The following is a 72,089-nucleotide window of genomic DNA, read 5'->3' on the forward strand; positions in this document are numbered from 1 at the left end:
TGAATGCCTGGCATTGTCCTCAGGGTGCCATTACACCCCTCACCTTCAGGTGGAGTCCGTGGGGATGAGGCTTAGGAGTTGGGGTGATGTGTCAGACAGAAAGTCATCCTTAAACTTTCTGGGGAGCAGCTCCCTGTTGACCATGCTGGAAACTTTTTTTTTTGTTGTCCTTATTCTCTTCTAAAAAAATGCAGATTTGTTTTGTCCATGTGTAAACAGACCGTGCTGGAATTCCAAGCATGTCATTGCTCTCGAAGTGCAGAGCAGTGCAGGATTGTTCCTCCATCTGTTTGGTAAAGGATTTTTCCCTCCTGGTTTGATCAAAAGCAAAGCAGCAGCACAGAGTTACCAGGCTGGGGTTTTACCCAGGGGAAAATTTCTTTGCACTTCTTCCCTGCACATTTCTCATGAGGCAGAGCATGTTCTGAGGCTGGGGCTGTTGTCTGTAGACTCAAAACATACTTGTGAGTGACTAAGAGTGCAGCTCTTAAAATACTGACACAGAAGCAGGTTTTATTTTTATCATTTTATTAGATTAGGTCTTTTGTCAAAGTTGTAAAATCTTTTGTAAAATAGGTGTTGAAATTCCCACTGAATTGATTTTAATCAGTGCTGTTCTATTCCAGGTAAATCAGCTTTGTTATCTACAAAAATGAAAGCAAAGCAAACTCTTTACTTTTGATTTTTAGGCAGCTTCTAGAATAGGCTGTTGTGACTGGTACAGCTTGTGTTTCATAAGCACTTTGGGGGTTGTTTCAGAACCAGTGAGCAAGAGAAGGATGTAACAACACCCAGGATTTGCTTGTGGGGCTGCCCCTGGAATAAAGAATCACTCACTGAAGCACAGTCCTCACTGAGGTTCAAGGGGAGATAAGAGACAAAGCTAACAAAGGACAGGGAGGCTGCCAGACTTCCTGAACCTTACATTACTCACACTGAATAAAGATTCAGAATTTTCTTGGCATTGTTCAAATGGATTTAATTTCCATAGGTGAACCTCCAAGCATGGGGATCCCAGAACCAAGTGGGTTTGTGGTGGGTAGGAATGAAGGACATGCACTCTGCCCCTCCAGAACATTCCTGGGTTTTTCATTAAGGCCTCATGCACACTCCACCCCCCCTGCTGCTGCTGCAGGGACAGCTGTGCAGATGGAACTGATGTGTTCTCTCCCTTCCTACACAATAATATCTACACTTCAGTTCTGGCATTGCTTCCTGCATTTGAAAAATAGAACAAACTAGAACCAAGTGCTAAAAGAACTTCCTAACTTCATTTATTAGGCCACAGTGCTTCTCTTCAGATGCGTTAAGCATATTTTTTTAGATTTTAAAAACCTTATTTTCCCCAGATACTGCTGCTCCTTAGCACATCATTATTCATTATTATTACAGATATTTTGTAAATAAGTAAACCTGCACTAAATCAGTTTGCTTTTTGTAACAACTCCACCTATGACCCCCCTCCTGCTGCACATTATTCCCTCTTTAAGGATGTGACCAGCTGCTGCCATGTACACACCTAGGTGCCAGACAGGCTAAGGAATTCTTTCTCATGCTCAAATCTATCAGGAAATGAGATTCAAGATTCTTTGCTGATAAAAAGCAGCAAATGCCCCTAAAGTGCAATTCCAGGTTCATAACTGCAGCAGCATCTTCCTTTTGATGGCACCAACACCCCCATTCAAAGCCATTTAGCTCATAGTTGTACCTGATACCTAAATGTAGCTGAAAGAGATCAAGGACTGTGGAACCGGAGAGAGAAGTGCCCCAGCCTGGCTGCCTAGAGTTTGGAGTTGAGGTGCTCCAGGCTGGCCTTGACCGCGAAGCCGCCGTCGAAGGCGGCGTTGAGCACCTGGTCCAGGCACGAGGCCAGCACGAAGCTCAGCTCCTGCCGCACGGGCGCCGCGATCTCCTCCAGGTCCTTCTCATTCCTCTGCGGGAGGATGATTCTCTTCAGGCCAGCTCGGTGTGCTGCCAGCACTTTGTCTTTAATGCCCCCAACCTAAGGAGGAGATGAGACAGATGGATAAAAACTGAACTAATCGAATAAAAGAATTATTGTAACATCACATCAGGAGTTAAATTTTGAGGAAAGGTTCTGCCTCCCTCAGTCATTTAGGAAAGCAATTAAAAATGCAGTCAGAGTTGTAGCTCATCATGTGCTTAATGAGGGAAGTATGTTAATATGCTACAGTATTCTTTCTGTAACAGCTAATAACCAGAGAAAAATACATTTAGGAGTGAGGTATGAGAGAATCAATATTGCTTTTCAGGAATTTCTATAACAAAAATGGCCTTCACTCTGTTTTTATTTAATATCGCGTGCTGAAATCCAGCACCTTCACTAGAACAGAAGGTTTTTCAGCTGAAGGCAGTGTTAGATGTAGGGGGAAAGGAGTCCTAAGGCAGCAATGTCCCATGAAAAATAACTTGAGCTGTACAACAAAATATGCACAGCAAAGCAAACCTGTGTTCAGGAGTGGAGAGGCTCCACTGAGCCTCCTGGTTGAGTTGCTAATGAGATGCAAACAGGGGTTAAGTTACATTTTTCTTACAGCTGCAGCTTCTTCCCCCAAACTCCTTCCTATTCCTAAAGACCATCTTAGAGCAGAAACATGTAATTTTACAAGGCTTTAGAGAGAGGAAGGGCCCGTATTGCAGTACAAAGGGCAAAGCCTGGCTGCTGTGACAGGGGCAGAGGTGACCCGTGATCCTCACGTGACCCCAGAGCTCCGGGCCGTGCTGCACACCCAGCAGCAAGGGCAGCCCCTGGCACAGCCCTGGCACCTCAGTCACTGGGAACAGCAAGATTCCAGACTGCCTTGGGGAAGGAGGAGAATGTGGGTTAATATTTACAGGTCCCTTATCTCTGCACACAGCTTTAGCAGCAGGCACAGTCGGGACAGGGTGGCTGCAGGGCTAAGCTGGCTCCCACCTGTCACTGCAGGGTGCTCCAGACCCCCGGACAATGGCCTGTCCTGTCACTCTCTGACCCCACAGCCTCCCAGGCCACTGCTTGCCATGGCCCCTCTGCTTCTGTCTCCTCTGCAGGAAACAAAATCCTGCCCCTGATTTCCAGCTTCATCCTCCTCCTGTCCATCATCTGGCATGAGATAACTTTGGCTTCAGCCCCCGTGCCAGGCCCCACTGACACTTTGAACTAAACTCTGTTTGTCTGAATGCCTTCTCTGCCTTCATGCTTTGACAAAGCTTTATGGAAACCCCATCTGGCTCAGCTACAGCCAAGGATCAACATTCAAGAGAAACCTAAAAGCAGCTCCATGGATTCAGGAGTAACCTGTATGCAGTCACTGTGAGAGCTCTAAGTCACAACTTTTCAAAGACATCAGAACCAACAGTCTGAGGAAGCACATTTAGAAACTGCACTGCAGGCTCAGAGCCACCTTGCATTTTAAGACTTTGAGGTTTCCTTTCTAAGTAGACATTTAATGTATTTTCCCAAAAAGCCACACCAAGGCTGGCTTTAGCTTGAAAGGCAAAGCAGAGGAGTGGGGCAATCCTGCAGCAGCCTGGCCTCCTCCAAGTGCACCAGCAGAGACCACATTGCTGCAAAGGAATGATCCAGCAAGGCTCTGGATCCACGCTTTTCTGAGTGGCTATAAACAGATTTTATACCCAAAATAGGGAGCATGAATAGAACTTAGCTCTTTTCTCCAGTGATGCTTACTGGAAGAACAAGGCCTCTCAGTGTAATTTCTCCTGTCATGGCTACATCTGAGCACACCAGCCGCCCACTGAAGAGTGAAGCAAGGCAGGTTACTATGGTAACACCAGCAGATGGTCCATCTTTTGTGACAGCTCCAGCTGGGAAGTGCAGATGGATGTCAGTGTTGTCAAGGAGATCAAAACTTCCAGAAGCTTAAGGAAAAAAAGAATGGTTTGAATGTTAAAAATCTAAACCCATTTTGTTCCTGGTCTTTATTCTAAAAGCCCACCAAGAACTAAAAGCTTTGGCACTATTTACTAACAGTAGGCTGAAAAAAAACAACGCAATATTGCAGGAAAAAACAACAAAGAAATCCCAATCAGCTTTCCTACATCCAGATTCCTAGAAAAAACTGTAACAAGATAACCAATAAGCTTGGCATTTGCATGCACTGGGAAATGGAGAGTAGGGATTAATGGGGAAACCAAGGAATTTCCACACAGGTTTTTTATGTCCCAAACCATCAACATCAATGTTCAGAGAACACTTCACAGAAACTCACATTTATAATCAAGTAGAACTCTTATTTATGTTCTTTCACCTGTGATGGAGTATATGGAGTGCAAACCATAGAGGTAAACATGCACACAGGTAGTCCCTGCAGCATTTCATACATTAATTACATTTTGGTTTTTAACCTATCTAAACTTACACAAATAGTGCAAGATACTGGTCAATTATTTGCCTGATCAGCAGATGATCAATCTAGCAAGCACTTTTCTACAAGTCCTGGGAGGTTCAGACAAAAAATTGTTTAAATGTTCTTGTCCTAGTGCACTGCAGTTCCACAGCTGCCATACAAACCCAACACTCTAAAAATACTAAAACTTAGACTAAAAAACCTTTTAACAGAACCTGCCAAAGCTACAGACTTCCATATCTGTCTCCATCATGACAATCCTGCTGGAAAGCCTGAGTGTAAAAATGAGTCAGAGGCAGTGTCTGCCACAAGCAAGGAGAAGCACCTTGGCACTGAGGCTGCCCACAGCATTCCAGGCTGGGGCAGGGAGACACAGCTCATGCTCTGCCAGGCCACAGCCACCCTGGCTTGGCAGCAGCCGGGAAAGAACAGCACAAAGGCTCTGTGGGGCTGATGTCACCTCCAGGGCAGCACTGGTGGCTGGAACCCTTTCTCTGTCCCTGTGGCACAGCAGGTCCCTGTCCCTCACCGTTGGTGAGCCGGTATCTCCGGGCGTTGCTGCGCAGCCAGCTGATGGCCAGGTGAGCCGACTCCTTCATGACGTCCCCCAGCTGCCCGGTCAGTGTCAGCTGCCCCTCCCCTTCCATCCTGCTGGCCTCCACAAACATGATCTCCCCTCCCAGGGGCGTCCAGGCCAGCCCTATGGCCACCCCGGGCTGGTTCAGGCGCTCAGACACCTGAAGGGAAACACAGGAAGCAGTTTAGGAAACGGCCATAAAAAAATTGCAAAAACAATTCAATAGTTGGCTTTGAAACAACTGTGCCCATCAAAACACTGAAGTTCAGCCAAGTGTCTGATCTGTTATATTTTAATTTATTATTTAATGCAGCAGTAGTTCTGGATATGTGTAAACAGTAATTACACAAGAGGAGCTGTATGTGGCAGCTTAGCTTAAGGCCATGGCAAACATCTAGGTGTGTCATTCTTGAAACTTTCCCTGCCCCCAAAAACACCCTAAGAATCTTTTCCTCAAAGGACTTCAAGTATTCAGTCAATCCTGACAATGTTTATGTGACTTAACCCATCTGCTGGAGTGTGTTTGCCCTGTTACTCCTGAGACAAAGCCACTTTTGCTCCCCAGTGTTCCCCACAAGCCCTTTTGAAGGTGGTGGCACTGCCTGAGCTGTGCCAGTCAAGCCCCTGATGTTGTTCCCTGCAGACTTTTACAAACACTTTGGAACAGCAGAACCGTGACTGTGCTCCCAGGCCAGGTGAGGGACACCTGACAGAGCCCCTTTAGGGGTTACAGCAGCCAAGCAATCAATCAGCAGCTCCAATGGCAGCCACAGGCAAGGAACCCACACAGCCCCTCCTCCTCCTCCCCTGGGCTCTCCCCTAGCTGAGCACTGGCAGCAGCACCCTGCCCTTTGCTTCCATCAGCAGCATTTGGCTAAGAAGGCTCTTCCTTTTCCTAGCATTAGAGCTGTGTGTTTCACTTCTGTGGTATCAAAACACCTCACCAAGCATTTCCATCCCTGCTAACATCAGTTCCTATATCCATTCCCTGTGTGTTAGTTATTAGTTACAGTGATTTACTCTGATTATTTTAGTCACTGCTTAGCAGCTCAGGTTAACAAAGTCAGCTCATCCTGGTCACACTGCAGTCCAACAAGGCTGGAACATTCCCCTTTGCACTGCACACTGCTATTCTGGCAAACCATTCAAGGTGAGATGAACACAATCAACTGTCCACACCCTCTCCCAGCCCAAAGCAGCCAGCAACAAGGTTTATTGATCTGGGGGGTTTGTTTCAGTTCTTTTAGACTGTGCTCTGCATCAACTGGCAACAGTTTAGAGACTGCTTGAGAGCTCAGGGACAGAACACAGCAAATGGAAGAACAAATGAAACCCAAACAGTTCTAACAGACTCAGCACGGGCTCCCTCCTCTATCCTCACAGGCAGATCCCTCCTCCTTTCACAGGTCAGTTGAGATCTGATAAGAGAAACTGCCTGTGCAGTCGGTGTTGATCACCTTTGGACCATTGTTCCTTGCATTACCTGGTGCCTCCAAAGCCAAGCAACCCCTCCTGCTGTCCTGGAGAGAGACTGGAGCACCCCTGCTGCAAGCTGAGCCTTTCTGAGCCTGCTGACAGGCACACGTGGCAAATGCCCTGGCAGCTGGGAGATGTGGCTGCAGAAAAGCCCCCTGGAAACCCCCACACAGCCAGAGCCACTGAACCCCAACACTCAGGGGAAAGCACCCTGGACCACATCAGAGACCCACAAGACTGAATCACTCCTGGCACCTCTGAATAATTTCTTCTCACCCTAAGTCAGATGAATTTAAATTAGAATAAATCCTTTCTTACACTTTCTAATCAGCCTAAATTAAAAATGACCATTTGAATCAGCTGATGGCTGCTGATGTCTGTCAGGTGATGAAGATGCCACTGAGCAATGGAGTCTTGAGGTCTGAAAATGTTTGTAGATGAGACCAACCCAGCTGTACCCTGAGTACATGAACATACTGTCAGATGCATTTTAGCTGCCTGGATACTGCAAAATTTAAGTCTTAACATTCAGCACAGTGATTTATTTTGCAGTATTTCAGGCTATCAGCTGCAGTTTTGGATCTACACCAAGTCAGTGCAATGGACAGAAGCTGGGAAGTCCCTGATTCCCAATGGGAGATGGGAACCAGTTCAGTCACTTGCTGGCTTTGAGCACATTTGTTTTCCTTCCACAGGTTCTCCCAGCCCGACTGTACCAACTTTTTTTCTTCTCCTCTGATTCATTCCCTGGCAAATCACTGCTGGCAAAGCACATTAACAGTGGCTTCCCTCTGAGGGAGGAGGATTTCCCAGAAATATCACCACAAGACTGACAGTTCTTAGACAAATATGCCAATCTAAACCTGTACTTTGGACAGGTTTTGCTTCTGAAAGACACCCTGATGTTTTTCCCTGATTAAATTGTGCATGGCCCTTGAAACAGAGCCATTCTTTTATGGCATCTGCACTTGCATTTCCTAGAACAGGCCACCTCCCTGACCTGCAGCTTCTGTCCCTTCAACTTCACTCAAGTTATGAGGACACAAACCAATCCTGATGGGCCTTCCTGTGTGCCAACAACCTTTGTTACTCAAGCAGAATTAAGGCTTGAAAGAAAAAAAAGCGCTAAAAAATTCCCTATTACATCAACTAAAATCCAAGCCAAAAATACAAATAGATTGTTATAAACCCACTGGATATTTCAGAAACCCTTTCCCCCAAAAGTGTGCTGTGCTGAAACATTTCATTAAATCTTCTGCACTTTAAACTGATGAGATTATTCTTTCAAAGCCTCACTATGTGATTAATTCCAACATTTGTTCTGCAGGGAGACACATAAGATTATTTATTTGTGATAACTGAATTAATCCAGCAAGTAGAAGCTGAATATTCTGTCCCATCTTCCTGCTGGAGAGCTGTGCAGACAAGAGCCAAGCAATGCCCTGGAAAGGTGAAAGATGAATCCCTGGCTCAGGAATTCCCTGGAGGACAACAGATCAATGAAGTCATGTCATGTTTTCAGTTCCATTTGCTCAGCCTCATGCAGGTACTGACACAGTGGCTGCCTCATTGTGTCTTTGTTTCAGCTGCTGAGAAATGGCAAAATGCAGGCCCAGGGTGAAGCTCTCAGGCCAGACCCAGAGAGGAGACCCAGCCTGTGCCTACAGAGCAGCCAAGCTCAGAGCAGAAACTCTGCTCCTCCAAAGAACCTTGGGGGGACTTGAGACAAGTCTAAGGAATAACACATTAGCTGGGAAAATTCCTTAAAATAGGAGTTATGTTGTTATCTGAGCAATTTACATGGAAAAAACCAAAGTGTGTACTGAAAAATATTCACTCAGTCAACACAGCAAATAGTACATGAAAAGAAATCCTGGGCTTGGGGAACTGATCTGTGTGGATTCATCTCTACTTCTATCTATGCACTAAATTTGCCTTCTAAATGTGGAAATGTTAAAAAAACCTTTTGAAACAGAAGTCAGCAGCTTCAATCACTCTTATTTCAGTTTAGAGGCCAGCAGATCCATGAAATGCTTATCTGCAAATTTATGGCATCTATTGTGGACCCCACAACAAATAAACAAAAACTCACAAATGTTAACCCCCAGCTAGCACTCCTGTGTTTGTACACTTGAAATTAAGAACCACACTTTAATTACTTAATCCTACAGAAAAGACAAAATAGCAGAAATTCTTTTCCAACACAGCCACACTACCAAATTTAAATGAATAATGAACTCCAGAAACAAAAGTGACACCAGGTGGGACACCTAAGTCCCATATTAGCACTGAATTCTTACATTTGTGACATCTCCCTGCTGGGTACAGAGGCTTCTGAGAGTTGGAAAGAACAAATGGAAGCTGCTGACAATTCAGTCATTTGCCTAAAGAGTAAATTCTTCTAATTTCTGAAAGTAAAAAACCAGATCACCAAAGAACCCCTGGGAATGCCCTCAGCCCAGAGCCACCAGGCCCCTTGGTCATTTATCCTGCCTGCCACTGTCCCCTGCTGCCACCACACCTGGCACACCAATAGCACTGCCTGCTGCCACTCTGTCTCCTCATTTCTGCCTCTTCCTTAACAATCTCTGCCATGATAAAATCTCCATATCCAAAAGGCTCAGTTCAGGTCTAAAAGCTGATCCATTCCTTAACAATCATTCATTTTCTCCTGCTATCCCAATCACCTTGCCCCTTTTTCAAGTCCCACTGGAAGTCTGGTCCTCTGATTTAGGAGAAAATAATTGTAAGAGGAAAGTTCTCAGGAACAGAGAACAACTGTCAGTGTCACTGTCACTGAAATGAGAATCCCAAACTGACAAACTGCTTTAACTGATGGCATTTCCAGAGAAAGGAGCAAAATACAGATGGGGGAAAGCAAAAAATGTGAAATATGCCTATTGAGGAGCAGAGCTGGGTGCCTGACTGATCATAAAACATTTTAATAGCCAAGAATCACATTAACCTAAAGAATGTGTGAGAACTTCTGGTGCAAACTGAAGTGGTTTTAATACCCAGAAATGCTGCCTGGCTTTAAGGAGGTACGAGGAACAGTCCTTAGCACAGCTGCTGCAGAGACAGGATTCCTGGGCTCTACTTTTGGCTTCTTTCCCAAGACCACCAAACATCCCCCAAACAAAAGCAAAATTGTTTCAAACTGAAAAAACAGCACCACATTCTTCAGCACTGCTGCAGGAACCTTTGCTAACAGAAAAGTCAGGGCATTATGTCATTTATGTACCCTGAATTAAAAGAAAAGAAAAGCTTTAGGTGAAAACACACTTTGTGCAACATAAGAAGCAGAATGCTGTTAATGACATATTTTGAAGTTATTAACATTGTATAGACTCAGTCAACAGCAACAATCCTATCAGCCACAAACAGCATCAAACAGCAACAAACGAGGATGTTACCTCCATGTCATACATGGGGGGCCCCAGGATATCCTTCAGAGCATGGAAATCAATTAAAATTGGCATTTCAGGTGGCAGAGCCAGGTCAGCTGTGTCACTGATGGATTCCGGTTTGGCATCTTCTGTGACATGTTCTTTGCAATCTAAGGGAAGAAAATCTAATTTAGCATTTGTAATGGTCCTTCCTAGACAGAGGAATTTTTTAAAAATTATGACAGAGAAAAATAAAACATGCAATGAAATGCTCAGTAAGTTCAGGAAAATGTGCTCAAACCATCTCTCACAAAACCTTGTCAAATTAAAGATAATATAGCATGAAATGTAATTATTAAGCTTAAATATGTTCTAAGTGTTCATCAAAGATAAAATCAAATCTAGAGCACTGACAGAGATGCAACTCATCAGCTTAAGTGCATTTTAAACTAATTCAAATAGCAAAACACATTAGGCTCATTTAAGACTTTACATTTTTCAGCAGATTTGTGCAGAAAACCAGTATTTCACAGAGTCACAACAGTTTGGGCTGTAAAGGACCTTGAAGCTGATCTTGCTTTAGGGTCTTACAGGGCACCTTCCACCATGCCAGGTTGCTCAGAGCCCTGTCCAAGCTGGCCTTGGACACTTCCAAGGGATGGGGCAGCCTCAGCCTCTCAGGGAGCCTGTGCAGGGCCTGCCCACCCTCACAGGGAAGGGTTAATGCCTGCAGGAGGGATCAGGTGCAGCTGAACAGTTCTGGGGGCAGCTCTGACAGGGCAGGAACTCCTGCTCTTTCCTGAGTGTTTCCAGCTGTGCCCCAGCACAGAGCCCCTCCAGGGCAGCCCCTGCAGCACAGGCTCTGATGTGACATTTCCCACTTTGATTTTTGTCTCCTAGGACTTTTAGGGCTTTGCTCAGTCATAGAAGGGCTTGGGTTGGAAGGGACCCCTAAAGATCATCAGCCCAAGTCCCCACACACACAGGGACACCTTCCACCTACTCAGGCTGCTTAACTCACAAAACTGACATCTCCTGTGTGTTCAACACCAGCTCAGAACACAACACCTACAGGCCTTGTGCAGTGAAAAATCTCAATTTTGGTGTAACAGCCTGTGGCTTTTGTCTTGAAATACTGCACACACAGAGGGCTCTGTTCTTTCCTTTGTTGAAGGAGATATTGCTAAGGTGCCATGCTCAACAACCAGCAGCAGCAAAAAATTCCTCCAAGGTCCAATTACCAGACATTCTCAGCAACACCTCCAGGCATGATACACTCTTGAGGAAGGGCTATAACCCCCAGCAGCCTGACACTTCTGAATGCAATATACTCAAGTGTCACCCAGGAGGGACCAACAATTACAGCAACAGTTATGGGTTCAGCAAGGGGCTCTTCCCTTCCTTCACTCACAGCAGGAGTGGATCTCTTACCTGTACAGGGGCTCCCTTAGCAGAACTGCCTTCAAATCTCTGTCTTCTCTTTTTATACAGAAGTGAACTATAATGTTCACAGGGAATGCCCCAAGGAAGGGAGGAATGATGAGGAGAACTCCATTGGTATCAGAAGGCGAATTAATTACTTTATTATACTATATTATTATATTACATTGCATCTAAACTGAATCTGCCAAGCACTCAACTCTGCACACACTGCACAGAATCTTGTGACTGTCAGTGACAGTCCTGACACACACACACACCTGGCCCTGACAGGCCAAGGAAACAAAACACCATCACTGTGGGTAAACAATCTCCATATTACATTCTACTTTGGCTCAACACAGGCACAGCAAATGAGATAAGAATTGTGTTTTCTTTCTCAGGTTCAGAGAATGTGAAATCCAGAAATATTCTTGGGAAGAACTGTGCCTTGCTTTTCTCTGTGAAGAGAAACGTGGTGCCAGTGAACTGCAATGGGAACCATGTGAATGCCAAAGCCTCACCCAGCCTGCAGAGGAGCTGTTTGCAAGGCTGAGCTCCAGAACTGGCAGCCCCTGGCAGGGCCTGGCACTGCACAGGCCCCAGGGACTGGGAGCAGAGGCACAATGCAAGCAGGGAATCATTTCCCCCCAGATCTGATGCAGGTGCAGGAGGCTTATCAGCATTTCTCAAGAGCCCTGAGCAGTGTTTTAGTGAAACATCTCAGAGAAATGAAGAATGCTTGGACAATGCAGCAGTTGCTGAGGCTCTGAGGCTCTCTCAGGGCAGTGCTCCCTGCCTGGGGCTGTCCTGCACACACAGAGTGAGGACTTTTGTTCCCAGCCCCAAGCTCAGCCCAACACACAGCTGAAGTCTGCATTACACAGCAGTGTACACTGAGCTTCAGGACTCCTGCACCAGATTCTGGATCCAAATATGGGTTGTTTACTTTCTTTGGTTTCTTTCTAATTTTAGTTTGAAAAGGAGCTTTCTGGTTCTTCCTCTGCACATCAATGCATGCACAGTAACTGAAGATCCAAGAGTTCAAACAAGTACAGAAAACCACAAATCACTGATCTGATCTATTTACCAGAACATGAAGAGGTGGTCAGTGGTGCAGCAGCAATTCTCAGAACAGATGAATGAGGATGTCTCCTTTCACAAGATCCAAACTTTCCTGTTATTAATCCTGTACATAAAGACCTTTTTACAGATAATTTTGTGACTGTGCAATTCTCACTAATGCCTTAACAGAGCATCAAGGGAAACACTGCACATCACCATTAACAGGACAGCAGCACCTCAGCTTTCATTCAGGACTCCCATCTAACAGTTCTCACCCAACAGCCACTGATCTTCATTGTCCAACTCACTGCTCCATGGCTGAATCCCATTCCTCTGCTGCAAACACTGCCCCAGTCACATGCCTCCTGTTGTTCCAGCACATCTCTCTGCTTTTGTTAAACTGCTATTTTTGTACATAATAAATTCAAAGACATAAATACTGGCATGTCTAGGAAGCTTGACCCTGCATGCTATTCTTGCAATTCAGACTGCAATTTCAACTCTATTTGATAATCCGATACACAATCCATATTTCAAAACAAAACTGAGTTTAAAACCAGCTGCTTTTTTTCTATACCAAGATTTTACTGCCTAACAAACACAAATGTATTTATTTCACCTAGCTCTGTATACAGCAGAAGAGACAAACTCCTCATAAACAAATCAGGGAAGTTGAGGCCACCTGATTAAAGGAATCAAACTCTTTTCTTTATCTGATCTAATGAGTAGATCCCATTTTATGATCTGTAACAGTAACAAACTCCAGACTTTTTAGAAAAATGTAAACTAAATTCTGTCACTATCTAATTTTCTGTAAAAGCAGTGGCATCTAAAATGTAATTACAAACTCTAACTTTTTCTTTGAAGGAAAAAGCCATCTCCCTTTATCATCTTTACACAGGTGCTGACTATGAGGAATCTACGCAGACACAAGTAATTAAGATTTCCACTAACAATGACAAATTGTGTTCCTTACCTTCCCCAGACACACAGCCATAAACCACAGTACAAGCTAAATGGCATATTTATCTAAAACAAGACACTTAAATTCAGGTTTCCAGAAACAGAACTTCTCATTAGGACAGCAGCCTCATCATCTTACAGTTTGAGACAAGTTGGCAAAATAAACTAAAGGTCAAAAAGTGCCCTCAGCAGAGCTCCAAAGTGCACTGGAGGAACCACCTGCTGCTCTGCTGTTACATGTCTGCTTACACAAAAGCAGCATGGTATTGAGTTGTTTTACCATTTAAAAATTGTAATACTAAAAATAAACAACACATGACCCTCCCCAAGTAACCAAAAATAAGTTCAAAAAACAACCAACCAAAAAAAGATTGTTTGTAAAATTTTCCAAGCAGAATCTGCAGCCACTCAAAGATCACAATGTTCTTCAGGAATCTGTCTCTGCAAGTTCCCAAAATAAAACAAAGTCTCACATGTAAATAATGGATTTATAAGAAAATGGACTCCTAAGAAAACATACTGACAATGAACTATTAAATGTAATTAAAGATTTAATGTTAATAGACATTTCACGGCACAAAGATTTAAAAAAATAAGACTGCTACCTTCTACAGATGTAATGAAAATAAGAGAATACACAAGTCTAAAACCTCCTCAACATGTAGGAATTTCTCATCTCCTCACAGAACAGATTTAAATTAAGCACTGGCAACACAAGTCTTAAACCCAAAGATTTCTAGCCACACTTACTGGCCAAGATAGAAAAATAGAAGCCTAACATTTTACAGTAGTTTTTAACACAACACTGATTTGCTGAATTGCTACAGAGATATAAAAAAGAGCATCAGCATGATGGACAAGGTTTCAAGTCTGTGGGCAATTAAAGGTATAATAACATTCTTTCTTTCTCATCAGACTTAGCAGCAGATGCTTCAGCACACAACAGACAGACTCAGAATTCTTTTAGTCCCTCCAAAGTAAAACCCCCCCAAAACTGCATTGAGGTAGAGAAGGATGGGACAACAGTTCACAATCAAAGCCAGCCATAACATGAAACTGCTCCCTAAAAGCAACATTCCACTGTCAAACTTAAATCTTATGCACCAAACTTTTAGGAAGTGTTTCTTTAGGAAGGGAACAATATCCTGGGACCCTAATCCTGTTTGCAGTTACTTACATGCTTAAATTTAATGCTATGTGCATTTCTCCGCACAGCACCAGAAAAGTTCTCTTTCCACAAAATAATTGCATTCCATCATTTGTGACCTCCAATAACAATGTCTACTTGAAACACTTGAAGGTGAGGTGCTCATGCAGGAATATTTAGATAAATTAACATGGAAAAAAATAACACTTTAAAAACTAATTTGTACTGAAGCCAAACTTCTCAGAACATTTTTTGTCTTTTTGACTTCCTACAGAGAAGTCATTCCAAGCCATTTTCAGAAATTTCAGAAAAAGGCCCTCACTGCAGAGCTGGAAGCTCTGTAAGGTCAGCAGAGCTCAGACCTGAGTACCTGCAGTCACTCCACCCTGGACTGGTGCTCAGCAGATTTCATGTGGCAGTTCACATTGACCACTATGGTCAAACTTGCATTTAAATTAAAACCAAGTGTTTCATCCACAAGGAGTGTAACAAACTGCTCTGTATTGCTGGATTATGGAAATATTTGAGTATGTTTAAAGCCTTGGTTTCAACATAAATACAATCTTCATTTCATCTCTTTTAGTTATGAAATATTACCTGTCCTAAATCTCCCTCTGGGTCTGAATTAGACAAATTGTTTTTTACTCTGGGTTTCAAATGCTGTATCATGATCTGATGCCTTAGTGCACAGTTGCTGCATTGTATTCTCAAGGCAGTTGCACTAAAATAGGAAGGAGTTTCACATATTTTTGTGACTTCTAGAATTTCTAGTAGTGTCAAAAGACTCGAGGAGTGTCCCATAAATCTGAGCTGGTGTTTCAGTGAAATTTCAGCCAGCACTGCTGTGCACGGGGACAACTCCCCAGAGAGCTCTGAAAAACGCTGCAGTTCCCTGTGCACACTCAACAACTGACACAAACCAACACCCCTGCACTCACCAACCTCTCCAGAAGCTCAGGAGTCACAGGAGCAAGGGAGGCACTCCAAGCTGCCCCTGCATTTCAGGGGTGCATTTCTGGAAGTGCTGAACCCAGGCTGAGAGAGCCCCCAGCTGTGCAGGGCAGTGCCCTCCCTTCCCAGAGCCCACACAGGGGCAAAACCCTCACCTTTACACAGCCTGACAACAGCTGCTCTCCCTGCAGGTAACACCCTGACTGAATCGATGCAATGGTGCAAAGCCTGTGATTCTACCACCTAGTGTCCTGAACTCTTACTACAACCCCAGGCAGAGGCACTCAGCTGAACAAACACAGCACCATGGGAGGATTTGGCCATGCTCTGGCTCAGGAATAAATTCTGTTTCAGCAGGCAAAGCAAGCCTGCATCTGCCCTCTCCTAGTCACAGCTCAAGGCACACCAATGCACTGACTGCACAGTGCCAGTCTCACATCAGCAACACACAAATGCAGGAAGCAAAAATGACTTCTAGGAATTTTTAGAGATATAAAGAAAAAAAATTCCAGAAATTATTCTAAATGAAACTATTAAGGGATGAGAACTTGATTAACTAATCTTCCAGAGTCATTCATTATATGAAATAAAAAATCATCATCATGATGCAGAACTACACAAATGTCCACTAATCAACAGGAGGAAAAAAGGCCAAAGAAATCAATTTAGACTACAAGTCCCATTATTTGCATCAACTTGCAAGTATCTGGAGATATTTACAAACTTTGTTTTGAACACTTAGTTGTTTCCAACCTACGGAATGAAAATAAAAATATTTTTTAAAAGGCTCCTACTCTCATACACTCCCAGCAAATGACACACTGTAAAAACACACCAGGGTGTAAGCACAGTGTGAGTACAAAATAAAACCCACTCTGCAGATTGCACCATTCTGTACAAAGTTTCACTGCAGAGACACCTGTCCCTCAGACTGCCTTTTATTAATACAGCTTTTTCTTATGGACAGTTTTCACTTCAGAAGTACAAAGGCAACTCTTCACAGCCTATTTCTTTCTTAACTCCAAACTGGGTCAACCAAAAATGCCAGCATTTTCCTCCCTTCTAAAGCACTTGGGCTGCTATTTTCACTTAGCTTTGGTAAGCTGCAAGTCCAGAACTAATTTTAACAGTGTATAATTTTAACAGTGTAAATACCTCAGTTGCAAGCACAGTGCTAATTTTAACATGGTAAATAACTCTCTCACTGGATTGAGATGCCTAATACAGTTCCTTTTTGTTACTTGCCTTAATAATAAAGTGTTTCTTCTTACAGTACCATGAGTTGTGCTCTGAACTTACCTCTTGACTATTTTACCAGAATCCCAGAAGAGCAGAACATCTCTTTTTATTCAGCAGCTGCATTAGACTCTGAAGCACATTTCAGACACAACTACCTACTCTGAAAATATGACTTGTCAAAGTTACCACCCAGAAGGTGCAGCAGCCAGGACACCTGGCACTGCCTGGTGCTGCTGAGCTGGGCCAGCACAGCCCAAGGCTCAGCACTCACAATCACAGAAGCATCAACAAATCAGTGTTTGACTTCAAAGTCCATCAGAGCACAGAAGGTACAGAACACACACACAATATAAAAAGGAAAGCATTGGTAAATGTCCTAAAAGCTCTGCCTTTTAATGTAGATGGGATGATTTAAACTGCAGGATGGCTCATGGATTCAGTACTGCTGCTGTGAGAGCTCACTGCCTTCAAGCCAAACGTTCAGAGAAAACCAAGCTGAACCTGCTTCAGCAAACACTGCCAAATTCAATGTTCTTATATTACAGTTTTCACAGACATTACAGTGATCCTAGAACATTCAACTCACTTTATCCTTCCCTCTCCTATTTCCAGACTAGAAAGAGACCTGCCTTTAGTGGTGAAGCAGTTACCTGGGTATTTTTGCTGTTTGAGAGTTTTGTGTTTAGTTTTCTTTCAGTCTGTTTGATGACTGGAAATGATAAAACACTGTCTGTACACATGGGAAATAAGAGCAGACTAACTGTGGCTGAGAAGTTACCAAAGCTTTGAGAGACTTTGAACAAGCATGGTCTTAATTGGCACATAAAACAATTCTAATTTCAGAGCCCTTCATGTAGACAATTTTTTTAGTGTACAACAAAATAACCAGATTGAGTTCTGAGCTAGTAGGAACTACAGCCATGCTTAGAGAAGAAGTGAAAGATTTGCATTAAAAAACCTAGGAAGACATACACAAATCATAACTGCATCCCTAAGACATAAAACAGATGCACTGAACTTGTCAATTACCAACTCAGCAGGCTGAGACTACTCAAATTATGTCCTAAGTCATAATTCAGCACTAAAACTGTACATAATAATATTGTCACGCTATCTGCCAGGCTTTTGAAAACAAGAGTCCTTAAAGAAGAATAAAACAGGAGAAAAAGCTGCTACATTAGTTTCCGAGTGACTACATTAGAAGTTTCCTTTTTAACAAAACATTCCAAAGATACACACCTTCTCCTTCCCCCAGCTCAGCACGATCTGGCTTTGCCTCTTTGTGCTGCCCTTCTGCCACCTTCACAGCCACTGCCCTGCAGATGGCTCCCAGCTTCCGATCCAGGGCCCGCACTCCGGCCTCGCGCGTGTACCTGGGGGAGAGAACAGCTGGGCTGGGCTCTGCAGGACACAGCTCTGCAATGGAACACACTCCTCACCAAACACACAGCCACACTAATGGATGGCACGTGGACCAAAACCTTGGGCTACTCCAGTACATGGAAAAAAAAGAATTTGTTTTTATCAAAATAATTGTGGTTGCTGATAGAGTTGTAGATAAATTACTGAGTGGGAAGACATGACTAACAGCTGGTGCCAAACCTTCATGAAATGCTAACCAATGCCCAATAGCACTGAGCTCTTCCTGATGCACAAAAATTAAAAGGAAGAATTATTTTAAAACTTAAAATATATAGCGCACTGGAAGTTGAGGAGCTGGCCATGAAAAAATATTTTGTTTTAGTCTATGAACTAAAAGGAAGCACCAGGCAGTACCACTACACAAAACAGCCAAAATACTGCTTATAAAATACTTCAATTCATTGAATCAGTACACTTTTTCCATTGGAAATGAGCTGGTTTCAAGTTCCAAAGATGTTTTGATCAATACATTTGCTGTCATGTCTAACAAAAACCCCAGTTCTAATGAATAGAAGCTATTTCAAAACCCTGTATTTTAATTTTTTAAACCTAATTCAAAAATCTAAACAAATGTTCCCATCAAGTCACAAGGGGAAAAAGGAAGCCTAATTTCCATTTTTGTATGAAAATGATAGAAATATAACATGGTTCTTTAAACTACATGTTATCTGCTGCCAGGGCCATGGCTTCACACAGTGCAGCCAAACCGGCCTCAGGTGTCTCTGTTTATTCAGGGCCTTGGCAATTGTGTCAGCACAACTGACTGTGAGCCACACCTGGAGAGCAGGAGCAAGGAATTCTCTACAGAAAGGATGTTCTCTAGAGAAGGCAAGAGCTGGGGAAAGAGCAATCCCATAAGCTACCAACTGTTGAACTGCTGAAGCTATTAAGGACAATACATATTAAGATATATTTGTATTACCACTTTATAAACTGATTTACAAAAGAAGGTATTTACACTGAAAGCAATGAACAGATTTACCTGGTAATTATGCCCAAAGTGGTTACTTGGGGAATCTGTATTTGCTGTGGAGTCAGACCATGTAGTTCAAGCTGTTTAGGAATTAAGTGTCTATGTGCAATTTCAATTTTTTCTTCTTGTGTGTATCCTTAAAAAAAAAAAAAGGCATTTATTTATTAATGATCTTTTTGCTTACATACTACAATATAATCAAATCTCTTATCTTTTACAAATCTTTTACAATGATTGAATTTAAGAAAAAACCTCCCCCAGCTATAATTTACAAGGCTGTTGGTATAATCCTTTGTGGCTATTCGTAACTTCATGCAAACAAGAAGAGAATTTTAGTTTTTCAAAGACATTTTTCTCCATTGGCATCTTAAAAAGATGCATCAGCCAAGTGACCATTAGAATACAAACTAATCAATGAAGGAAAATACCATTACAGAATGTATGCATGTATCACCACAGACCTGGAACTGAATTTTCCTGAGTGCTAAATGCTTTAAAATAATTTTCTTGAGTGCTAATGCAATGGTAAATACTATTCTTGTGACAGAGGCATCCTGCCTTGTCCCTTTTAATGACCCCAGCCATGCACTCCAGATTCCTGGCAGGCTTTCCTTCAGGAGCTGCCTTTCATTTCATCAAGAACACCCCAAACTTGTTTAAGGACCTGCAGCAGCCATGCAGTGAAGGCACTGCAGGGTTACCTGGCACCTGGATAACCTCCATTCTGTCCAGCAGGGCAGGTGGGATTGTGGCTGTGGTGTTGGCTGTGGCTATGAAAAGCACTTGGGACAGGTCAAAGGCTACATTTAGGTAGTGATCAGTGAAGCTGTGATTTTGTTCTGGATCCAAGACCTTAACAAGAGTGAACACAAAAAGTCACACAATTGTTTATTCAGAAGTAAATAAAATATGCACATTTTTATTATATTCCATTTGGATCTGTCCCATCTGACTTTACAGTAATGAAATACATTATGGATGTCCATAAATCCTGGCCTTGCCTGGATTACTCTGTGACTACATGTCACATCACAGGTACAGCTCAAAAAGCCACTTCCCTGAGTTGTGGCTGCCCTTTTCTAGAGGTGCTGCAGCGTTTCCCCAGCCATCAAGCACCTCCCCTAAGCTGCATCTCCATGACCCTTCACACGTGGTAGAATGGCCCTTCAAGGACTCACAGCAACCTGGGAAAAGCAGCTCATGTGGTCCCACAGAACAAGGAGAATTCTCCCAAGTAATCCCTGACTCCAGCCCTCACCTGCTGCTGGCAGCTCTTGTTACTCTAAGGTTACTTCTTACTCTCACACCAGCCCATGAGATCGCCCTTATGAGACCAAGGGGGAGAACACAATCCCAGCCTTAGCTGCTGTCACAAAATCACCTGCCCCACTCTTTCTGCTTTGTCCAGGTTTATTACTAAAGGAGCAGTACAAGTTCTTACTGCCCACAACATGCCAGGCAAGCTCTGGCCCTTGGTGAGCCCTGGCCTTCACAACACAATTGTTTTTCTTTTTGTTCCAAAACAACTGAGACAAAACTGAACAAGCACTGCAGACCAAAAACAGTCTGACCAAGCTCAAAAATCTACTGATTACAAGTAGAGCTTCAATAACTGTGTTGTCTTCCTATTGGTTTTAGTAGAACTTATGTGTGCTAATGCAACACTTGCCTAAATTTAAGATTAGGTGATAAATACTCAATCCATATGTGGAACACAAGGGTATTAAGATGCTGTCTTGTAGATTTTTTAACAGTGCCACAAATAGAAAGTTCATTGTACACAGCAATGTACTCCTGGCTCCTGTATCACCTGAGAACCACCTTTGCCTCACACCCCCTTGAAGTGCAGCCACACTCTTCCTTCCCACATGATGAATGATCAATGCTACACCCACACAAATAATTCTCATGTCACAAATAATGGGACCCATGCATCTCCTGAGAAACAGCACTCCACTGTCAAAATAACTTATCTGCCTACACCCAAATGAATGCACACAACCTGAATTATAGCCAAGAACAGTGGTGATAATTAAAAAACAACAACTGAATTTGGAGACTTCTTTGATAGTTATAAAATAAACAATTCTGAATTTTCATTACTCTTCAATTCTCCTCAAGCTTTGAAAAGTGAAAAATCTTTTCAAAAAATTAATCATCAGAACAAACTTAAAAAATTCTTCTATTACAAAATGCCAGATTCACAGCTGACTTTCCTAAAAAAGAGAATAAATTTGGATTCTATTTTGAAGTGCTGCACAGATTTAAGAGCAGTTACACATTCCCCTTAATAGTGAAATCTTAAAACATACTGAAGCATATGCTCCAATTCTGAACCTAGGGCTGAACTCAGTGAATGCCATTGTGCACTGGCTCTAAGCTATTCAAAAGCTTTTCTTATCCTCTTCAGCAAGAAGCTGCTGTCATTTACTCCCTTCTTTACAAACAAAGGCAAAGGCCTTGAAGAATCCTGACAAGCCAAGTCCACTGATACATAATTCAGAGCTGTGCCTTACCTCAGCCAGCCCTGAGCCCAGCCCTGAACCACAGGGAGACACAACAACAGGCAGGGAATGCAAGCACAGCAGCTACAAACTGGCTTCAAAACAAGCAGGTCTATACCAAATATTAGCTTCCCACACAAAGTCTACTCTTGCAAATTTTTCTAAACTGTTTTAAATAGCTAATCCTAATTCAACTTACTTCTTTTTTTAAATACCAATATCTCCACAGAATTCTAGCCTATCTGTTGAAGTGTTTGCAATTCCAAAGCTGCTGAAAAACAATGTATTCTAACAGACTAAACTGGCATTTTGACACATTTATTTACATGCACGTTTCTCTCTCCTTCTAGTCTGCAACTAGAAATCCTTATGAACCTGCTAAGTGCCAAGCTGGTGATGAGAATGTTATTTATGAAGATATATAAAATATTGATGCAAAACATACCATCCAATAAAGATAATGGAAACGGTAATCCAAACCAACTCGGATTATATCTAAAAATGTGAATTATCTGAGAGTTTTTTACAAGGGCTGGAGATCCTTTGGACTCATAATTCCTTGTCATGGTAACTGTTTTTTAGAATAAGATACAAAGCAATGTCCTGCCTCTGTATTTCAAACAGACTTTCCAAAGCAAATAGAACTGTTCTTCAGTTAGGTATCTGTGCTGAAGTTCAAGCTCAAAAGTTTTCCAAGATACTCAACTAATACAGAAATATGAAGTACAAAAAGAACATTCAGTGCACAAAATATCTTGGCTAATTTATGACAGATAGCTCACATGCATACAAAGGCTTCTCTGTAACAGCCTTTTATTACCACAAAATCCAGAATAAATTCCATGAACATTTAATTGCCTGGCTATGCTCCTGGTCTAATTTCCCTGCATACAAATAGTCAGTATCAGGCACTTGGATCCATTTCTGTTTTCTCCTGGTTTTAACAGAGGTCATCTAAATTTAGATTAAAATATTCCTTTGTTAATGAACAGTAACTGGAAATAGGAAGACATTCTGTCTTGCTGAAGCAACAGCTCTGCAGAAGCATTAGAACTAAGCACATATGCAGCAATTAGAAAGCACCAAGCTTTGCTCCCAAGCTCACAGGGATGGCAATTTTCTTCCTGAATATGCCCTGTTGTGGACAGCAAGAATTTAACACACCTACACATTAAGGAATAAAGGATGTGCCTTTCACACTTAATGGTGGCACTTAGCAGCCAAGCAGCAGTGTGAGCAGCAGATGCAGCAGTTAGGTGACCACTGACTACTGTTTGCTCTCCAGCACAACCCCACCTCTGCTCCCTCCAGATGGACCTTCCAACCACACAAACCACGAGAAGCAGAAGAAAATGAAGCTGTTAAGTCCAGCCATGAGACATCTGTCCATTAGAAGAGGTAAAGCACCTGCTTCGGGATGTTTAGCCAGCAGTATGGAGATACAAAGATCTCACAGGGGAGCAGCCCAGCCATGGTTAATAGAGCAATTACTTCTCCAGATGCAACTAATGGGCAATTAGCAGGGCTTACATAAACCCTGCAGCCCAGGCTGGCTGTGGGAAGTGAACCTTATGAGGTTTAGCTGGAAAAATCCATGACAGGAGCAGAGCTGAATATCCCTGAGAATGTGGTTTTAAAAGATGGAAAACAGAAACATCTCAAAGCAGCAACGAAGTACCAGAATTCCAACACGACCAATTAAACAGGTATTAATTAAATTTGTTTGCCTTCAAAAATGACACAATAGAAAACCACAATTGTTCTCTACTGAAGGGCAGGGAATGAAAAAAAAACCAACACCCAGCAAAGGTTGAATAAAATTACCAATATTAATATACAGATCTAGATTCATGATTGGAACACTCTTTCCAAGAAATCCCAAATCATTGTGTCTGTATAGCAAACAACAGCCAGCTAAATAGAAAAAATCGATTTTCAGGTATTTTTATCCATTCTTTGACTAGAATTAGGACAGCTTAATTCAAGTATCTAAAAGACAAATGACAGGAGCGGTATCAGCAAACTCAGAAACAGAAAGCATTACACTTTCAGCAAAGTGTAAATAAAATCCCTCAGAGGAATAGCACAAGGAATAATGTATTTATTACACTTCTCTGCTTGTTTTCTTTGCACTTTGAGGCCCTTCATGCACCCTAAAAAAGTGTACTACACTCTTGGTAAATGCACAGGTAAAGGACCATAACTGCCATTTTTAAAAGCTAAACAAGTGAAGCCACACTATTTGCTAGCACATTTAAATTACTACTAGTTCATGTTAACATGCAAAGATCAAAACAGAGCTCTCAAACCACAGCCTGTTCATACACTGATTTTCAAAGAACTCCTTGGCCTTGTCAAAACAGTAATTTTCCACTATCTATCAGGAAGAAAATAATGATGTTTGTAGGAAGTCAATTGACACTTCATTTGCAGAATGTCATACAGCATCCAGATGAGCTCATGACACCTTAATTTAAGAAGCATTTTTCATATTTAAATCACTGCATTAAGCACTGTCAGTCAAGAGAGTCATTAGAATGACTCTGTAGGCAAATACTATCAGAACCACTTTCACCCCCACCTACTAAAGCTACCACACCTCAGGTCTGACAAGTGAGATGCTGCTGGGATTATGCCCTCAGTCACTTCTGTGCCAGCAAGCCAGGCTAGCTCAAATAACGTGGGTATTCTTTACTAATGCCTCTCCTTTAGACTGAAACAGGTACAGAGCCATGCCAGAAGCAGTGCAGCTGCAACAGAGGGAACATGGCAGCCCCTGGGGCACAGAGAACACAAAAGAGAAGGCAGGGTGTAAAACTACAGCACTACAAGGAATCTCTAAGCATGCACAATACTAAAACCATCACTGTGCATCAGTGCACTGTGCCCTGGCAGCCTGAACAATTCAGCCTGGCCCAGCCCCTCAGTGCCAGCACCTCCCTCATTCTCTCCTCTGCCATCCCTGCTGGCACAGGAAGATGGACACAGCCTTCTTCTGCCCAGGGAAGGGCAATGCTTTGTCTCTTCCCCACACCTGAGGACATGCTCCTTCCTCTCTCCTGCAAGCTGCCAGAATAAAAGCACTGAATGTGCACCAATCAGTGGAAAAAGAAATTGCAATGGGATATCACATCACACTCCAGAAAATGGAAATTGGGATGAAGGTTCTGACAACTTATTGCTGTCTGCTACCTGATGCATGAAGCTTGCAAGGCACAGGTCTCAATTTATCTTCCTCATGATCACTCCAGTTTTGGCCTCCTGAAAGCCCAACTAACCTAATTAATAATATCTCAACACTTGATGAGATTTACAAAACATTCCAACAGCATCTCATTCATTAAAGTCATCAATTGAATCTCTGGAATGTTCTGTCTTTAGGCAGTCAACTTTGACAACTCTAAGACCTTTGTAATAAAATAACTGTAATATCTGCTTCAAAATTAGAGGAAGTCATATCTGAGTGCCAGAAGTTCAGAAAAAATGCACTCATGGAAAACCTGACTCTCACAGAAAGCCATCACTCATCACACCATAATCAGCCAAACACTCATCACACCATAATCAGTCAAGGAGTGGGAATCTGTGACTTACATGAAAAATCCAAGTTCAGAAAGTTAATTACAACACTAATTAAAGAAATGCTCCTAAAAGAACATGCATCTAGTCCATATTATGCACTGGGTAAACTGCTTAGCTCCAATATAAGCTGGTACCATCAAGAGCTTCAAAAATATATTAAAGTTGTTCCAATAAAGAAAGGGAAAACTTGAAGAAGTCTAGTCTAGGTCCTCTACAGGTCTTTCTTAGCTAACAATATAGATTATTAAAAATCAATGTCTTGAAGTCCCCCAAATAAGTGATGTTCAGGGCTTGAACACTATTTAAATACAGAAACCACCCCAAAATCTATCCTTGTGTTCCAGTACAGCTCACTGAGATTTCTGTTAATTAGCCACTGTGTAACAGCATCTGCATTGTGCCCAAGGAACTGACAGGAACCCCCCATGTCAGAACTCAGCAGCTGATACTGGAATAACAGAGCTGGCACCCTCAGACCTTCTTTTGTCCAGTGAATCTTCTGAGTCCAGTTTAATTCTTTTAAAATCAACTTAAACAATGCTTGCAGTTTAACACCTCTTACCTCAAGCAAGGCTGCTGCAGGATCCCCCTGCAAGCTCTTTGCCAACTTATCCACCTCATCCAAGAGGAAGACAGGATTGTTCACCCCCACAGTCTTCAGCCCATTGATGATCCTGCCAGGCATGCTGCCCACGTAGGTGCGCCTGGAAAGGAAAGGGGATGGGGAACAGGGGTGACACAGGGAACAGGAGCAGCAACATCAGAGATACCACAAATAAAACTCCAGGCAAAACAGAAGAACAAGGAGCACTTCAACAATTCTTGCTTTTTCTGCAAAAATTTGTGGAATACTTGATAAAAATATGGAATATACAACAGAGCTATACAAGCAATTGTAACAGCAGATGAAAATTTGAGTTCCATGGTGAACGAGCTGGTTTGCAAAGATAATAATTTACATTAAAGTGTATCCAATCTTTATAGCTTGTGGACATCTTAACATGTTCCAGGACCAGTATCATTTTACTGTAAGAACAAGCAGAAGCAGATTTGGGAACCTCATTAATAAAAACATTTTCATAATTACAATGCTGGGATTTTGTTATCACAACAGAGTTCACACAGCATGTTACAAAAGAGAGCAAAATTCCAATTATGCTGAATTGTCAATGTCCCCTTGACAGCATGGTTTAATAAACACCCACCAAAAAGAGCAGTATTTACTGTCATTTCAATATGAAATGAAAAGCTGAACACTGCAATGGAACAAAAAATGATGAGTTTGAATTTAGTTAGCAAATCAGTAACATTTTTTTTCCATAACACACACAGAGCACAACTACATTTTACAGATGCATAAAACCCCTGTTTGCTGCATTTATACACTCATTTCTGCCTGTGCCATAACTACTCAAAGCACTATAATTAAGAGCATGTAATTCTGAGAAGAAAGAGATACACTAAGTGCTGAATTACAGATCTGGCTCATGACCCTCCCGAAGCACACAAGCAGAACAGGCCTGCTCTGCCATACGATCTGGTTCACTACTGTCCAAAATAAACAGGATGACATTTACTAACATTAAACCAAATATACCACAGGACTAATTTCAAAAAATACTAGAGATGACTTTAAATATGTAAGAAACCCTAAAACCCAACAAAAACAGAACCCAAACCACACAGCAATGGTGTCGGTTCCATGTAACATTTAACCACTGAGGAAACAAATTGCAGTAAATAAAATTTAATTTTAATTTCATTCTAGATCTGACAAAAAATAAAAGGTTTTAAGATCTTCTAAACAGCCAGCAATGCAGGAGAAATTCAGTTTGCCTGTAACCCCTTCCTGAGGCAGCTGCTAAAGACTGAAGCAGCCAGCAGGCAAGAGTTGCTCCCCTCAGTGCTTTTGTGCAGTCTCAGTGTGCAGAAGGGAGGGGATTCTCTCAGGAGGCTGAGCTGTGGAACGTTCATTACAGATCAGCACTCTGCATGGGGAGCTCTCACACAGCCAGCCTCCTCCTCCTCCTCCTCCATCTGCACACCCACAGCCCTGCCAGGACAGGGAGAGCATCCCACAGAGTGCATTCAGAGAATGAGGAGACTCAGTCACAGCTGCAGGTCACAGGAGAGAATCACTTACCAGTGTAAATAAATGTGTCACTGTAGCAGCTTGGGCATTCCTTTGGTTTTGGGGGGATTTGGGTTTTTTTCAGTTATGGGTTTGGGTTCTTTTCCTTTTGTGGTTTTGGGTTTTGTTTGGTGATGGTAGTTTTGTTCTCCTCTGGGTTGTTTTTACCACAAGGTACCCACTGCACTTGAGAATAATTTTATATGCTTCAGAGACAATGCAGCCCAACTGTTTCAGTACTTTGTTTATGGTAGTAATAGGGTAACATAATTAGGTAAACATCAAACATTCTTTGTTCTTGCTTGCTAAATTATTCTCAAGTGCCTGCTTTAAAACATTACACTTTTTTAATGCATGCTTGTGTTTTTAGATACACAGTTTTACTTGGTCCTTTGAATCCCACAAAGACTTGAGCTATCCATGTTCCATTGAGTTTTATGAAAGAGGCTGGTTTATAAACTAAATGAAGGCAAACAGATGCAATAGTCTAAATCTGTAGTACCTCTTCATTTACTAGACATGGACCAATAGCTATTTTATTATACTAATAATCAAATGCTTGAGATCTCCAAAGTTATTAGGGGAACACATCTCAACAAAAGAATCTTTGGCAAGGCAGGCCCTGCAGGTATTTACATATAAAACCAGCCAGAATATATTACAATTACAAGCAGATATGGTAATTTATCTGTCTGGCTGTTAATTTTTGCCTTTTAAGATGTGAAACTAAATGCTAATGTTTAAGAACACTATCACTGAATGTGATGCTGATTTCATTATTTTTGCTGGGGTTGAAAGGAGGTTAAACAATATCCTACATTGCTTTGCTCATTTTTTGATGCAGTTTCTTTCCCTGCATTAAACCCAGATGACAGTCAGCTTTCCCCACTCAAAACAGGAAGCACAAAGCAGGTTTCCTACTTACCTCACTTGTGTAGCAACACTTAAAAAACCCAACCCCTTGAGAGCTCCAGGCAGAGGTCTGCAACTTAGTATCTTTTAATATACAGTGAAAAAGTGCCTTTAAACAAAACACTAGAGTGGTATAGTATGTCATCAGGCACTGTGTATCCTAGAAAATGTAAAAAAAACAGGTGGGAAATCCAACCTTCTTGGTTCTCCCAAAGTAAACTGGGAAAGCCTAGGACATAGAACCCTTAAAGCAGTGGTAGATTTATAGAAAGAAAGAAACAAGACTCACTTTCTTCATAGTGATCTCAAGACAAGTAGTTTTAAATAATTTTTAACTGCAGGGCTAGAAAAGGATAACAAAGGTAACACCACTGTTTCTGAAAGTCCTTGCACAAGGTCACAGCCTTTTTGGTTTTTTTTGTGCAAGGCCAGAGATTGCATCCACTCAAGGGTTTTACAAATCTGTCTCTGCTTTGTACTTGTCTAACAAAGCCCATTCCTCTCCTGGGTGAAGCTGTTTGAAGTTTGTTTCTCTCTGGTGCAAGAAGGGCTGTGAGGGAAGTTCTGCCAGCACAGCTGTCCTGGTGAGGAATCCACCTCTGCTCAAACAGCTGCACCTGAACAAGGCTTCAGCAAAGGCAAAAGTGAACTGTCCAAGCTTCTGAAACTGCAAAGCAGTGGTAAAACTGGAAGGGGTGCTTCACATGAAGGTGAGAAACTTCACACTTACCTCACCAGCACCACTATAAAGAAATGGCACAATTACATCTTTCCTTTTCAGAAATAGAAAAAACACACAACAGAGAAGATCATACATTTCCTGTGTGATACAAAATATCAATACCCAGGAGATTTTAAAAGCAATGAGCTTCTTGGAAGAAAGTCCTATGTCATTCTTCAGAGGAGAGTGGTTTGTGGTTTTTTTTTTCTTTTTTCTTTTTTTTTTTTTAAATACAAGTAAATGACAAATGCAAACCAACATACTTTAACACATGATATAGATGAGGGGTAAATGCAGACAACAGCTGAAAGATGTCTGATCAAGGAGTTCTGGTTTGGTACCAAGAGGATGATTTCATTTTGGGAATGCAGAGCAATGCCTGCCCACTCTTCACTCAATCACTGAAGGATTCCCAAGCTGGATCCCACAGGATCCCCAGTGAAATGGCCAAACCTGGGCAGCTCCAATTGCCACATTTATACACCAGGTGGGACAGCACAGTTACTGAGACAGCACAGCCCAGCCTGCTGCTCTCCCACAGCCTGGTCTGCTCAATCTCTCAGTCTGCACCTTTCCCCAAAGTGAACAAGTGAAAGCTATTTCAGGCACTGTTTGCTTGCAAGTCAAGCTGAAACAGTTCCTTCTGAATGTTCTAGTACATTTGGTACATTTTTCTACATGTTCAGTACATCAGTAGGCACATACAGTACTGTTCTCCTGCAATGTTAATGGAATCCTTAACTTAAGCCCCAAAGCCTAATAAAGAGCTTTTAGGAGAAAAAAAATCTAAGTCTTTAAGGTGTAATATTAGAAAATCAGCCTGCTCAACAGTGAAACTCAGACAGCAACAGTCTGTGTCTGCTGCACTTCCAGACCACCTCCCTGTGACTGCCACCAGACTGCCAATGTGGATTCACCTACTGGGAGTAACTTGAAGGATTTATCCACACAAAAGGACACTACAGAGCTCTACAGAAAAGCTGTAGTTCTAATCTGATTAAATCTTATTCTGAGAAAGAGGAAAACTAACCAAAGCAGAATTTAAAATCCAGTATGCAACAGATGGGTTTGATTTTAGCTACAAAAAAACTGGAAAAAGCAGTTGGCTACAAAGGACTCCTGGTATCAACTGCTCTAAAGTTCATCTTTAAACTATACACTTGCTTGTTGAACAGTAACCACACAGTATTCTTGCTAATTCTAGATTACATTTTCCTTTGCTGGTGAAAAATAAAATCTCTTAGCAAATATTTCCCATTGGCTGATTTCATACACTTTTTCATATGAAATTTATAAGATAGCCTCTAACATGAATTAATAACTTAATCATGCCCTCAAAAATGTGTGACAGCCACAAACACCAGAATTAAAAAGCTTTTTACAGGCTCTCTCATATGACTCTCCCTGTCTTTACTCTTTATGAGGTCTAAGCACAAGATAGGAAATTTGACTTCAAGCTAAAGATGTGGTTTCCCTGTCACAAAGGATTGAGTCCTGCTCTGCTCTGGAAAAGTTACTTTCCATAATGCTGAGTATTCCACAGCCTCTAGTGGCTTCTCTTCGAATAGCACATGTTGTTGAGTCCCATTTTAAGTTGTTTTTAGGACATTCTATTTTAGGTGTACCCTACTGAGAGTAGCTGCATAGCCACTGGGCAAAATTAACTGTTAGATGGCATCAAAAAAATAACTGATAGCTTTTAATTCACAGTAATCACCTACTGCTGTAAGGAGAAATTTTATTCAATAACATGTCTTAAAAAAGAAAAACTGACTAAAATTCATTATTCCAGATTTTCTACACTGAATGCAATAAGCATAAAATATGTGTAATGGAAACAAAAATGCTGCAGTGATGTTTGGCAGTTACCTGTCTCTACTACCCATTCATCTGCCTCCAGGTGCAAGGATGGAGGAATGGACTAATACAAACTTAAAAGACTAAGCAGTAGACACATAAAGAGACCAACATCAAAAACAGTCCAAAGGAATGTCATCCAAAAAGCCTCCTTTGAAACCTGCCAGCTTAGGTGTTCTTGCATAAATATACTTTTGGTATAGGAAAACAGTGCACAAACAAGTCCATTGCTATCCTCTAGCAACTTGCATGTATCACTCCAAGTTTCCCCTTGTCTTTTAGCAGCAAACATGGTTATGAAGGAATGTATTGCTACCACAGGTAACACTGGATAATTAAATCTTTACATCTCTCTTAAAAAGCAAAAAAATCAAGAGTTGGCATTAAACTTCCTACAGAATTTTACTTCAAAATGCTAAAATAACTGGAGATGAAATCCATTCCCTAAGAAAATAGAAGGCAGCAGCAGGAGGAAAGAATAAAGGCTGTACAACAGCACTAAACATCCATTCTCTCCTAAATAACACCACTGAATACCAAGGAAAATCAATAAATACCTACCATTGTTTCATAGAAGCAAAATTCCTCTGTATTGGCTGAACAATGAAAACAATCAATACATTCTGCAAAGAAAAAACTGCAATTAGGAAAAGAAGAAGTAATTACCTGTGGCCTCGAATATCAGACTGATCACAGACTCCTCCTAAAGCAATCCTGTGGAATTCTCGACCCAGAGTCTTTGCAATGGATCTTCCAACACTGGTTTTACCAACTCCTGGGGGCCCCACAAAACAAAGAATGGGTCCCTTGAGGTTGTTTTTAAGCTGTCTCACAGCCAAGTACTCCAACACTCTCTTCTTCAGTTTCTCCATGGCGTAATGGTCATTGTCCAGGACGATGCGAGCGGCGCGGATCTCCAGGCGGTCTGGATGGACACAGCACAGGGATCAGCACATCTGCCTTGGAAATGGGGACAAGTGATCCCACAGAGGAACAGATCCCCTCAGCAGGGCAACCCCCCAGCTCACACACAGCACACACAGTGCTTCTCTAAAACAAGGTACTAAAGTCTTCTTTAATCTCCTTTTTAGCTAGACAGATTATAGTACTGAAAATGACACAGTAGTGATAATTATTTTAGCCTTGGATGTCATTATCATGATTTTCTATTTCTGTATTCATGTGTGTTTTTATTCACTGTTGCTACAGAGTTCAAAGTAGCAATCACATGGGTCACATTCACAAACTTTGCTTAAACTAAAAACACCAAACTTCACATGACACAGCATAATTTTAAAAGATCAAAGAGCAACTTCCACCAAAAAAACATTCTGCTAGGACATGGCTGTCAACAAACATATTACTTGTTTGGGGATTCTTTGAATAATACTGCAAAGTAAATGTAGGCAGATCTTTTTACAATTTCATGATTAAAGAAAATATTTACAAGATTTGTAAACAGCCAGGGCTCTATTTCAAACCAGCAACAATTCATCACTACAAGTACCACCAGAAGGGTAGAGATAGACATGTAGGTGTGCTAAGTCCACCTTGTGCAAAGTAATTTTGCCCATTTAACCTACTTGTGCTGGTCAGATGTCTGTTGGTCATGTTTGGCCTCCTACTCTTCCCTCACTCTCCATTTTTGCACACTGTATCTGCATTAACAGTATCACCCTCTACTCACAACTCCAAAAATTATGGTATGAAGCAGACACTGTTTTTTACTACTCCCCAAGCTGTAATTATTAAAATTAACTACAGTTGTGCTTTTTTATCCTTTGGTTTCTTACCACACTTGCTTAAGATAAACCAGAATCTTCTTCAGAAAGACCAATGTTACAGAAATTCCCAAAGGGGCTTTTTGTCTGACATATAAAAAATAATTAGATGCTCATTTCTTTGATACATACTGGCACAAATTGTAATTAGTAACACCTTTATTTTTTAATGAAACTATTCTTAACACTGTTTAAATCAACATTCTTAGATATACAACTGAACTACACAGGCTACTCAGTGTACAGCTCTCACTGAAGTCTAATGGTTTACCTGGCTTACAGTAACTTACCAACAATGTTTTCACAAGACAGAACTAATTCACAGTGTTTACGTGATATTTACTTGCCCTAAACTTTTGTGCACAAGAATCACCACTAAGAGAAGGGTTTACCTTTTGTACTCTTGTTCCATGGCAATTCTACCATCAGTTCCAAGTAATTTCTTGTCAAAGCATATTCTGGCATTGACTGAGGCATCTTCTTTAATCTGGAAATGTAAGTACAGAATTCAAAAGGCCAACCAAAAATTAAATGCAAAGGAAGCCTCTACTGCACTGCAAGGCAGCGATTGCTGCCTGAGGTTTAAAATCACTTCAAGAACACAACCAACACAAACATATATCAAACAGGAAAAGGTCTGCAAGATTTGTTTAAATTTTAAAAGAAACCACCATTTAAAAGCCTCCTACCTTTTGATTTCTTTAAGACAAACTTTAAGAGCTTGTTCTGACATACTGGATGTTCTAATCTTTTTTTCTAGCATGACAACATCATCATGATCTTCTTCTTCCTCCTCATCTTCTGTAATGCTTCCATGACTGATTCTTCTATTAGGACGAATAGCTACAACCTGTGCAATGGAAACAGAGCCACAGAATTGCACCAGTCTTGGGTTTTAAATAAGCTGTGAACTTTGGCTCTGAATGAAAATCATGGCAAAAACAGGTAAGGTGCACAGAAGAATTCAGAAATCCAGAAAGTTTTAACTTCAGAAATTAACTTCAAAAAGTGTTATTGATGCTACTTTAAAAAGTTGCAGTTCTTTATAAATTTTCTAAGTAAATTTATTGTAGAGCCTAAACTCTCAAACAGCACAAAACAAGAACAAAACTGAAAGGAGCTATTTTGATATTTCAAGCACTGCAGCCCATCATATTAAGCAGAAAAATGGGTAAATCTCTCTTGCTCCATTTTACAACACCCATTCTTTATCTGTAGTTCAAAAGCTGCCACTCATCTGCAATGCCCTCAGTAAACAATACACCTTTCACTGCACAGGCCAGAACTCACTGGGTGCATACCATGCACATGAACTGAGGAATCTGAGCATTCATTTAATGTCACAAAGTGCTCAGATTAAAATCAAAATTAAATTTAAAAAACATTAAAATAAAGCCTAGGCAGTTTTAAACAAATATTCTGTATTTTGTGTATCTACAGAGCCAAAGTTGCCAGCTGTGGCTACACATGAAAAATACACAGATTAAAATCATGCATTCATTAGCCTGTTTAAAAGTGCATCTTAGTACTTATTTAGAATGTTTAAGTATTCCAAATTTAAAGCTCCATACCCTTTTATCATCATCCTGCTTGGACTTTCTTGTTTTCTGAAGCAGCTTCAGGCCTTCAATCTGTCTAACAAGCAATGGTATGGTCATCTTGAACCGCTCTTCCAGCCTAACAGCATCTAAAATCTGAGAGCAGGGAGTTGTAAGCAGCCAACAAGTTCACAGTGATGGATCCTCACTCTGGGGAAAGGGAGGTACTGCTACTGTCTTTTGGCCAGAGGTACAGAAAAGATGGATGGAGGAAAACGGGTAGCAAGAAAAGCAAGGAGAATACAGCACACAAAATCTAGCCCTCAAGGGTATGGATGCCTGAACTACAAAGCACTTCAAACTAGAGAAAATTCTCTTACCCTGTCTAGTTTTAAAACATCTTAATATTTCACTTGCATTTTCTGTGGCAAACATCTATCAATGTTCTATTTTTCAATTACTGGCCCTCAGCAAAGAGATGGCCCTGTTGAAAAAGTTACAGCATCATCTCCTTGGGTAACCCAGGGGAAAAAAAAATCACCTTGTGCCTTAAGGTTTTCATTCAGAGATTTTTTTGTTTATTTTGTCTTTTTAATATTTTGTACACAATTTCATTTTCATATTAAATGAAGTTAATGTGTGGAAATGGGTAGAATTCTGCTCCTCTGTATTTCCACAGCTTCCACCAGCTGCTCTTTTCTTTGGAACTTCTAATAACGAAAAAGTGACACACAAATACCTAACATACCTTCCTCCAGCAGGATATTCAGCTATAGTACACACCTTCCCTTCACATTATACTGCATTAATTTCTACTTGTGGTGCTTTGAAAGAACCTAACACACTTTCAATTCCAGGTGCAGCATAAGCAGTTATAGAAGAAAGGGAACAACTTCCAAAATACAGCAAGCAAATACAGAAATCAGATGAATAAGCACCAAGCCATAAAGATAATTTTTGCACAGATTTATTTTGATATATGATAGAAATTTAACCACTGTCTCAGTGTTTAAAGAAACCCAGACTTCATGATGTTTTTTAAAATATTTAAATCTAATACTAAAAGTATTTTAATTCTGAAGTTATTAGTATTAAGGTATGTATACTGATCAGTCAGATGAGATAAATAAGCAAAGTTTCAACACAACCTGAAGAAAGATTTATCATCTTTACTATAAGAACTTCATGCTTTACTTAATTAAGTTTAATAAAGTGAACCATTTCCAAGATTTCCCAACTAGATCTATTTACCTTAAGAGAGCTCTCCCACATGCATATAAACACTTTAACAACACCATCAAACCATTTTGCAAGCACTCATGCTCAGCTGTAACACAAATCCCTGCTGGCATAATGTTATCACTGTACAGTCACAAGTGTAAGCAATTCCAAAATTACCTAAAAGTGAGTGACCCTAAAAGGCAGCACACCTAACTAGCAGTGAAAGTGCTGAAGAAGAAGACAATACCTGCAGCTTCTCCTGGTTGGTGGTTCGGATGATGGAGGTCAGGATATCTGGCAGAGCTTCCCTGGGCAGATTGTCCAGGAGGCGCCGGAGCTTTGCCACTGCAGGCACGGACATGTCCAGCATCTCAACCAGCTACAACACACAAGGAACAACACTGATGGCTGCTGGGCTCCTTCTGCAATGATCTCAGTGCCTCTCTGACCTAAATATGACTGTGTCTTTCAGTGTGAAGCATGTCCAGGTAGTTTGCCAAAAAGCTACTGAAAGAGGTTCACCAAAGGTTCACAGATGAGGCACTAACTCAGCATAGAGCGCCAAGACTTTGAGCTTTCTGCTTGTTTCAGAAGTTCAAAAGTATCATTGTTGTTTGCAGCATTTTTTTCAATATATAGATCTCCTATTTCCCCCACATACCCAGATTAAAAACTTCCCCATAACTCTTTTTCAATACATCCTTTAAATTCTGATTCACTATACTTCTATCATATATATTTTCTTATTTCTCTGTAAAAATTGATCAAATCTTTTACTAAAATGTATTTATAGTATTGCTATATATGAAACACCAACTTATCATAGCACCAACACAAACAGTTGCACAAGATTCAGCTGCAATGAGCTGGGTAGGCACCCTGGAACTTGGCACAGAAACTTCAAGCTGTAACAGCAGCATTTATTTTGAAGCAGAAATACTGAAACTCTACTAGTTGCTGAAAAATATAGGAACTGGAAAAACGGAAGAGCTGATAGGAAACAAATAAAGAGCCCAAGTACACCCACAGGTTATGTGGCACACAAGAATAAAACAAATTACCTGTACTGCATACTTGTAGAATTGCTCTGACAGCTCTCCAAGCTCCTCCTCAGATTTATGGCCATTAGTGAACTGCTCCAGTCGATCCAACTGCTGCACCTCAGCAACGGGATAGGGCTTCTCCTTCAGCAGCTGCAGGACCTGGAACCGGCACAGGCCTGTCACCAGCAACGTGTAATGGGGCTTGGGCCAGTTGCTACCAACCACCTGAACTGCCAGGGCAGCAGTGCCAATCCTAAAAACAGATCAGATCTTGTATTATCTGCCACCTTACACAGAACATTTTGTGTGCTCCCTATCAGAAGCAACAAAGCTGTAGTTTGCAAGACCCTGATGGGTCATAGTTCCTATTGTGAAATTAAATCAAATTATCCAATTTCCTTTGTAACACAGACTACAAAACCAAACCCTAAAAGCTGAACACAAATGAGTTTAAAACGAAATAAGGTACTGTAATCTCAGTTACACAATTTAGAAACATATGTAAGTTTTTCATAATGGATCTGGCTGTGGACAGGCACACTGGCACTTCTGCTGAAGCAATATACACTGGGAAATGGGAGTGTCTGTAAATGACAGTTCTTCCCAGCCTTGAACTGAATCAATATTTTAGATCACTGGACCTACTGAAGTAGATTTACAACAGAAGTTATTTTCTTGCAACATCTGCCTAAGTCCACTGATATGATAAAGTTCGAAGAGTAAGAGTTACATCATGTTAGTTTCACCAGACAGAAATACAATTGTTTTTATTTTATGTGAACTAAGCCATTAGCCATGTTACCTATTCGGTGAAAAATCCTATGGTTAACAGCTGCGACAGCCCTAGAGCTGCGTTCTTTCGTCTTATTTTGCTCGGCCACCTCAGCCTCTTTTCAAAGTTCCCCTCCGGCCAGCCCGTCCCCGGCACCTCGCCCGCTGGGTCGGTTGTGTGACCGGGTTTCGGGGAGGGCAGAGGCATCTCCCGGGGCCGGCGGAGCGGGGCGAACCCACGGGGGGACCCCCACGGCGAGCCCGGCCGGGGAGGCCGGGCCGGGCTCCGGGGGTCCCGCAGGCCGCGAGGGCGGCAGGAGAGCCGGGCCGAGGCGCACCTGTGCAGGTTGGGCAGGTCGTCGCAGTCGGACGTGGGGTCGCTGGTGTTGGGGATGACGCCGATGATGGTGCTCCGCAGCGAGGTGCCCTTCAGCAGCCGGCTGCGCACCAGCTGCATGTTGCGCGGCGAGTCCACGCTGGTGCGCATGGTGGAGCCGGGCAGCAGCACGCTCTCGTGCGTGAGCAGCAGCGGCAGCCGGCTGGGGATCTGGATAGCGCTGCCCGCCGCCATGGCTGCTCGCCACTCTCACCCTGCCTGCGCCCCTCACGCCAGCCCCGCCGCCATGGCAGCCCGGCCCCTCACGCGCCGCGGCCCCGCCCGCTACGGGCGCCGGCAGGGACCGGCCGCTCCCGCCCCGCCCGCTGCGCCCCCTGGTGGCGGCGGCCGTGCTGCCCCCGGCCCCGAATCGTTCCCCTCGCTCCCGAATCGGCCCCGCCGCTCCCGAGGCGCTCCCGCCGCTCCTACTGCCGCTCTCGGGGCCTCTCGGGTCCGGTGTCCTTGCAAACAGCGAGCCGAGCAGGTTCCCTTCAGTCCCGCCGAGGCCGCTGGGCCGCCGGCAGGTGTCAGGCTGGCACTGGCAATGGCTGTGGGCTGAGTGCTCTGAGGAGTGCCAAGGGCTCCGACACTGGAGAGGGAGCGTGTGACAAATCGTTTTTTAAGTGGGACGGCTACGAGGTGAAATCCCCCTTTTTGTCGGTTTTTACACACATCTGCTCTCCTGCATCCGCGCTCCGGGTCGAAGGGCGCAGCATCCTGGTTCGGGCTGGAAGGAGCTCTGGAGATCACCCAGTCCCAGCCCCTGCCAAGGCAGGCTCACCTGGGGCAGCTGGCACAGGAACGCCCCCGGTGGGTTTGAAGTGCCCAGGTGAAAGGGCTCCAAGCACTGAGGCCCTATGGAGAGTTCAGACAAAAATGTAGGGTTTAGAAACTTTCCTTTTTAATTGTTCCCCCCGTTGGTAAATGAGGTGCAATATCAAAATTGCATAACACAGTGAACTAGGTTAGCCAATCTCTTGTTAATCACTGCCTTGCATGACTCCTGCTGAACAAAGGTAATCCTGTACAGAGGGGAAATCACAGTAGCAGCAAACTGACAATTTGAAATGCAAAAGGATAGCTGCAGTTAAAACCTTGCTTAATCATGGGGTTTATTAAAACCTTCATCTGTTGGTTCACTGGAAAATACACAGTAATATGGAAATACCACCAATATATTTAAATGCAAGAAGTTATTACAGCTGAGAAAAATATCTTCTAAAGCAACCACCTCAGGCACCTTACAAAGAAGCTGGAATTTAATGTACTATTCAACATGACATTTAGAAAACATTAATATAAAAGGGCACATAGCACATGTGGAAAGTGTTTTGTGAATTTCCCAATGTTAAATATAATTACTCTGTAAACATATGTTCAACACTTACAAATATTTAAGCATCTCTAACTATATTTGTTTGGAATACAAACACAGACTAAACCTAAAGGTTAAATATTTGCTCATCATGTTTATTGAGTAATTTTCTCAGTTTGAGTATTTTGATTAAAAAGAATCTACAAATGGTGTCATGTTTATTCTGCAGACTACCGTTTTCTACTTCCTTCAGAGATGACTGGTATCTGTTGTCATTAACAATAGTTTCTTAATTAATTCTGGAGCTATATAAAAAAATCTCAATTATTATAATTAATTTTAAATTCCTTTCAGTTTCTCCTGAGCAACTCTTAAACCCAGGGCTGTGTTTTACTGTGTGTACTAAGCAATACTACAGGGTCACATCCTGATTATGATGTCAAGATAGTACTGGATCCCCCAAATTGTATTTTGCTTAAATACAAATAGATCACATTTGAGCAACAACCTTTCAGAATGTTTTTCTAGGCTAGCTGAACATTTCTTGACACCTGAAGCAGTGTAGCAGTAAGTATTAAGATATGCCTCCAGCTTGGGGAATATAAGATTAAAAGGGACAATTGCCACAGGGTCTGACCTCCTCTAACTCTCACCAGCAACTTCTGCATCAAGTCCATGGTTTTTGACTTCCACAGTATCTCAAAGGCATTCAGCCTTGGTTATGAGTGACTGCAAGAGAGCACCTGCCACCTCTACGGGTGTGCTGTTCAGTAGCTGATTACTTGGTTAATATTTGCACCTTGCAAATTTTACTTGTACGCTTGGCTTCCAGAGACTGGCTGCTTTTGTACCCAACAGACTGAAGAGTTGCCTCCTATAATAAATATCATTCCTCAGTGACCACAACCAGTGTTCCATGATTGAGCCATGGCTTAACTTTGAGCTTCTCTTTCTCAGTTTTTAAATAAAGTCTCATCCTCCTTAAAATGTGGGTAGCCTATAACTGCAGCAATCATCTTGCAGATGTTATATAAATGCCATATAATACTCTCTTAGTGTTTGCATTCAATGTTCCCTGCCTGTGAAATCCTGTGAAGGCTGTTTGGCTACAACCCCATTTCACACAGCTCAGGTGGTCCTGCTTTGGTCTGGGTGCAGCACAAGCCTGGCTGAAGGAGATGGGTGACAGGGATCACTCTAGCAGATGGTGCAGGGCATCTGTGCTCCCCAGTTCATAAATCTGTGTCCTGCAGGGTCCCCTGCTTCCTCTCTCTCAAGCTGGGCCGACACAACAGCTGGAGCCCACAGAATTTTCATTGGTAGAACAGCTGGGCACTTGTTTAGGTCCCAGTTAAGCATGTAACTAGTGGTATTCATTTCATGTGCTCCAGAGACTGACAGCATAGCCATGCTCTTCCTGAGCTCCTTGGAACACCATACTGAAGATTTTGCAAAAATGATCTTCTCAAGACCTAGTTCTTTAAAAAGGATTGCAATTCACAGATATCTATATTTCATGCCTGTAAAACTCATATACATTTTCCTCTCCCCCCAGCTCTGCATTAGTTCTTCTGTTTACACAAACAGAAAAGAGAGCTCAGTATTTCCAAAAACCAAGATCAAGCTACCTCACAGTGAAGACTTGAGGTTAATATGTCTGAGATTAAAGCTCAGTAATTTTCTCCTAAGATGTGCACACACTTCTCTTCTGCCCCCTCACTGGCACTCTTTAAAGCTCTCAAGCCCTCTGCAGCTATTTTATAAAACAAGATTCTCAGTCTGTCATCAGACTTTCCCTTTCTCATACTGCTTCTATTTCATTCTCACAGATTGTTTGATGCTGTGATGTTCTTTAGGAACTACTTCTCTCCAGTCTCAACTGCTATATCTATAAATCAAAAAGAAAAAGTTTTCCCATTTTCTTTTCAAATTCTTTCTCTATACTGTGTGAAAACTTAAGAGCCTCTCTTAACAATTACATAATCTGGCTCTAAATCCAACAAAACAATATTTCTTAAAGATGCTGTGAAAATATGCTTTGAAGTGACTCAGGGTCTGTTTCTATACATCAGTTAATATGAGATATCCAATAAGAACTATACAAGCTTGGTGCAATATGAAGAATTTACTGTCAAGGTTTTGAAATGCTTGTTATGATAAAACATGCATTTTGTGAATTCTGAGGTGAGAGATTATATGGATGCATGGTCTGTGCACAGGTGGACTTCATAACTTCTCTGTTCATTAGAGTATTTTCCTCAATAATATTTCCTCCAACCCATATGCTTCCTACCATCTTGGCCTGCATCACAAATACCTCAAATATCTTTAAAATAACATAATTAGGAAGGAGGTTTATGTAAGGCTATTGAAAGGATGTAATAATATAACTGAAGTGCATTTTAAAGTGCATTTATTTTAATGTCCAACTTTTCTACTCTGTGTAAGGTCGAAGTGCAAGTTTTAAAATCTGTTTTTAAATGTAGTCTTTGCTATTATTTGTACTCTCAATCATTCCTCCTTTGCACTAAAGAATTTGGTTTTTTTCAGATCCTGATTGATTAAAAAGCTCCAGTTGGTTATGTAAGAACAGCACATGGAGCACACACCAGGAGCTGCTGGCAGCACTTTACTGACTAACAGAGTGAGAGACCTTTCAGGCATTGCTGGAGCTCTGTGGAGGATTCTTTATGGCAACTGTAAAATGTGTTTTAGGAGCAAGTGCTAACAGACCTCACCAGAGCAGCTGAACTTAAAGACTTAATCTTTTATTCAAAAGTATGGGTGAACTCCAAGAAAGGTACAGGGGGAGGTACACAGGAAGAGGAATTCAAATTACTGTTAAAAATTGAAATTTGAGCTAGAATAGCATGGGGCAGAGAGAGTTCTCACCTGCCTTGCCTAACCAGATTTTCACACCAGATATATCCATACCACAAAAAAATAAGGAATCAGAGGAACTTCTAAAGGACAGAAAATATCCATGGGAAATTAAAGCAATGCCATCAGTAGAGCTGTGCTGGTGAGGGTACAGCTGAAGGAATTGAAAAGGAATTTCATTCACACTTAGTTTTGCTGCACACAATTCCATACTACCTGGAATATATTTATTTTTTTCTCTTTAATCTGCATACTGCCAAATCAGCCTTTTTAGAGAACTGCTAGTAAGAGATAAAAATATATTCCCTTAGTATAATGCAACTGAATGAAAGAGCTGGAAGGCTACATTTGAGGCTCAGATATATTTGGTAAGATTTTGTAAGCCTAACCCTCCCTTTTTTTAACCGCATAAAGTGGAAAAAATTTTGCCACCAAAGAAGAGAAATGTGGAAAATAGTGGAGTTACTGCCACAGCTAATTGAAATAAATACTCCTCCAAATCAAACTCAATCATATTTGTAGTCAATATTTTAGTGAAGCAACAGTTTGAAGGAGCTGCAGAATCACATTTTTATGTCTTTCTTACCCAAGGGAGCATTTTCTTTTCCATTGTTCCAATGAAATTTGCTGACTGACACCTAAAAATGCATGCAAATGTTCTGAAGTAATTTTAGGGTTTGACCTTACAGAAAGTCCACACAGACTGTGGGATGGAGCCCAGAATTATTCCATAGACATAAGCACAGTAAAGTCTGGGAATGAACAGGAGTTTTGCTTTTTCTCCTTAGCAACTAAATAGGCTGCCTGGTCTGAATTTAGTTACTCTTCTGTGTTTCCAACAGTTTGACAGGATATTAACTGCACACTGTAGGTCAATCAATTCAAGGATGTTTTCCTACCTGATCCCTTTCAAATCTGCAGGATAATGATTCTCTACATGAACCACGACCTGCTCTGATTTCAGTTACTCAAACAAATTTTATCAACGTTATTCAATTGTTCAGAGGTGAAACCCTTAAAAATTAAAGTTAATAGAAGCAATTACCTATGTCTGAATTAGCAAAATAATCCTTCTCATTCTCTGCTGTTGTACCTGCACTCTACCTTTTGGCAGGGCTGTGTTACACAGTCACCCAACCCCTCAGTGCCAGTTTGACCACAATACAAATGGAGTCATTAGTCAAAATGCTATCCATCATTTCATCTTCACAAATATTTTTAAGCTGCCAAATGTTATAAATATTGTTCCACCCACTGCATTGATTTAAAGCCACTAAGTAATCATAACTGTGTACTCCCTGAGGATGTTCCAGGAAATTATATACTAGAACCAATTTCCTCTCTAATATAGTTGTGGAAATTCAAGTCAGCCACTGACCTCATTGTCTGAAATTCTGAAATCTCCACAGCACAAACATAAAATGTGTACATGGCAACAACATTGCTGCTTTGTGCTGATTCCTCTAATGTACATAAATCAAGTTAAACCAACCATATTTTTCATAGAAATTATTGCATTAGCTAAGCACAAGAGCATCCACATTTCAACATTTTTCCCCTGTTGGCCCTCTTGTAGAATATTATGATAGAGAAAATACAAAACATGGCAGATAAAGGTACATTTGTTTTTACCTATTGCCTCTTTGTAAAACTTTCATGTGTACAAACTTATTTTCAGTACATATTATAAAAACTAAAAATCCTTATCAGTTCCAAAAATCCCAGGAGTCTTGCCAAAAATGCTGTAAATAAAAATAGAGATAAAAGAAAGACAGGAATCTTCAACATTATAAAGTCTAAAATAAATAGCTGAGAATGTTTTGGGATTTATAAATATGAGATTTACTGAGTCACTGTGATGTGTATCATTTCCTTAAACTGGACAGATATTGCAGCTTCATGATGAAGCATGAAGCACACTTCAGGACTGGCCTCAGTGAAGAGCCTTCCATTTAATTAGCAGTTTCTCGGGCACCATCTGAGACAGCAAGACATGTTACCAACATGACTTCTGTCTCTAATTCAATCATTTATTTTGGGATTATTTCTTCACGATAGGAAGAAGAAAACACAATCCTAGATGCATTTCAAAATGGACTACAAATTAGGAGATGAAAAAACAATCTTGATTTCCCCTCACCTCTGCATAAAACTTGACATTTTACTCCACTTTGTTCTCCCCACAGTAATTTGCTTTTATGGCCACTTTTGCCAGAGAGACAAACAATCTCTGCTGATTTATCTAGTCACCTCTGGAAAGCATTAATATTAATAAAGTGAAAACATGTCAAGCAACTTCCTTTCACTTAAGGAATTTTCCCCTGAATTATGGAAATGCAGAAGAAAAGAAAGAGCAATGCTGGGCTGTTTGAGAAGGGAGGAGAACATTTCTGTCAATTGCACTGAAGAAAGCCCAGCAGGTTCAATTCTGGCATGCAAATATGAATGGCAGCAATGGCTTTGTTCTCATCCAGCCAGTCCAGAGCAGCAGGAATGGCTGTGCCATGCGCATTCCAGAGCAATGCAAGGGGCTCAGCACTGACAACTCTCACCCAGCACTGCCTGCCCTGCAGCACCCACTGACAACCAAGACATTGTTGCTAAAAAAAAAAGTCTAATACTGGACATATAGCTAGATTTCTTAAATTTAGACACGGATTAATATCTCTGTTTCCTAGCAATTCTTGTTAATTGGTTGGAGTTTTTGTACAAAATATCTAGAATTTATATTAGATTTTTTTAAAGCAGCTTCCACATAGAAATAGAAGAAAAGCCTGACTGTTTTCTTGCAAATACGGGGAATGCTCTCTTCAGCCTCATCTGTTTCAAGAGTTCCTGAACCCTGCCGGGCTGCCCAGGACCCTGAGGAACAAAGGCGGCGCCGAAGCCCTCCCAAGATGGCGCCCGCGCGGGGGGAGGCAGAGGGGCAATGGCGGACAAACCCCCCCCCTGGGCTCAGCCTTTGCCCGAACACAAAACCGGGCAGCTGCCGGAGCTGCTGCAGCACTTGTGGAGCAGCAGGTGGCAATCTGTGGCACTGCCTGGGAGCTGCGGCCCCTCGGCGTGAGGCTCGCCCGGAGCCACGGCGCTGTCTGTGCGGGGTCGGTGCTGCCGCCCGCTGCCCTCTGCAGCCCCGCCCGGGCTCCATCGCTGCCGCTGCGGGGGGAAGAACGGCTCTCAGCAGGCACCCAAAGGGCCCCGACAGCTCGGGCCCCGTCCTGCCCGCAGGCCTTGTGAAATTCAGCCGGCAGTGCAGCTGCTCGGCCGCCGCTGCTGCCATCCAAAGCACGCCCAGAGCGAGCCCCGGCCAGGGGGAAGCCAGGGAAGCGCCTGGCCCGCGCGGCCACAGCTCTGCCGCCGCCAGGCAAAGGTGGGAGGGCGCAGCCTGGGGCCTTAGAGAGCATCGGCACTCACTGCATAACGTGCGGCCCTGGGAAAATGTGCTCTCCGTGTTACTGCTAAACACGGCCTCCCATAAACTAGTTGACAGTGCAAGAAATACATTTTATTTCTTCATTTGTTTCCTGTAAAAATGTCTTACACCGAAAAGTCCATCAAGTACGTCACTTTTGAAACAAGGGAAACTTTTTTTATTGATTTATTTACAGATTCTAGCATCTTAAAAAAAAGAACAGCTTGCAAACATTGAAGCAAAACAAAGGTTTAATTGAGTAAAGTACTATGGAGATTACAAAGAACAAGACCTTTAGTGGATATCATATCACATTTAGATAGCATTACATTTTCTACTTTCATAGCTCCAAGTTCTACGTGCTATTGACGAACAGCTTTACTAATATTCTTATTTCATGAAGATATTCTTTACAATATTCTTTAAAATATTCTTATATTCTATTCTTAAAAGGAAAACTTCTTAAACATCTAGATACAATCTGCATTTGGAAAGGTAAAATATCTAGTCTAACAATGAATACTACGCTATGGCCTAGAATAAACCTGTGCACCTTGACACAGCATTACATTTGCTACTTTTATTGAACTTCTTCCTATTTATGAACAATTTTACTTCTATTCCTGTACTATTTTTCTTATATTCCTATTCCCTATACCTAAAATAAAAACTTCCTAAACGTCTAAAATACAATCTGGTTTTGGGAAGGTAAAAACATAAAGCCTGGGAAAGAATACATCCAGTGTATTCCTTGGATGCAGTTCTGTCCCAAAGTTTCTTGTGGGAAGGGCTTGGCAGATGCATTGACTGTCCCTTCAATCCCGTGTCCTCTGAATTCTGCGTGTCCTTCAGAACGAGACACGGATCCGGAGGCCTGACGTCATCCAGCCTGTCACCGCAGTCTGCATCCTCTTCCTCCTCCGCCTCCTCCTCCTTTCAGGCTCTGGTGGAGTTTCTCCGCCGTCTGAGCCATCGTCGTAGCCAGGGTCGCCGTGCCTGGGCAGCCAGTAGGCGGCAAAGAGCACGAGCAGCACCTCTGCAGAGACCCAGAACCACCACTGCTGGCAGGCCGAGAGCCACAGGCTCTCCTGGGCGCTTTCGGGCTCCTCCTGGCTGCGCTGCAGCATCTCCAGCCACAGGGCCATCTCCTGGCTGCGCTGCTCTTCGCGCTGCAGCATCTCCAGCACCAGGGCCATCTCCCGGCTGTGCTGCTCCTCGTTCCGCCACAGGAGCTCCAGCACCAGGGACATCTCCTGTCTGTGCTGCTCCTTGTGCTGCTGCAGGAGCTCCACGCTCACCTGCACGCCCTGGTTATTCGTCTGCACCAGGAACTGGAACACGCTCAGCAGCGCCGTGATTTGGGTGAAGATCCCAGCCATGGTCTGCAGGGAGAGGGACAGAAGGGGCTCAGCAGGGCTGCCAGGGACATGGCTCCTGGGCTAGTGGGGCAGGACATGCAGGGCCCTGGCAATGGATGGCAGAGGGAGCTCAAGGGAAAGCTCGGGCCACATCCCTGCGGCCCCACTGCACCTGGCACCCGCTCTGCCCACGCTGGCCCCTGCACCCTCAGCCCAGCCCCAAAGCCCCCCATGGCAGCCGCTGCTGCCCGCCCAGGCCTTGTCCAGCAGAGCCTTCCTCACGCTGCCGCACTCACCGCTGCCTCGAGCCGCACTGAGAGTCAGCGCTGCCGGCCGCTGTCCTGGAGCTCCCGGCGACGGTTCCATGGCTTGGCCTCCGTGATGTCACAGGCCATGGAAGCCAACGGCACAGCCTGGCCATGGAGCCCAAGGGCACAGCCTGGCCATGGCCGTTGGCCCTGGCTCTGCTGCAGGCAGGCCACCCAGCACCTGCCATCCACGGACCTGAGAGTCCTGCAGGCACCTTCTAGTGCCTCTATTGCTGCTGTCTCTAACAACTCATAAGATGTAGCATTAAATCCCAAGGATATTTTATGTTCCAAACTACTCAAAGACCATGATCCAGACCCAGCAGCCTTTGAACTGCAGAGTAAGCTCAGCTTTGAGCTGAATAAGTCCATGCTCTTGTGCTACAATAATCGTTCTCCAAACCAGAAATCTCTAGAAACATTCCCTTTACTGTGGCCTCTAACCCCCGATGTAAGCCAAGGTGCAATGAATATACACACACATGCATATATTCTGTTGGAACATTTTCTGTATTTATCTCCAAAGATAACATTTTGTCATGGCAGGAAAAAATCCCAGGGACTTTGCCACCAGGTTTAAATAGGTACTTGAAAGTTTTTAGAGGCAGATGGACATGTAAGGGCTCTGCTCTTCAGAAATATGAACCTAGTTTAATAATGATGATTCCTACCCCCACCAAAGCAAACTAAGTTGCATCAGTAAGTGAAAAATTAAATGCAGAAACAAACAGATGAAATGTCATAAGCTGCAATATTATGAAAGTGACTTAGCTTGCTTTTTTTTAAGTGGGTCAGCGTGTTGCCAAGACAATGTTTAGGCCCGACCGCATGAGGCAAAAAAATAACTGATGATGAGGAGCTACAAAGTTGCTGAACCCTGCCGGGCTGCCCAGGACCCTGAGGAACAAAGGCGGCGCCGAAGCCCCCCCAAGATGGCGCCCGCGTGGGGGGAGGCAGAGGGGCAATGGCGGACAAACCCCCCCCTGGGCTCAGCCTTTGCCCGAACACAAAACCGGGCAGCTGCCGGAGCTGCTGCAGCACTTGTGGAGCAGCAGGTGGCAATCTGTGGCACTGCCTGGGAGCTGCGGCCCCTCGGCGTGAGGCTCGCCCGGAGCCACGGCGCTGTCTGTGCGGGGTCGGTGCTGCCGCCCGCTGCCCTCTGCAGCCCCGCCCGGGCTCCATCGCTGCCGCTGCGGGGGGAAGAACGGCTCTCAGCAGGCACCCAAAGGGCCCCGACAGCTCGGGCCCCGTCCTGCCCGCAGGCCTTGTGAAATTCAGCCGGCAGTGCAGCTGCTCGGCCGCCGCTGCTGCCATCCAAAGCACGCCCAGAGCGAGCCCCGGCCAGGGGGAAGCCAGGGAAGCGCCTGGCCCGCGCGGCCACAGCTCTGCCGCCGCCAGGCAAAGGTGGGAGGGCGCAGCCTGGGGCCTTAGAGAGCATCGGCACTCACTGCATAACGTGCGGCCCTGGGAAAATGGGCTCTCCGTGTTACTGCTAAACACGGCCTCCCATAAACTAGTTGACAGTGCAAGAAATACATTTTATTTCTTCATTTGTTTCCTGTAAAAATGTCTTACACCGAAAAGTCCATCAAGTACGTCACTTTTGAAACAAGGGAAACTTTTTTTATTGATTTATTTACAGATTCTAGCATCTTAAAAAAAAGAACAGCTTGCAAACATTGAAGCAAAACAAAGGTTTAATTGAGTAAAGTACTATGGAGATTACAAAGAACAAGACCTTTAGTGGATATCATATCACATTTAGATAGCATTACATTTTCTACTTTCATAGCTCCAAGTTCTACGTGCTATTGACGAACAGCTTTACTAATATTCTTATTTCATGAAGATATTCTTTACAATATTCTTTAAAATATTCTTATATTCTATTCTTAAAAGGAAAACTTCTTAAACATCTAGATACAATCTGCATTTGGAAAGGTAAAATATCTAGTCTAACAATGAATACTACGCTATGGCCTAGAATAAACCTGTGCACCTTGACACAGCATTACATTTGCTACTTTTATTGAACTTCTTCCTATTTACGAACAATTTTACTTCTATTCCTGTACTATTTTTCTTATATTCCTATTCCCTATACCTAAAATAAAAACTTCCTAAACGTCTAAAATACAATCTGGTTTTGGGAAGGTAAAAACATAAAGCCTGGGAAAGAATACATCCAGTGTATTCCTTGGATGCAGTTCTGTCCCAAAGTTTCTTGTGGGAAGGGCTTGGCAGATGCATTGACCGTCCCTTCAATCCCGTGTCCTCTGAATTCTGCGTGTCCTTCAGAACGAGACACGGATCCGGAGGCCTAACGTCATCCAGCCTGTCACCATAGGCTGCATCCTCCTTCTCCTCCTCCTCCTCCTCCTCTTCCTCTTCCTCCTCCTCCTTTTCTTCCTTCCGGGCTCTGGTGGAGTTTCTCCGCCGTCTGAGCCATCGTCGTAGCCAGGGTCGCCGTGCCTGGGCAGCCAGTAGGCGGCAAAGAGCACGAGCAGCACCTCTGCAGAGACCCAGAACCACCACTGCTGGCAGGCCGAGAGCCACAGGCTCTCCTGGGCGCTTTCGGGCTCCTCCTGGCTGCGCTGCAGCATCTCCAGCCGCAGGGCCATCTCCTGGCTGCGCTGCTCCTCGCGCTGCAGCATCTCCAGCACCAGGGCCATCTCCCGGCTGTGCTGCTCCTCTTGCTGCCGCAGGAGCTCCAGCACCAGGGACATCTCCTGTCTGTGCTGCACCTCGTGCTGCTGCAGGAGCTCCTCGGTCACCTGCATGCTCGGGTCATTCATCGGCACCAGGAAGTGCAAGACGCTCAGCAGCGCCGTGATTTGGGTGAAGATCCCAGCCATGGTCTGCAGGGAGAGGGACAGAAGGGGCTCAGCAGGGCTGCCAGGGACATGGCTCCTGGGCTAGTGGGGCAGGACATGCAGGGCCCTGGCAATGGATGGCAGAGGGAGCTCAAGGGAAAGCTCGGGCCACATCCCTGCGGCCCCACTGCACCTGGCACCCGCTCTGCCCACGCTGGCCCCTGCACCCTCAGCCCAGCCCCAAAGCCCCCCATGGCAGCCGCTGCTGCCCGCCCAGGCCTTGTCCAGCAGAGCCTTCCTCACGCTGCCGCACTCACCGCTGCCTCGAGCCGCACTGAGAGTCAGCGCTGCCGGCCGCTGTCCTGGAGCTCCCGGCGACGGTTCCATGGCTTGGCCTCCGTGATGTCACAGGCCATGGAAGCCAACGGCACAGCCTGGCCATGGAGCCCAAGGGCACAGCCTGGCCATGGCCGTTGGCCCTGGCTCTGCTGCAGGCAGGCCACCCAGCACCTGCCATCCACGGACCTGAGAGTCCTGCAGGCACCTTCTAGTGCCTCTATTGCTGCTGTCTCTAACAACTCATAAGATGTAGCATTAAATCCCAAGGATATTTTATGTTCCAAACTACTCAAAGACCATGATCCAGACCCAGCAGCCTTTGAACTGCAGAGTAAGCTCAGCTTTGAGCTGAATAAGTCCATGCTCTTGTGCTACAATAATCGTTCTCCAAACCAGAAATCTCTAGAAACATTCCCTTTACTGTGGCCTTGTCGTTCGCGAAACCAGAAATCTATAGAAATCTTCCCATAACTGTGGCCTCTAACCCCCGATGTAAGCCAAGGTGCAATGAATATACACACACATGCATATATTCTGTTGGAACATTTTCTGTATTTATCTCCAAAGATAACATTTTGTCATGGCAGGAAAAAATCCCAGGGACTTTGCCACCAGGTTTAAATAGGTACTTGAAAGTTTTTAGAGGCAGATGGGCATGTAAGGGCTCTGCTCTTCAGAAATATGAACCTAGTTTAATAATGATGATTCCTACCCCCACCAAAGCAAACTAAGTTGCATCAGTAAGTGAAAATTAAATGCAGAAACAAACAGATGAAATGTCATAAGCTGCAATATTATGAAAGTGACTTAGCTTGCTTTTTTTTAAGTGGGTCAGCGTGTTGCCAAGACAATGTTTAGGCCCGACCGCATGAGGCAAAAAAATAACTGATGATGAGGAGCTACAAAGTTGCTGAACCCTGCCGGGCTGCCCAGGACCCTGAGGAACAAAGGCGGCGCCGAAGCCCTCCCAAGATGGCGCCCGCGTGGGGGGAGGCAGAGGGGCAATGGCGGACAAACCCCCCCCTGGGCTCAGCCTTTGCCCGAACACAAAACCGGGCAGCTGCCGGAGCTGCTGCAGCACTTGTGGAGCAGCAGGTGGCAATCTGTGGCACTGCCTGGGAGCTGCGGCCCCTCGGCGTGAGGCTCGCCCGGAGCCACGGCGCTGTCTGTGCGGGGTCGGTGCTGCCGCCCGCTGCCCTCTGCAGCCCCGCCCGGGCTCCATCGCTGCCGCTGCGGGGGGAAGAACGGCTCTCAGCAGGCACCCAAAGGGCCCCGACAGCTCGGGCCCCGTCCTGCCCGCAGGCCTTGTGAAATTCAGCCGGCAGTGCAGCTGCTCGGCCGCCGCTGCTGCCATCCAAAGCACGCCCAGAGCGAGCCCCGGCCAGGGGGAAGCCAGGGAAGCGCCTGGCCCGCGCGGCCACAGCTCTGCCGCCGCCAGGCAAAGGTGGGAGGGCGCAGCCTGGGGCCTTAGAGAGCATCGGCACTCACTGCATAACGTGCGGCCCTGGGAAAATGTGCTCTCCGTGTTACTGCTAAACACGGCCTCCCATAAACTAGTTGACAGTGCAAGAAATACATTTTATTTCTTCATTTGTTTCCTGTAAAAATGTCTTACACCGAAAAGTCCATCAAGTACGTCACTTTTGAAACAAGGGAAACTTTTTTTATTGATTTATTTACAGATTCTAGCATCTTAAAAAAAAGAACAGCTTGCAAACATTGAAGCAAAACAAAGGTTTAATTGAGTAAAGTACTATGGAGATTACAAAGAACAAGACCTTTAGTGGATATCATATCACATTTAGATAGCATTACATTTTCTACTTTCATAGCTCCAAGTTCTACGTGCTATTGACGAACAGCTTTACTAATATTCTTATTTCATGAAGATATTCTTTACAATATTCTTTAAAATATTCTTATATTCTATTCTTAAAAGGAAAACTTCTTAAACATCTAGATACAATCTGCATTTGGAAAGGTAAAATATCTAGTCTAACAATGAATACTACGCTATGGCCTAGAATAAACCTGTGCACCTTGACACAGCATTACATTTGCTACTTTTATTGAACTTCTTCCTATTTATGAACAATTTTACTTCTATTCCTGTACTATTTTTCTTATATTCCTATTCCCTATACCTAAAATAAAAACTTCCTAAACGTCTAAAATACAATCTGGTTTTGGGAAGGTAAAAACATAAAGCCTGGGAAAGAATACATCCAGTGTATTCCTTGGATGCAGTTCTGTCCCAAAGTTTCTTGTGGGAAGGGCTTGGCAGATGCATTGACCGTCCCTTCAATCCCGTGTCCTCTGAATTCTGCGTGTCCTTCAGAACGAGACACGGATCCGGAGGCCTAACGTCATCCAGCCTGTCACCATAGGCTGCATCCTCCTTCTCCTCCTCCTCCTCCTCCTCTTCCTCTTCCTCCTCCTCCTTTTCTTCCTTCCGGGCTCTGGTGGAGTTTCTCCGCCGTCTGAGCCATCGTCGTAGCCAGGGTCGCCGTGCCTGGGCAGCCAGTAGGCGGCAAAGAGCACGAGCAGCACCTCTGCAGAGACCCAGAACCACCACTGCTGGCAGGCCGAGAGCCACAGGCTCTCCTGGGCGCTTTCGGGCTCCTCCTGGCTGCGCTGCAGCATCTCCAGCCGCAGGGCCATCTCCTGGCTGCGCTGCTCCTCGCGCTGCAGCATCTCCAGCACCAGGGCCATCTCCCGGCTGTGCTGCTCCTCTTGCTGCCGCAGGAGCTCCAGCACCAGGGACATCTCCTGTCTGTGCTGCACCTCGTGCTGCTGCAGGAGCTCCTCGGTCACCTGCATGCTCGGGTCATTCATCGGCACCAGGAAGTGCAAGACGCTCAGCAGCGCCGTGATTTGGGTGAAGATCCCAGCCATGGTCTGCAGGGAGAGGGACAGAAGGGGCTCAGCAGGGCTGCCAGGGACATGGCTCCTGGGCTAGTGGGGCAGGACATGCAGGGCCCTGGCAATGGATGGCAGAGGGAGCTCAAGGGAAAGCTCGGGCCACATCCCTGCGGCCCCACTGCACCTGGCACCCGCTCTGCCCACGCTGGCCCCTGCACCCTCAGCCCAGCCCCAAAGCCCCCCATGGCAGCCGCTGCTGCCCGCCCAGGCCTTGTCCAGCAGAGCCTTCCTCACGCTGCCGCACTCACCGCTGCCTCGAGCCGCACTGAGAGTCAGCGCTGCCGGCCGCTGTCCTGGAGCTCCCGGCGACGGTTCCATGGCTTGGCCTCCGTGATGTCACAGGCCATGGAAGCCAACGGCACAGCCTGGCCATGGAGCCCAAGGGCACAGCCTGGCCATGGCCGTTGGCCCTGGCTCTGCTGCAGGCAGGCCACCCAGCACCTGCCATCCACGGACCTGAGAGTCCTGCAGGCACCTTCTAGTGCCTCTATTGCTGCTGTCTCTAACAACTCATAAGATGTAGCATTAAATCCCAAGGATATTTTATGTTCCAAACTACTCAAAGACCATGATCCAGACCCAGCAGCCTTTGAACTGCAGAGTAAGCTCAGCTTTGAGCTGAATAAGTCCATGCTCTTGTGCTACAATAATCGTTCTCCAAACCAGAAATCTCTAGAAACATTCCCTTTACTGTGGCCTTGTCGTTCGCGAAACCAGAAATCTATAGAAATCTTCCCATAACTGTGGCCTCTAACCCCCGATGTAAGCCAAGGTGCAATGAATATACACACACATGCATATATTCTGTTGGAACATTTTCTGTATTTATCTCCAAAGATAACATTTTGTCATGGCAGGAAAAAATCCCAGGGACTTTGCCACCAGGTTTAAATAGGTACTTGAAAGTTTTTAGAGGCAGATGGGCATGTAAGGGCTCTGCTCTTCAGAAATATGAACCTAGTTTAATAATGATGATTCCTACCCCCACCAAAGCAAACTAAGTTGCATCAGTAAGTGAAAATTAAATGCAGAAACAAACAGATGAAATGTCATAAGCTGCAATATTATGAAAGTGACTTAGCTTGCTTTTTTTTAAGTGGGTCAGCGTGTTGCCAAGACAATGTTTAGGCCCGACCGCATGAGGCAAAAAAATAACTGATGATGAGGAGCTACAAAGTTGCTGAACCCTGCCGGGCTGCCCAGGACCCTGAGGAACAAAGGCGGCGCCGAAGCCCTCCCAAGATGGCGCCCGCGTGGGGGGAGGCAGAGGGGCAATGGCGGACAAACCCCCCCCTGGGCTCAGCCTTTGCCCGAACACAAAACCGGGCAGCTGCCGGAGCTGCTGCAGCACTTGTGGAGCAGCAGGTGGCAATCTGTGGCACTGCCTGGGAGCTGCGGCCCCTCGGCGTGAGGCTCGCCCGGAGCCACGGCGCTGTCTGTGCGGGGTCGGTGCTGCCGCCCGCTGCCCTCTGCAGCCCCGCCCGGGCTCCATCGCTGCCGCTGCGGGGGGAAGAACGGCTCTCAGCAGGCACCCAAAGGGCCCCGACAGCTCGGGCCCCGTCCTGCCCGCAGGCCTTGTGAAATTCAGCCGGCAGTGCAGCTGCTCGGCCGCCGCTGCTGCCATCCAAAGCACGCCCAGAGCGAGCCCCGGCCAGGGGGAAGCCAGGGAAGCGCCTGGCCCGCGCGGCCACAGCTCTGCCGCCGCCAGGCAAAGGTGGGAGGGCGCAGCCTGGGGCCTTAGAGAGCATCGGCACTCACTGCATAACGTGCGGCCCTGGGAAAATGTGCTCTCCGTGTTACTGCTAAACACGGCCTCCCATAAACTAGTTGACAGTGCAAGAAATACATTTTATTTCTTCATTTGTTTCCTGTAAAAATGTCTTACACCGAAAAGTCCATCAAGTACGTCACTTTTGAAACAAGGGAAACTTTTTTTATTGATTTATTTACAGATTCTAGCATCTTAAAAAAAAGAACAGCTTGCAAACATTGAAGCAAAACAAAGGTTTAATTGAGTAAAGTACTATGGAGATTACAAAGAACAAGACCTTTAGTGGATATCATATCACATTTAGATAGCATTACATTTTCTACTTTCATAGCTCCAAGTTCTACGTGCTATTGACGAACAGCTTTACTAATATTCTTATTTCATGAAGATATTCTTTACAATATTCTTTAAAATATTCTTATATTCTATTCTTAAAAGGAAAACTTCTTAAACATCTAGATACAATCTGCATTTGGAAAGGTAAAATATCTAGTCTAACAATGAATACTACGCTATGGCCTAGAATAAACCTGTGCACCTTGACACAGCATTACATTTGCTACTTTTATTGAACTTCTTCCTATTTATGAACAATTTTACTTCTATTCCTGTACTATTTTTCTTATATTCCTATTCCCTATACCTAAAATAAAAACTTCCTAAACGTCTAAAATACAATCTGGTTTTGGGAAGGTAAAAACATAAAGCCTGGGAAAGAATACATCCAGTGTATTCCTTGGATGCAGTTCTGTCCCAAAGTTTCTTGTGGGAAGGGCTTGGCAGATGCATTGACCGTCCCTTCAATCCCGTGTCCTCTGAATTCTGCGTGTCCTTCAGAACGAGACACGGATCCGGAGGCCTAACGTCATCCAGCCTGTCACCATAGGCTGCATCCTCCTTCTCCTCCTCCTCCTCCTCCTCTTCCTCTTCCTCCTCCTCCTTTTCTTCCTTCCGGGCTCTGGTGGAGTTTCTCCGCCGTCTGAGCCATCGTCGTAGCCAGGGTCGCCGTGCCTGGGCAGCCAGTAGGCGGCAAAGAGCACGAGCAGCACCTCTGCAGAGACCCAGAACCACCACTGCTGGCAGGCCGAGAGCCACAGGCTCTCCTGGGCGCTTTCGGGCTCCTCCTGGCTGCGCTGCAGCATCTCCAGCCGCAGGGCCATCTCCTGGCTGCGCTGCTCCTCGCGCTGCAGCATCTCCAGCACCAGGGCCATCTCCCGGCTGTGCTGCTCCTCTTGCTGCCGCAGGAGCTCCAGCACCAGGGACATCTCCTGTCTGTGCTGCACCTCGTGCTGCTGCAGGAGCTCCTCGGTCACCTGCATGCTCGGGTCATTCATCGGCACCAGGAAGTGCAAGACGCTCAGCAGCGCCGTGATTTGGGTGAAGATCCCAGCCATGGTCTGCAGGGAGAGGGACAGAAGGGGCTCAGCAGGGCTGCCAGGGACATGGCTCCTGGGCTAGTGGGGCAGGACATGCAGGGCCCTGGCAATGGATGGCAGAGGGAGCTCAAGGGAAAGCTCGGGCCACATCCCTGCGGCCCCACTGCACCTGGCACCCGCTCTGCCCACGCTGGCCCCTGCACCCTCAGCCCAGCCCCAAAGCCCCCCATGGCAGCCGCTGCTGCCCGCCCAGGCCTTGTCCAGCAGAGCCTTCCTCACGCTGCCGCACTCACCGCTGCCTCGAGCCGCACTGAGAGTCAGCGCTGCCGGCCGCTGTCCTGGAGCTCCCGGCGACGGTTCCATGGCTTGGCCTCCGTGATGTCACAGGCCATGGAAGCCAACGGCACAGCCTGGCCATGGAGCCCAAGGGCACAGCCTGGCCATGGCCGTTGGCCCTGGCTCTGCTGCAGGCAGGCCACCCAGCACCTGCCATCCACGGACCTGAGAGTCCTGCAGGCACCTTCTAGTGCCTCTATTGCTGCTGTCTCTAACAACTCATAAGATGTAGCATTAAATCCCAAGGATATTTTATGTTCCAAACTACTCAAAGACCATGATCCAGACCCAGCAGCCTTTGAACTGCAGAGTAAGCTCAGCTTTGAGCTGAATAAGTCCATGCTCTTGTGCTACAATAATCGTTCTCCAAACCAGAAATCTCTAGAAACATTCCCTTTACTGTGGCCTTGTCGTTCGCGAAACCAGAAATCTATAGAAATCTTCCCATAACTGTGGCCTCTAACCCCCGATGTAAGCCAAGGTGCAATGAATATACACACACATGCATATATTCTGTTGGAACATTTTCTGTATTTATCTCCAAAGATAACATTTTGTCATGGCAGGAAAAAATCCCAGGGACTTTGCCACCAGGTTTAAATAGGTACTTGAAAGTTTTTAGAGGCAGATGGGCATGTAAGGGCTCTGCTCTTCAGAAATATGAACCTAGTTTAATAATGATGATTCCTACCCCCACCAAAGCAAACTAAGTTGCATCAGTAAGTGAAAATTAAATGCAGAAACAAACAGATGAAATGTCATAAGCTGCAATATTATGAAAGTGACTTAGCTTGCTTTTTTTTAAGTGGGTCAGCGTGTTGCCAAGACAATGTTTAGGCCCGACCGCATGAGGCAAAAAAATAACTGATGATGAGGAGCTACAAAGTTGCTGAACCCTGCCGGGCTGCCCAGGACCCTGAGGAACAAAGGCGGCGCCGAAGCCCTCCCAAGATGGCGCCCGCGTGGGGGGAGGCAGAGGGGCAATGGCGGACAAACCCCCCCCTGGGCTCAGCCTTTGCCCGAACACAAAACCGGGCAGCTGCCGGAGCTGCTGCAGCACTTGTGGAGCAGCAGGTGGCAATCTGTGGCACTGCCTGGGAGCTGCGGCCCCTCGGCGTGAGGCTCGCCCGGAGCCACGGCGCTGTCTGTGCGGGGTCGGTGCTGCCGCCCGCTGCCCTCTGCAGCCCCGCCCGGGCTCCATCGCTGCCGCTGCGGGGGGAAGAACGGCTCTCAGCAGGCACCCAAAGGGCCCCGACAGCTCGGGCCCCGTCCTGCCCGCAGGCCTTGTGAAATTCAGCCGGCAGTGCAGCTGCTCGGCCGCCGCTGCTGCCATCCAAAGCACGCCCAGAGCGAGCCCCGGCCAGGGGGAAGCCAGGGAAGCGCCTGGCCCGCGCGGCCACAGCTCTGCCGCCGCCAGGCAAAGGTGGGAGGGCGCAGCCTGGGGCCTTAGAGAGCATCGGCACTCACTGCATAACGTGCGGCCCTGGGAAAATGTGCTCTCCGTGTTACTGCTAAACACGGCCTCCCATAAACTAGTTGACAGTGCAAGAAATACATTTTATTTCTTCATTTGTTTCCTGTAAAAATGTCTTACACCGAAAAGTCCATCAAGTACGTCACTTTTGAAACAAGGGAAACTTTTTTTATTGATTTATTTACAGATTCTAGCATCTTAAAAAAAAGAACAGCTTGCAAACATTGAAGCAAAACAAAGGTTTAATTGAGTAAAGTACTATGGAGATTACAAAGAACAAGACCTTTAGTGGATATCATATCACATTTAGATAGCATTACATTTTCTACTTTCATAGCTCCAAGTTCTACGTGCTATTGACGAACAGCTTTACTAATATTCTTATTTCATGAAGATATTCTTTACAATATTCTTTAAAATATTCTTATATTCTATTCTTAAAAGGAAAACTTCTTAAACATCTAGATACAATCTGCATTTGGAAAGGTAAAATATCTAGTCTAACAATGAATACTACGCTATGGCCTAGAATAAACCTGTGCACCTTGACACAGCATTACATTTGCTACTTTTATTGAACTTCTTCCTATTTACGAACAATTTTACTTCTATTCCTGTACTATTTTTCTTATATTCCTATTCCCTATACCTAAAATAAAAACTTCCTAAACGTCTAAAATACAATCTGGTTTTGGGAAGGTAAAAACATAAAGCCTGGGAAAGAATACATCCAGTGTATTCCTTGGATGCAGTTCTGTCCCAAAGTTTCTTGTGGGAAGGGCTTGGCAGATGCATTGACCGTCCCTTCAATCCCGTGTCCTCTGAATTCTGCGTGTCCTTCAGAACGAGACACGGATCCGGAGGCCTAACGTCATCCAGCCTGTCACCATAGGCTGCATCCTCCTTCTCCTCCTCCTCCTCCTCCTCTTCCTCTTCCTCCTCCTCCTTTTCTTCCTTCCGGGCTCTGGTGGAGTTTCTCCGCCGTCTGAGCCATCGTCGTAGCCAGGGTCGCCGTGCCTGGGCAGCCAGTAGGCGGCAAAGAGCACGAGCAGCACCTCTGCAGAGACCCAGAACCACCACTGCTGGCAGGCCGAGAGCCACAGGCTCTCCTGGGCGCTTTCGGGCTCCTCCTGGCTGCGCTGCAGCATCTCCAGCCGCAGGGCCATCTCCTGGCTGCGCTGCTCCTCGCGCTGCAGCATCTCCAGCACCAGGGCCATCTCCCGGCTGTGCTGCTCCTCTTGCTGCCGCAGGAGCTCCAGCACCAGGGACATCTCCTGTCTGTGCTGCACCTCGTGCTGCTGCAGGAGCTCCTCGGTCACCTGCATGCTCGGGTCATTCATCGGCACCAGGAAGTGCAAGACGCTCAGCAGCGCCGTGATTTGGGTGAAGATCCCAGCCATGGTCTGCAGGGAGAGGGACAGAAGGGGCTCAGCAGGGCTGCCAGGGACATGGCTCCTGGGCTAGTGGGGCAGGACATGCAGGGCCCTGGCAATGGATGGCAGAGGGAGCTCAAGGGAAAGCTCGGGCCACATCCCTGCGGCCCCACTGCACCTGGCACCCGCTCTGCCCACGCTGGCCCCTGCACCCTCAGCCCAGCCCCAAAGCCCCCCATGGCAGCCGCTGCTGCCCGCCCAGGCCTTGTCCAGCAGAGCCTTCCTCACGCTGCCGCACTCACCGCTGCCTCGAGCCGCACTGAGAGTCAGCGCTGCCGGCCGCTGTCCTGGAGCTCCCGGCGACGGTTCCATGGCTTGGCCTCCGTGATGTCACAGGCCATGGAAGCCAACGGCACAGCCTGGCCATGGAGCCCAAGGGCACAGCCTGGCCATGGCCGTTGGCCCTGGCTCTGCTGCAGGCAGGCCACCCAGCACCTGCCATCCACGGACCTGAGAGTCCTGCAGGCACCTTCTAGTGCCTCTATTGCTGCTGTCTCTAACAACTCATAAGATGTAGCATTAAATCCCAAGGATATTTTATGTTCCAAACTACTCAAAGACCATGATCCAGACCCAGCAGCCTTTGAACTGCAGAGTAAGCTCAGCTTTGAGCTGAATAAGTCCATGCTCTTGTGCTACAATAATCGTTCTCCAAACCAGAAATCTCTAGAAACATTCCCTTTACTGTGGCCTTGTCGTTCGCGAAACCAGAAATCTATAGAAATCTTCCCATAACTGTGGCCTCTAACCCCCGATGTAAGCCAAGGTGCAATGAATATACACACACATGCATATATTCTGTTGGAACATTTTCTGTATTTATCTCCAAAGATAACATTTTGTCATGGCAGGAAAAAATCCCAGGGACTTTGCCACCAGGTTTAAATAGGTACTTGAAAGTTTTTAGAGGCAGATGGGCATGTAAGGGCTCTGCTCTTCAGAAATATGAACCTAGTTTAATAATGATGATTCCTACCCCCACCAAAGCAAACTAAGTTGCATCAGTAAGTGAAAATTAAATGCAGAAACAAACAGATGAAATGTCATAAGCTGCAATATTATGAAAGTGACTTAGCTTGCTTTTTTTTAAGTGGGTCAGCGTGTTGCCAAGACAATGTTTAGGCCCGACCGCATGAGGCAAAAAAATAACTGATGATGAGGAGCTACAAAGTTGCTGAACCCTGCCGGGCTGCCCAGGACCCTGAGGAACAAAGGCGGCGCCGAAGCCCTCCCAAGATGGCGCCCGCGTGGGGGGAGGCAGAGGGGCAATGGCGGACAAACCCCCCCCTGGGCTCAGCCTTTGCCCGAACACAAAACCGGGCAGCTGCCGGAGCTGCTGCAGCACTTGTGGAGCAGCAGGTGGCAATCTGTGGCACTGCCTGGGAGCTGCGGCCCCTCGGCGTGAGGCTCGCCCGGAGCCACGGCGCTGTCTGTGCGGGGTCGGTGCTGCCGCCCGCTGCCCTCTGCAGCCCCGCCCGGGCTCCATCGCTGCCGCTGCGGGGGGAAGAACGGCTCTCAGCAGGCACCCAAAGGGCCCCGACAGCTCGGGCCCCGTCCTGCCCGCAGGCCTTGTGAAATTCAGCCGGCAGTGCAGCTGCTCGGCCGCCGCTGCTGCCATCCAAAGCACGCCCAGAGCGAGCCCCGGCCAGGGGGAAGCCAGGGAAGCGCCTGGCCCGCGCGGCCACAGCTCTGCCGCCGCCAGGCAAAGGTGGGAGGGCGCAGCCTGGGGCCTTAGAGAGCATCGGCACTCACTGCATAACGTGCGGCCCTGGGAAAATGTGCTCTCCGTGTTACTGCTAAACACGGCCTCCCATAAACTAGTTGACAGTGCAAGAAATACATTTTATTTCTTCATTTGTTTCCTGTAAAAATGTCTTACACCGAAAAGTCCATCAAGTACGTCACTTTTGAAACAAGGGAAACTTTTTTTATTGATTTATTTACAGATTCTAGCATCTTAAAAAAAAGAACAGCTTGCAAACATTGAAGCAAAACAAAGGTTTAATTGAGTAAAGTACTATGGAGATTACAAAGAACAAGACCTTTAGTGGATATCATATCACATTTAGATAGCATTACATTTTCTACTTTCATAGCTCCAAGTTCTACGTGCTATTGACGAACAGCTTTACTAATATTCTTATTTCATGAAGATATTCTTTACAATATTCTTTAAAATATTCTTATATTCTATTCTTAAAAGGAAAACTTCTTAAACATCTAGATACAATCTGCATTTGGAAAGGTAAAATATCTAGTCTAACAATGAATACTACGCTATGGCCTAGAATAAACCTGTGCACCTTGACACAGCATTACATTTGCTACTTTTATTGAACTTCTTCCTATTTACGAACAATTTTACTTCTATTCCTGTACTATTTTTCTTATATTCCTATTCCCTATACCTAAAATAAAAACTTCCTAAACGTCTAAAATACAATCTGGTTTTGGGAAGGTAAAAACATAAAGCCTGGGAAAGAATACATCCAGTGTATTCCTTGGATGCAGTTCTGTCCCAAAGTTTCTTGTGGGAAGGGCTTGGCAGATGCATTGACCGTCCCTTCAATCCCGTGTCCTCTGAATTCTGCGTGTCCTTCAGAACGAGACACGGATCCGGAGGCCTAACGTCATCCAGCCTGTCACCATAGGCTGCATCCTCCTTCTCCTCCTCCTCCTCCTCCTCTTCCTCTTCCTCCTCCTCCTTTTCTTCCTTCCGGGCTCTGGTGGAGTTTCTCCGCCGTCTGAGCCATCGTCGTAGCCAGGGTCGCCGTGCCTGGGCAGCCAGTAGGCGGCAAAGAGCACGAGCAGCACCTCTGCAGAGACCCAGAACCACCACTGCTGGCAGGCCGAGAGCCACAGGCTCTCCTGGGCGCTTTCGGGCTCCTCCTGGCTGCGCTGCAGCATCTCCAGCCGCAGGGCCATCTCCTGGCTGCGCTGCTCCTCGCGCTGCAGCATCTCCAGCACCAGGGCCATCTCCCGGCTGTGCTGCTCCTCTTGCTGCCGCAGGAGCTCCAGCACCAGGGACATCTCCTGTCTGTGCTGCACCTCGTGCTGCTGCAGGAGCTCCTCGGTCACCTGCATGCTCGGGTCATTCATCGGCACCAGGAAGTGCAAGACGCTCAGCAGCGCCGTGATTTGGGTGAAGATCCCAGCCATGGTCTGCAGGGAGAGGGACAGAAGGGGCTCAGCAGGGCTGCCAGGGACATGGCTCCTGGGCTAGTGGGGCAGGACATGCAGGGCCCTGGCAATGGATGGCAGAGGGAGCTCAAGGGAAAGCTCGGGCCACATCCCTGCGGCCCCACTGCACCTGGCACCCGCTCTGCCCACGCTGGCCCCTGCACCCTCAGCCCAGCCCCAAAGCCCCCCATGGCAGCCGCTGCTGCCCGCCCAGGCCTTGTCCAGCAGAGCCTTCCTCACGCTGCCGCACTCACCGCTGCCTCGAGCCGCACTGAGAGTCAGCGCTGCCGGCCGCTGTCCTGGAGCTCCCGGCGACGGTTCCATGGCTTGGCCTCCGTGATGTCACAGGCCATGGAAGCCAACGGCACAGCCTGGCCATGGAGCCCAAGGGCACAGCCTGGCCATGGCCGTTGGCCCTGGCTCTGCTGCAGGCAGGCCACCCAGCACCTGCCATCCACGGACCTGAGAGTCCTGCAGGCACCTTCTAGTGCCTCTATTGCTGCTGTCTCTAACAACTCATAAGATGTAGCATTAAATCCCAAGGATATTTTATGTTCCAAACTACTCAAAGACCATGATCCAGACCCAGCAGCCTTTGAACTGCAGAGTAAGCTCAGCTTTGAGCTGAATAAGTCCATGCTCTTGTGCTACAATAATCGTTCTCCAAACCAGAAATCTCTAGAAACATTCCCTTTACTGTGGCCTTGTCGTTCGCGAAACCAGAAATCTATAGAAATCTTCCCATAACTGTGGCCTCTAACCCCCGATGTAAGCCAAGGTGCAATGAATATACACACACATGCATATATTCTGTTGGAACATTTTCTGTATTTATCTCCAAAGATAACATTTTGTCATGGCAGGAAAAAATCCCAGGGACTTTGCCACCAGGTTTAAATAGGTACTTGAAAGTTTTTAGAGGCAGATGGGCATGTAAGGGCTCTGCTCTTCAGAAATATGAACCTAGTTTAATAATGATGATTCCTACCCCCACCAAAGCAAACTAAGTTGCATCAGTAAGTGAAAATTAAATGCAGAAACAAACAGATGAAATGTCATAAGCTGCAATATTATGAAAGTGACTTAGCTTGCTTTTTTTTAAGTGGGTCAGCGTGTTGCCAAGACAATGTTTAGGCCCGACCGCATGAGGCAAAAAAATAACTGATGATGAGGAGCTACAAAGTTGCTGAACCCTGCCGGGCTGCCCAGGACCCTGAGGAACAAAGGCGGCGCCGAAGCCCTCCCAAGATGGCGCCCGCGTGGGGGGAGGCAGAGGGGCAATGGCGGACAAACCCCCCCCTGGGCTCAGCCTTTGCCCGAACACAAAACCGGGCAGCTGCCGGAGCTGCTGCAGCACTTGTGGAGCAGCAGGTGGCAATCTGTGGCACTGCCTGGGAGCTGCGGCCCCTCGGCGTGAGGCTCGCCCGGAGCCACGGCGCTGTCTGTGCGGGGTCGGTGCTGCCGCCCGCTGCCCTCTGCAGCCCCGCCCGGGCTCCATCGCTGCCGCTGCGGGGGGAAGAACGGCTCTCAGCAGGCACCCAAAGGGCCCCGACAGCTCGGGCCCCGTCCTGCCCGCAGGCCTTGTGAAATTCAGCCGGCAGTGCAGCTGCTCGGCCGCCGCTGCTGCCATCCAAAGCACGCCCAGAGCGAGCCCCGGCCAGGGGGAAGCCAGGGAAGCGCCTGGCCCGCGCGGCCACAGCTCTGCCGCCGCCAGGCAAAGGTGGGAGGGCGCAGCCTGGGGCCTTAGAGAGCATCGGCACTCACTGCATAACGTGCGGCCCTGGGAAAATGTGCTCTCCGTGTTACTGCTAAACACGGCCTCCCATAAACTAGTTGACAGTGCAAGAAATACATTTTATTTCTTCATTTGTTTCCTGTAAAAATGTCTTACACCGAAAAGTCCATCAAGTACGTCACTTTTGAAACAAGGGAAACTTTTTTTATTGATTTATTTACAGATTCTAGCATCTTAAAAAAAAGAACAGCTTGCAAACATTGAAGCAAAACAAAGGTTTAATTGAGTAAAGTACTATGGAGATTACAAAGAACAAGACCTTTAGTGGATATCATATCACATTTAGATAGCATTACATTTTCTACTTTCATAGCTCCAAGTTCTACGTGCTATTGACGAACAGCTTTACTAATATTCTTATTTCATGAAGATATTCTTTACAATATTCTTTAAAATATTCTTATATTCTATTCTTAAAAGGAAAACTTCTTAAACATCTAGATACAATCTGCATTTGGAAAGGTAAAATATCTAGTCTAACAATGAATACTACGCTATGGCCTAGAATAAACCTGTGCACCTTGACACAGCATTACATTTGCTACTTTTATTGAACTTCTTCCTATTTATGAACAATTTTACTTCTATTCCTGTACTATTTTTCTTATATTCCTATTCCCTATACCTAAAATAAAAACTTCCTAAACGTCTAAAATACAATCTGGTTTTGGGAAGGTAAAAACATAAAGCCTGGGAAAGAATACATCCAGTGTATTCCTTGGATGCAGTTCTGTCCCAAAGTTTCTTGTGGGAAGGGCTTGGCAGATGCATTGACCGTCCCTTCAATCCCGTGTCCTCTGAATTCTGCGTGTCCTTCAGAACGAGACACGGATCCGGAGGCCTAACGTCATCCAGCCTGTCACCATAGGCTGCATCCTCCTTCTCCTCCTCCTCCTCCTCCTCTTCCTCTTCCTCCTCCTCCTTTTCTTCCTTCCGGGCTCTGGTGGAGTTTCTCCGCCGTCTGAGCCATCGTCGTAGCCAGGGTCGCCGTGCCTGGGCAGCCAGTAGGCGGCAAAGAGCACGAGCAGCACCTCTGCAGAGACCCAGAACCACCACTGCTGGCAGGCCGAGAGCCACAGGCTCTCCTGGGCGCTTTCGGGCTCCTCCTGGCTGCGCTGCAGCATCTCCAGCCGCAGGGCCATCTCCTGGCTGCGCTGCTCCTCGCGCTGCAGCATCTCCAGCACCAGGGCCATCTCCCGGCTGTGCTGCTCCTCTTGCTGCCGCAGGAGCTCCAGCACCAGGGACATCTCCTGTCTGTGCTGCACCTCGTGCTGCTGCAGGAGCTCCTCGGTCACCTGCATGCTCGGGTCATTCATCGGCACCAGGAAGTGCAAGACGCTCAGCAGCGCCGTGATTTGGGTGAAGATCCCAGCCATGGTCTGCAGGGAGAGGGACAGAAGGGGCTCAGCAGGGCTGCCAGGGACATGGCTCCTGGGCTAGTGGGGCAGGACATGCAGGGCCCTGGCAATGGATGGCAGAGGGAGCTCAAGGGAAAGCTCGGGCCACATCCCTGCGGCCCCACTGCACCTGGCACCCGCTCTGCCCACGCTGGCCCCTGCACCCTCAGCCCAGCCCCAAAGCCCCCCATGGCAGCCGCTGCTGCCCGCCCAGGCCTTGTCCAGCAGAGCCTTCCTCACGCTGCCGCACTCACCGCTGCCTCGAGCCGCACTGAGAGTCAGCGCTGCCGGCCGCTGTCCTGGAGCTCCCGGCGACGGTTCCATGGCTTGGCCTCCGTGATGTCACAGGCCATGGAAGCCAACGGCACAGCCTGGCCATGGAGCCCAAGGGCACAGCCTGGCCATGGCCGTTGGCCCTGGCTCTGCTGCAGGCAGGCCACCCAGCACCTGCCATCCACGGACCTGAGAGTCCTGCAGGCACCTTCTAGTGCCTCTATTGCTGCTGTCTCTAACAACTCATAAGATGTAGCATTAAATCCCAAGGATATTTTATGTTCCAAACTACTCAAAGACCATGATCCAGACCCAGCAGCCTTTGAACTGCAGAGTAAGCTCAGCTTTGAGCTGAATAAGTCCATGCTCTTGTGCTACAATAATCGTTCTCCAAACCAGAAATCTCTAGAAACATTCCCTTTACTGTGGCCTTGTCGTTCGCGAAACCAGAAATCTATAGAAATCTTCCCATAACTGTGGCCTCTAACCCCCGATGTAAGCCAAGGTGCAATGAATATACACACACATGCATATATTCTGTTGGAACATTTTCTGTATTTATCTCCAAAGATAACATTTTGTCATGGCAGGAAAAAATCCCAGGGACTTTGCCACCAGGTTTAAATAGGTACTTGAAAGTTTTTAGAGGCAGATGGGCATGTAAGGGCTCTGCTCTTCAGAAATATGAACCTAGTTTAATAATGATGATTCCTACCCCCACCAAAGCAAACTAAGTTGCATCAGTAAGTGAAAATTAAATGCAGAAACAAACAGATGAAATGTCATAAGCTGCAATATTATGAAAGTGACTTAGCTTGCTTTTTTTTAAGTGGGTCAGCGTGTTGCCAAGACAATGTTTAGGCCCGACCGCATGAGGCAAAAAAATAACTGATGATGAGGAGCTACAAAGTTGCTGAACCCTGCCGGGCTGCCCAGGACCCTGAGGAACAAAGGCGGCGCCGAAGCCCTCCCAAGATGGCGCCCGCGTGGGGGGAGGCAGAGGGGCAATGGCGGACAAACCCCCCCCTGGGCTCAGCCTTTGCCCGAACACAAAACCGGGCAGCTGCCGGAGCTGCTGCAGCACTTGTGGAGCAGCAGGTGGCAATCTGTGGCACTGCCTGGGAGCTGCGGCCCCTCGGCGTGAGGCTCGCCCGGAGCCACGGCGCTGTCTGTGCGGGGTCGGTGCTGCCGCCCGCTGCCCTCTGCAGCCCCGCCCGGGCTCCATCGCTGCCGCTGCGGGGGGAAGAACGGCTCTCAGCAGGCACCCAAAGGGCCCCGACAGCTCGGGCCCCGTCCTGCCCGCAGGCCTTGTGAAATTCAGCCGGCAGTGCAGCTGCTCGGCCGCCGCTGCTGCCATCCAAAGCACGCCCAGAGCGAGCCCCGGCCAGGGGGAAGCCAGGGAAGCGCCTGGCCCGCGCGGCCACAGCTCTGCCGCCGCCAGGCAAAGGTGGGAGGGCGCAGCCTGGGGCCTTAGAGAGCATCGGCACTCACTGCATAACGTGCGGCCCTGGGAAAATGTGCTCTCCGTGTTACTGCTAAACACGGCCTCCCATAAACTAGTTGACAGTGCAAGAAATACATTTTATTTCTTCATTTGTTTCCTGTAAAAATGTCTTACACCGAAAAGTCCATCAAGTACGTCACTTTTGAAACAAGGGAAACTTTTTTTATTGATTTATTTACAGATTCTAGCATCTTAAAAAAAAGAACAGCTTGCAAACATTGAAGCAAAACAAAGGTTTAATTGAGTAAAGTACTATGGAGATTACAAAGAACAAGACCTTTAGTGGATATCATATCACATTTAGATAGCATTACATTTTCTACTTTCATAGCTCCAAGTTCTACGTGCTATTGACGAACAGCTTTACTAATATTCTTATTTCATGAAGATATTCTTTACAATATTCTTTAAAATATTCTTATATTCTATTCTTAAAAGGAAAACTTCTTAAACATCTAGATACAATCTGCATTTGGAAAGGTAAAATATCTAGTCTAACAATGAATACTACGCTATGGCCTAGAATAAACCTGTGCACCTTGACACAGCATTACATTTGCTACTTTTATTGAACTTCTTCCTATTTACGAACAATTTTACTTCTATTCCTGTACTATTTTTCTTATATTCCTATTCCCTATACCTAAAATAAAAACTTCCTAAACGTCTAAAATACAATCTGGTTTTGGGAAGGTAAAAACATAAAGCCTGGGAAAGAATACATCCAGTGTATTCCTTGGATGCAGTTCTGTCCCAAAGTTTCTTGTGGGAAGGGCTTGGCAGATGCATTGACCGTCCCTTCAATCCCGTGTCCTCTGAATTCTGCGTGTCTTTCAGAACGAGACACGGATCCGGAGGCCTGACGTCATCCAGCCTGTCACCATAGGCTGCATCCTCCTTCTCCTCCTCCTCCTCCTCCTCTTCCTCTTCCTCCTCCTCCTTTTCTTCCTTCCGGGCTCTGGTGGAGTTTCTCCGCCGTCTGAGCCATCGTCGTAGCCAGGGTCGCCGTGCCTGGGCAGCCAGTAGGCGGCAAAGAGCACGAGCAGCACCTCTGCAGAGACCCAGAACCACCACTGCTGGCAGGCCGAGAGCCACAGGCTCTCCTGGGCGCTTTCGGGCTCCTCCTGGCTGCGCTGCAGCATCTCCAGCCGCAGGGCCATCTCCTGGCTGCGCTGCTCCTCGCGCTGCAGCATCTCCAGCACCAGCGCCATCTCCCGGCTGTGCTGCTCCTCTTGCTGCCGCAGGAGCTCCAGCACCAGGGACATCTCCTGTCTGTGCTGCACCTCGTGCTGCTGCAGGAGCTCCTCGGTCACCTGCATGCTCGGGTCATTCATCGGCACCAGGAAGTGCAAGACGCTCAGCAGCGCCGTGATTTGGGTGAAGATCCCAGCCATGGTCTGCAGGGAGAGGGACAGAAGGGGCTCAGCAGGGCTGCCAGGGACATGGCTCCTGGGCTAGTGGGGCAGGACATGCAGGGCCCTGGCAATGGATGGCAGAGGGAGCTCAAGGGAAAGCTCGGGCCACATCCCTGCGGCCCCACTGCACCTGGCACCCGCTCTGCCCACGCTGGCCCCTGCACCCTCAGCCCAGCCCCAAAGCCCCCCATGGCAGCCGCTGCTGCCTGCCCAGGCCTTGTCCAGCAGAGCCTTCCTCACGCTGCCGCACTCACCGCTGCCTCGAGCCGCACTGAGAGTCAGCGCTGCCGGCCGCTGTCCTGGAGCTCCCGGCGACGGTTCCATGGCTTGGCCTCCGTGATGTCACAGGCCATGGAAGCCAACGGCACAGCCTGGCCATGGAGCCCAAGGGCACAGCCTGGCCATGGCCGTTGGCCCTGGCTCTGCTGCAGGCAGGCCACCCAGCACCTGCCATCCACGGACCTGAGAGTCCTGCAGGCACCTTCTAGTGCCTCTATTGCTGCTGTCTCTAACAACTCATAAGATGTAGCATTAAATCCCAAGGATATTTTATGTTCCAAACTACTCAAAGACCATGATCCAGACCCAGCAGCCTTTGAACTGCAGAGTAAGCTCAGCTTTGAGCTGAATAAGTCCATGCTCTTGTGCTACAATAATCACTCTCCAAACCAGAAATCTTTAGAAACATTCCCTTTACTGTGGCCTCTAACCCCCGATGTAAGCCAAGGTGCAATGAATATACACACACATGCATATATTCTGTTGGAACATTTTCTGTATTTATCTCCAAAGATAACATTTTGTCATGGCAGGAAAAAATCCCAGGGACTTTGCCACCAGGTTTAAATAGGTACTTGAAAGTTTTTAGAGGCAGATGGGCATGTAAGGGCTCTGCTCTTCAGAAATATGAACCTAGTTTAATAATGATGATTCCTACCCCCACCAAAGCAAACTAAGTTGCATCAGTAAGTGAAAATTAAATGCAGAAACAAACAGATGAAATGTCATAAGCTGCAATATTATGAAAGTGACTTAGCTTGCTTTTTTTTAAGTGGGTCAGCGTGTTGCCAAGACAATGTTTAAGCCCGACCGCATGAGGCAAAAAAATAACTGATGATGAGGAGCTACAAAGTTGCTGAACCCTGCCGGGCTGCCCAGGACCCTGAGGAACAAAGGCGGCGCCGAAGCCCTCCCAAGATGGCGCCCGCGTGGGGGGAGGCAGAGGGGCAATGGCGGACAAACCCCCCCCTGGGCTCAGCCTTTGCCCGAACACAAAACCGGGCAGCTGCCGGAGCTGCTGCAGCACTTGTGGAGCAGCAGGTGGCAATCTGTGGCACTGCCTGGGAGCTGCGGCCCCTCGGCGTGAGGCTCGCCCGGAGCCACGGCGCTGTCTGTGCGGGGTCGGTGCTGCCGCCCGCTGCCCTCTGCAGCCCCGCCCGGGCTCCATCGCTGCCGCTGCGGGGGGAAGAACGGCTCTCAGCAGGCACCCAAAGGGCCCCGACAGCTCGGGCCCCGTCCTGCCCGCAGGCCTTGTGAAATTCAGCCGGCAGTGCAGCTGCTCGGCCGCCGCTGCTGCCATCCAAAGCACGCCCAGAGCGAGCCCCGGCCAGGGGGAAGCCAGGGAAGCGCCTGGCCCGCGCGGCCACAGCTCTGCCGCCGCCAGGCAAAGGTGGGAGGGCGCAGCCTGGGGCCTTAGAGAGCATCGGCACTCACTGCATAACGTGCGGCCCTGGGAAAATGTGCTCTCCGTGTTACTGCTAAACACGGCCTCCCATAAACTAGTTGACAGTGCAAGAAATACATTTTATTTCTTCATTTGTTTCCTGTAAAAATGTCTTACACCGAAAAGTCCATCAAGTACGTCACTTTTGAAACAAGGGAAACTTTTTTTATTGATTTATTTACAGATTCTAGCATCTTAAAAAAAAGAACAGCTTGCAAACATTGAAGCAAAACAAAGGTTTAATTGAGTAAAGTACTATGGAGATTACAAAGAACAAGACCTTTAGTGGATATCATATCACATTTAGATAGCATTACATTTTCTACTTTCATAGCTCCAAGTTCTACGTGCTATTGACGAACAGCTTTACTAATATTCTTATTTCATGAAGATATTCTTTACAATATTCTTTAAAATATTCTTATATTCTATTCTTAAAAGGAAAACTTCTTAAACATCTAGATACAATCTGCATTTGGAAAGGTAAAATATCTAGTCTAACAATGAATACTACGCTATGGCCTAGAATAAACCTGTGCACCTTGACACAGCATTACATTTGCTACTTTTATTGAACTTCTTCCTATTTACGAACAATTTTACTTCTATTCCTGTACTATTTTTCTTATATTCCTATTCCCTATACCTAAAATAAAAACTTCCTAAACGTCTAAAATACAATCTGGTTTTGGGAAGGTAAAAACATAAAGCCTGGGAAAGAATACATCCAGTGTATTCCTTGGATGCAGTTCTGTCCCAAAGTTTCTTGTGGGAAGGGCTTGGCAGATGCATTGACCGTCCCTTCAATCCCGTGTCCTCTGAATTCTGCGTGTCCTTCAGAACGAGACACGGATCCGGAGGCCTAACGTCATCCAGCCTGTCACCATAGGCTGCATCCTCCTTCTCCTCCTCCTCCTCCTCCTCTTCCTCTTCCTCCTCCTCCTTTTCTTCCTTCCGGGCTCTGGTGGAGTTTCTCCGCCGTCTGAGCCATCGTCGTAGCCAGGGTCGCCGTGCCTGGGCAGCCAGTAGGCGGCAAAGAGCACGAGCAGCACCTCTGCAGAGACCCAGAACCACCACTGCTGGCAGGCCGAGAGCCACAGGCTCTCCTGGGCGCTTTCGGGCTCCTCCTGGCTGCGCTGCAGCATCTCCAGCCGCAGGGCCATCTCCTGGCTGCGCTGCTCCTCGCGCTGCAGCATCTCCAGCACCAGCGCCATCTCCCGGCTGTGCTGCTCCTCTTGCTGCCGCAGGAGCTCCAGCACCAGGGACATCTCCTGTCTGTGCTGCACCTCGTGCTGCTGCAGGAGCTCCTCGGTCACCTGCATGCTCGGGTCATTCATCGGCACCAGGAAGTGCAAGACGCTCAGCAGCGCCGTGATTTGGGTGAAGATCCCAGCCATGGTCTGCAGGGAGAGGGACAGAAGGGGCTCAGCAGGGCTGCCAGGGACATGGCTCCTGGGCTAGTGGGGCAGGACATGCAGGGCCCTGGCAATGGATGGCAGAGGGAGCTCAAGGGAAAGCTCGGGCCACATCCCTGCGGCCCCACTGCACCTGGCACCCGCTCTGCCCACGCTGGCCCCTGCACCCTCAGCCCAGCCCCAAAGCCCCCCATGGCAGCCGCTGCTGCCCGCCCAGGCCTTGTCCAG

The 72,089-nt window shown here is 46.0% G+C and overlaps 1 protein-coding gene across 1 annotated transcript; it reads right to left on the bottom strand.

Annotated features, from left to right (window-relative positions):
- Positions 1-489: 489 nt before the first annotated feature.
- LONP2 (lon peptidase 2, peroxisomal) lies at positions 490-37,674 on the bottom strand. Its single transcript, XM_054296240.1, has 15 exons — positions 37,385-37,674; positions 36,294-36,528; positions 35,480-35,611; positions 34,045-34,167; positions 33,163-33,323; positions 32,866-32,960; positions 31,359-31,617; positions 25,634-25,775; positions 19,687-19,837; positions 18,995-19,121; positions 17,830-17,963; positions 9,834-9,976; positions 4,897-5,104; positions 3,689-3,879; positions 490-2,002 (listed from the first exon to the last, which is right to left on the bottom strand). The coding sequence occupies exons 1-15, from the start codon at positions 37,615-37,617 to the stop codon at positions 1,781-1,783; spliced, it is 2,556 nt and encodes an 851-aa protein (XP_054152215.1). The 5' UTR covers positions 37,618-37,674; the 3' UTR covers positions 490-1,780.
- Between the last annotated feature and the right edge of the window lie 34,415 nt (positions 37,675-72,089).

Source organism: Melozone crissalis, unplaced genomic scaffold (assembly GCF_028551555.1).
Source record: "Melozone crissalis strain CALT ecotype California unplaced genomic scaffold, PUWL_Pcris_2 ptg000007l_1, whole genome shotgun sequence".
NCBI classification, from domain to species: domain Eukaryota; kingdom Metazoa; phylum Chordata; class Aves; order Passeriformes; family Passerellidae; genus Melozone; species Melozone crissalis.

Excerpts from the sequence above, each read along its gene's own strand:
- LONP2 (XM_054296240.1), bottom strand. The coding sequence starts at position 37,617 with ATGGCGGCGGGCAGCGCTATCCAGATCCCCAGCCGGCTGCCGCTGCTG. Across the intron at positions 33,324-34,044 it reads AGCAGGATGATGATAAAAGG|GTTGTAGCTATTCGTCCTAA; the intron begins GTATGGAGCTTT and ends TCCATTGCACAG. Across the intron at positions 3,880-4,896 it reads GAGATACCGGCTCACCAACG|CTTCTGGAAGTTTTGATCTC; the intron begins GTGAGGGACAGG and ends TTTTTCCTTAAG.